The sequence below is a fragment of the Acipenser ruthenus genome, chromosome 24 (assembly GCF_902713425.1).
Source record: "Acipenser ruthenus chromosome 24, fAciRut3.2 maternal haplotype, whole genome shotgun sequence".
Lineage (NCBI taxonomy): Eukaryota > Metazoa > Chordata > Actinopteri > Acipenseriformes > Acipenseridae > Acipenser > Acipenser ruthenus.
This window is the reverse complement of record NC_081212.1, coordinates 333,165-405,253: the sequence shown is the minus strand read 5'-3', so window position 1 is coordinate 405,253 and position 72,089 is coordinate 333,165. Positions and strand designations below refer to the sequence as shown.

General features: G+C 43.1%; 3 protein-coding genes across 6 annotated transcripts in view; 2 read left to right on the top strand and 1 right to left on the bottom strand.

The window, feature by feature from the left end:
- The window catches only part of LOC117964243 (Fanconi anemia group J protein homolog), a 39,551-nt gene extending 28,053 nt beyond the window's left edge, over positions 1-11,498 (top strand). For all 4 annotated transcript variants that reach the window (XM_034907135.2, XM_034907136.2, XM_058997833.1 and 1 more), the window contains 6 exons: positions 1,959-2,118; positions 3,230-3,351; positions 7,220-7,332; positions 7,432-7,514; positions 8,457-8,780; positions 9,901-11,498. In XM_034907135.2, coding sequence (XP_034763026.2) covers positions 1,959-2,118; positions 3,230-3,351; positions 7,220-7,332; positions 7,432-7,514; positions 8,457-8,780; positions 9,901-10,838 — 1,740 coding nt within the window. In that variant the 3' untranslated portion in view covers positions 10,839-11,498. The remainder of the gene's footprint in view (positions 1-1,958; positions 2,119-3,229; positions 3,352-7,219; positions 7,333-7,431; positions 7,515-8,456; positions 8,781-9,900) is intronic.
- Positions 11,499-12,892: 1,394 nt separating this feature from the next.
- LOC117429808 (uncharacterized) lies at positions 12,893-50,475 on the top strand. Its single transcript, XM_058999131.1, has 7 exons — positions 12,893-12,921; positions 13,601-14,682; positions 15,661-15,731; positions 16,493-16,568; positions 16,828-17,049; positions 17,839-17,996; positions 49,638-50,475. Exons 1-7 carry the CDS (start codon positions 12,893-12,895, stop codon positions 49,707-49,709), a joined length of 1,710 nt encoding a protein of 569 aa, XP_058855114.1. The 3' UTR covers positions 49,710-50,475.
- A 2,492-nt stretch (positions 50,476-52,967) lies between these two features.
- On the bottom strand, positions 52,968-70,619 carry LOC117429809 (T-box transcription factor TBX4). Its single transcript, XM_058998684.1, has 9 exons — positions 70,346-70,619; positions 66,147-66,296; positions 65,575-65,669; positions 60,198-60,317; positions 59,437-59,584; positions 56,412-56,564; positions 55,805-55,893; positions 55,240-55,487; positions 52,968-54,569 (listed from the first exon to the last, which is right to left on the bottom strand). The coding sequence occupies exons 2-9, from the start codon at positions 66,291-66,293 to the stop codon at positions 54,004-54,006; spliced, it is 1,566 nt and encodes a 521-aa protein (XP_058854667.1). The 5' UTR covers positions 66,294-66,296; positions 70,346-70,619; the 3' UTR covers positions 52,968-54,003.
- Between the last annotated feature and the right edge of the window lie 1,470 nt (positions 70,620-72,089).

The window sequence follows — 72,089 nt, the reverse complement described above, 5'->3', positions numbered from 1 at the left end:
CTCGATTTTAAATGAGCTGAAATGAATGGCACTTGAAATCAAGGGTGTGATTGGTGTAAGAACAGCATGCTTTGGTCTCTCATTTATCTTCCAGTTTTGTGTGTTTGAAGTTTTCTTATCCCTAAAAAGCCTTTGTATCTCAAGTAGTTTATCATCACGGCACCTCCTGCTGCAGTCGGCCAGTACCTTCTCTTCTGTTGTGAAGTTTTTGTGCCGAATGCAAGAAGAGCTTCTACTTGACCCTTCTAACACGTTTCCAGCCCAGTGGAGATGCTCTTTGATTGTGAAGCGATGCTTATTCAAGAAGAAAATCCGAGCAGCAGAGACATGGAGAGAGCTCTGCAGTGGAAAGGGCTTTTAGATCAATGTTCGTCTCTTGAGAATCGCTGACTTTTTGCACCAACAACAGCGCAGCAGCAGTGATTTTATTATGGAGAGAGTTTAAAACCACCAAGTTTCTGCCAAATAGAGCAGGGAAGAAAGACAGAGCTGATGTACAGTAAATGGTCTTAGTGTTGTACGAAGTATTTTCTGTTCTATTTGCAAGGCATTAACATGGTTATTTTATGTGTTTTTTTTTGTTTGTTTTTGTTTTTTTGGACTGTATGTACACCAAAGGGGCCGTATAAAGAATCATCTTCAAAGCTTAAACAGATTCATACAAATCTGACCTAACTTTGTGAGCGTTTTTCTTTTGTACAGCGTAATGCTTCAGTATTGCTCAGTGACTTTCAATGTAAACTTTGATAAAACTAAAGCTCCTGCTTTGTGGTTTCCTTGTTCGCGGGCAACCTTTGTAGCATTAAAATAAAAAGAGAGTTTAGCGGTAACTGGGAGTTATCAACTCTGTTGCCTCTGCGTTCTTTTTATCAGACATTAAAGCTGCACTCCTCGCTGTCCATGATTTTATCATGTTGAAGATTGGCTGGTTGGACTCTACCCACCCTCCCAGAAAAAAAGTTTTGCCAAAATCTCGTTCAGCTTGGACAAAGAGGCATCAGCACACAAGCCCGGCTTAGCCTCAGCTGCATTGGTTTCCACCGACTTGAGAGCTGAGTGCGAGATTGTGATGCTCTGATTCTTTCATAGTGTTACCTGGCATTGCCCCAGATTATCAGGGAGACCTGGTTCATCCCCATGGCCCAGCTTGAACCTGGTGTCTCTTCAATACCTCCTTGTACTGCTAATACAGTGCCTCTAGCCTTGTGTTATGTGAACAGTGCCATGCAAACGTAGCTTTGTTGTTGTAGTTGATGCATAATTAGTTTCGTTGTGTGTTTAATAAAGTAAATACATACAGCAGGCAGTCCTGAGACTCCCATTAGTTCAAGCTCTGTGTGCGTGTGTGTGTGAGGTTCAAGCTGTGTGTGTGCGTGTGTGCATGTGTGAGATTCAAGCTCTGTGTGCATGTGTGAGATTCAAGCTCTGTCTGTGTGTGTGTGCGTGAGGTTTGTTGTTTTTTTGGCAGGTTCATACCAGCTTTAGAAAGCACTTCAAAGTCCCAGCTTTTATGAAAGAATCATGGTATTAATGGATGTTGGGATGCTAGCACTTAACAGGGAGTCAGATTGAAGCCATGGAGTTAATGGAGTTGTTAGGGGCCCCTCAGTATGCTGGGAGACATGGCTGTTGCAAGAAAAGCAGCAAGATTAATGTTCCTCGGGGATGCTTCCTGACCTATGAATTCACGCCTTGCATCATCCGTGTCGTGGCTTACAGCATTCGCCTTGAAGCAGCGGTGTAGATATTTATCTCGGAGGTAGCGGGCCTTTTTAATTTAATGTTCTGTTGGCTAGTCCTGAAGTTAAGATACTGATGTAATTTATTTATTTATTTATTTAACATGTTCATGCTAGACCTGTAACATTATTAAGTGATAATATACACATGCATGCATGCATGTATGTATGACCAGTGTATCACGGGCAAGGTTTATTTTGGTTGTCCTTGTTTTACAGATGTTGGACAAGTTGCGAGACCGCTGGGTGCACACGGGTTTATGGGACAAGCTGGAAGAGATAAAGACGGTCGTTACTGAGCCCAAAGGAGGGGACAAGAACGACTTTGACGAGCTGCTGCAGACCTACTACGATGCAATCAAACAGAAAGGAGAAAAAGGTGCCAATCACACTACAAACTCTTCTGTTCAAGAACAGGGCAGGTTGGGCAGTCCATGTGTTGAAGGGTCCGTTCCTAGTCTCTGGCACATAGTCTCCGGCGTGATGCATTGTATGGACTGGACGCTGGTAAATACGGCAGGTGTTTTAAGATCCAGTCCTCAAGTACAGCTAATCTAGTCCAGGTTTTCAACCGGGACCTCCGTGTTTTACTAGTGCACACAATCCGGAACCCTGGCAAGCTTGGACACTCCAGGCAAAAGAAGAAACCACTAGAACAGCAATTTCCATTTCAGCGGAACTCGGGCATGATATGAAATTCTCAGCAAGGCACTTCGAAGAAACTTTAAAAATATCATACAGGTTTTTTTTTTTTGAAAGCCAGAGTGAGGATAAAATCATCCTCTGGAGGCATGGTGTTCTGTACATTAGTGGAACGTGACAGTTTGGAGTTAAGAATGTGAGCAAATAGCCTTTTAAATTACACATGAGTTTCAGCTTCAGTGGTCCTGATGCTCAGAGACTCCATTTCACGTCTGCATCTAGTGTGGGCTTCATTCTAAATGCCTTTATCAAGAGGTACCAATACAGACCCTCCCTCCGTCCCAGGAATTAGAATCCACTGCTGTGGGCCGCATGAAGAGTCGCACTAGGGTGTGCTTATTTCTTAGTTATTTGATTTGTTTATTTTGCTCCCAGTTAGTGATCAGAATGCTGAATGTGATTGTAGCTGATTGCTAGCAGGTCATTTCACATCATTTGCTCATCTCTAACCGTGTATTTCATTACTAATTACAGATATGTATCAAAACAAGCTCAAGGAGGCTTCCTCAAGCTTTTATTACGTGTTGACAGACAGATGTTCTGAAATAATAGCGTGGAGCGAAGCATGATCTGATTGGAGCTGGGGTCAGTACTATTAAGAGAGGGAGCAGAGGACAGCAGGTTATCCGTGTGATGTATTAAGGAGCAGAGGACAGCAGGTTATTCGTGTGATGTATTAAGGAGCAGAGGACAGCAGGTTATTCGTGTGATGTATTAAGGAGCAGAGGACAGCAGGTTATTCGTGTGATGTATTGTAATGTGTTTATGTGTCTGTTTCTCTTTTGAAGAGGGAGCACTGCTGATTGCAGTGTGCAGGGGTAAAGTAAGCGAGGGGCTGGATTTCACAGACGATAACGCCCGCGCCGTGGTGACCATAGGAATACCCTTCCCCAACATCAAAAACCTTCAGGTGAGGAATATTAACTAAAGGACTGAGCCCCATCATGCATAGATGAGAAAGGGCACTGTTCTAGCAGTGCTCTCAATGCTCAGGAAGACTTCTCGTACTTAAAAATGCTACACAACAAGTGCAGCCAGCAGCAGAAGAAGAAGGGTTTGAAAAGACAGCATTGCGACTAATATGTTGAGTTTAAACATTGGCTTCAGCAGGTGGAAGAGAAGCTGCAAGCTGAGTAAAGCGATTGGATTGAGTTTCACTTCTTGACGACTTGAGAATTTCAGGGATTACTGTTAGTCCCTGAAGACTAAACTGAGATAAACTAAACTTCTGGATAACCGCAACATGTAACGGCAGAAGCTTCATTTTTCATGCACGTGTTCTATTTATAGTCAAGCTTGAGTATTTCTTTAGAATAATAATAATTGTGATCCGTGAACAATTCCAGAGTGATTTTGTTCTGTTTCTCCTGTCCTGAGCAGGTAGCGTTGACCTTTAAGTTTTGACTTGACTGTCAAAGTGTGTCTCAGGTTCCCGAGCAGAGCTGTCTCCCAGCTGTCCCCCGGGATGACTGACACTCAGCAGCAGCTCACCTCAAACACAGCAGCAGCCGTGCACACGGCAGCTTCCTACCTCCAGGGAAACGGCTGCATTTTTTTCACTTCTGCTCCGCTGGAAATGGATTGAGTTTGCCATTCAGAGGAGAGTTTTGGTTGCATTAGATTTGAATCATGTCACTTGTTCCCGGTCCCTCAAAGCCTCCTTGATTGAGATGAGTAGGTGGTCGGGGGGGGGGGGGGGGGATGTGCAGGATGATTTGTGGAACCATGAAGCCTGACCGTGATGTCTCAAATGCCACATGCTGCGGTGAACAGCACTGGAAGTGTATGATGTTTCTGACACTGGGTAACCCTTTCACGGACCTGCTTTGGGGGTCCCTGAAGGTTATGAGGTTGGTGGCGTGGATGGAGCAGCACACTTGCTATGCGCTGGGTTTTCAAACCGTTTTTTAAAATGTATTTTGTATTGTCTTGCACAAGGAGTTGGATTAACGCTTAAAAATAAACTTGGTTACATATTTTAAGGAGGAAGAATAAACACTGTACTACCAGAAGCCTCCGTCACTCAATTCAGATGCCCCAGGAGAGAGCACCCCACCCCAGTACTGAGGGATATGCATGTAATCCTCTCCGACCCCAGGCTTGCACAGGAATCGAGGGAGGGGCTTTGTAATTAATAAGAGAAATTAGGCCAAGTTTACTTGAAAAATGCAAAAGGCTGCAAGAACAAATTGGTATAATACTGAATGTAAAACCAAAATTCTGTTTTAAAAGCATCTTATCTTGACTTTGACATTATCAAGTTTCAGAATTTACAGGGTTGATGATTTTAATAAAAAAAAGGGTGTAAAATATGGAATTAAGTAAAAAGTTAAATATTATATATGGTATCAGTATATGATAGTTTAAAGACGTATTATCAATTAAAAACTCTTAATGTTACAAAGCTAGCAGGATATTAGATGCATGTCCGATCTATCTCCTGTGCTTTTATGGTGAAAGGTGAAAACATAAACTAAAGTTCGTTCAATATTTAAATTCAGAGTGGCTTTGACCTAAAAACGTCTACACTGCAGCCCAGAGTCAGTAGTGCCATATTTCCAGTGGCTTGTGTGTTTAGGAAGCTCGGAGTCTAGACGCTGGATTGGACGTGATGAGCCTTCCGGCTCCTCTGCTTAGCCTTCTTGATAAACAGTTTGGGTTTTAGGGCTCTGTGCTTTGGATGAAGATCAGAGATTTAAGATGGATTAAGATACACAAATGCGTATTGTTAAAATCCTAATCGTGCTTGTAAATGTCTTTGTTGTAGATTTTGTAGGGCATTTTAGACCTTGCAATATAAACACGTACTGTATAACTGTTATTAAACCCAGGATAATTGAAATTGCTATACATTAGCAGAACTATTGAAAAATAAATAAAAAGAAAGTTTATATCTCTGTTTCACCCTGGAATAGAACGATTTTTCAAACACGCTTTAGCAAATCCTTTTTAAAGTTGAAAGTTCCAGAACTATATTTTAATGACATTATATATATATCATTTTGAGGTTCTGAATTGTGGAGTTAGCGCTACAAGAATATCATTTACTTGTCACATTTTTAATATTGAGTAAGTAACCAAAGTGTTTTATTTCTAGTTTCTTTTTAAATAAAAAAGTGCCATGTGTAAAAGCAGCAGCTGGCATGATCAGGTACAGAGTAGTGCTCTAAACCTTCAAGTGAAGGCAGTGTGAGCAGCAGCAGCTCTGAGACTGATCGGAGAGGAATCTGAGTGACAGCTACAAGATGGCTGGCTTTGCCAAGGGCACCCCCCTGCTGCTCAGCACAGCCACTTGTCTGTAAAGCATGCCTGATGGCTAAGTGTATGTTTTTAAGGATGAACAGGTAAAAGGAAAAAAAGGCTATCTTTTGACATTTTAACTAATTCCTTCTAGCCTGTGGTTTATTGCACATTTAGGATATTTGCTAGCAGCGGGAATTGGCTTTTTCACATATGCATCCTGTCGTCTTGCATTGAGCCTGGACGTGATGCCTGACATTGAAGGGGTAGATGGTGAAATAGATTCGGATTGTATTTAGATGGCATTTGCAGCCTCGGGGTGCTGGCCTTTTACTTTTATCACTGGGCTTTGGACTTGACGATTAACCATGTGAGTTCCGTGGAATGCACAACGTTCACAACTGCTGTGTGTTCATGTCCGTTAGTGGTAGGGATGGGTCATGATACTGTGATCGGTTTGCTGCAGTGAAATGCACAGAGAGCTTCACTCTACAGAAATCATGCAGCATGCACATGGGACGCACAGTTTCAAAATATTTCCCAATGGATCTCATCGTTACACCAGTCATGGATTCACTGTGTGACTGCGATGGTTTCCATGCCATCCCAGTACAGCTCAGGTGGCAGGGAGCAGTGGGCAGGACCTCTCTGTCACTCTCAGACCTGTCTTTGATTGTCACATGACTGCCCTGTACATGTGCTCTGCCATCTGACATGTCCTATTGTAAATTCAATTGCTGTTACCTGTCACAAGCAGTTAGAGGTCTCCGGGCTCCTGTCCTGGAGCAGATCCTGTCGGATGGGAATTGAACTTTTCACTTGTCAATGTAAAAAGGTTAACATTAAAATACAGAGCGGTGAAAACATTGATGGATGCTTTCATGGCATTTCTGTGGCAAGTAGTTTTGTACAAAATGGTATTTTATTTTTTTCATTTCCCCTTTCCTTTCTCCTCCTTATCCCCTTCATAACAAATCTGTCCGCAGAGGCATGCAAGGATAAACTTCTTCAGGCCTGGAGTGTTGTCTCGGCGATGTACAGGAATAGAATTGTTCTGGGGTCCGTCTTCCTCTGCCTTGATTAATCATTTCCTGATCAATGCACTTTTTCTTCCTCCCTTATGACTTTGTGAACGTTGCTGGTTAACCAAGTGTTATCTGACATCCGCAGTGATCATTTCAACTGGCCAGGACTCCCGTCCTGAATCTTTTATTGAACAGAAAGCATGAGCGCTGTTACTGCTACTGTTAAAAAGGGATCCCAAATGTAAAGTGTTTCATTAATGTTTCATTTGAATGTTTTGCTTGCCTTTTGAATGCACAATTAAATGTTTATTGTTGAACAGCGATTAATCTTTCATAAAAAGACAGCCTGGCTACTTTATAGAAACAGACAAGTGTGTTAGTCTTGCAGAATTGAATGTAAAGCCAGTTAACATGTCTGTTGTATTCATAGGTCAATACATCTCTATTAACGTGTGTGTTCTTAGTGGAGTGTAAAGAAGTGCTTTTACTTGAGTGGTTTTTGATTTGGCTAAGGTGGAACTGAAGAGGAAGTACAATGACCAGCATTGCAGGACGCGCGGGCTCCTGCCAGGCAGTCAGTGGTACGAGATCCAGGCTTTCCGAGCTCTCAATCAGGCGCTGGGCAGGTTTGTGTGCATCGTCTCTGCTGGGCAGTATACAGTACAATGTGCAGGCGTTTACATTCATTCAGCTTTTAAAAGAAGATTGCTGTGTTTCATTTTTAGGTGTATCCGACACAAGAACGACTGGGGAGCCCTGATTTTGGTTGACGACCGTTTCAGATGCAACCCTAACAAGTACATAACAGGTATTGCTGTCGTTGTTTTAACTACATAAATAAATAAATTAAATACATAAATAAAACAATCATAGACATTCACTTTTATTTGAAATCATTTGAATTGCAAATTAATAATGTTCCAATTATTATTGGTAACCAATTAATACAAGAACGTATAAGACGTTAGTTAAGATGTGTACATTTTGCTGCCTCTTTATGCCATAGCGGTGCTAGAAATCTACATTTGGATGTGTTCTGGACAGCTCTGCATTACCTCAGGAGCCTGCTCTAGTAATATTTCTGATTGAAACAATTGATTCCTGGTGCACTAAATATGTTGTACCTGCAGTTGCATGCCTTGGACACTGGGTGGAGCTAGAAGCCTATCTGTGTTTCTACACGTAACAGCTGCATAGCACTGTTTATTTTACAGTTCGAACTCTTCTTGCTTGTTGCTTGGTTTGTAAACACAAAAGTACATTTGTGCGTTTGTTTGTTTGTTTGTTTGTTTCATTTCCTGTACTGGTTTACATTGCGGTTCTATCCTAAAATAATATGAAGTTTAAATATTGGTCCAGTAATATGGATAAAATAAATAAACGGAGGCATTGACCTTTTTGTTTAATAAGGCAATCCTATCCTGTGAGTCACTTGAGATTCAGCATCTCGTTCTGCTGGGAGTTCTGCTGCTTCTACAGGTTGTGTGGCAGGATCGGCGCACACGCTGATACAGTCCTGCACTGCCTCTGTCTCTCACACTGATACAGTCCTGCACTGCCTCTGTCTCTCACACTGATACAGTCCTGCACTGCCTCTGTCTCTCACACTGATACAGTCCTGCACTGCCTCTGTCTCTCACACTGATACAGTCCTGCACTGCCTCTGTCTCTCACACTGATACAGTCCTGCACTGCCTCTGTCTCTCACACTGATACAGTTTTTATTGTGTTTTTGTTTTTTTAACACCAGGGCTGTCCAAATGGGTTCGTCAGCAAGTCCAGCACCACCCGAGCTTCAGCAGTGCTCTGCAGTCTCTGGTCTCCTTCTCCAAGGGACACAGCGAGGCCCCTGCATGCTCTGTGCAGGGTGGAAGTCCGGAGATGCAGAGGCAGCTCTCTTTAAAGAATCTGTCCCCCGCGGACAACTCCGACGCGTGCGAGACAACTGGCCAGCGATCCCCTGAGGCCACCACACAGGCTGCACCTGACCTCTACGAGAGAGAAGCACAGCCGAGGGACATCGACGGCAAGACTGCAGCCCCTGCTAGAAAGGACTTCAAACCTTATCAAACAGGTGCGAATGTCCCGTTGTATATACAGCAGTGGACATCAGAAGGACGACAGTGATGGGACTCACCCCTCCGCCCCCTCTAATTCAATTGAAACAGTTTAATTACTCAAATAAATATTATCATCACGAGCCCGTGAGTGGAGGTGGTGGAAGAGGGGTTAAAGAGACTGCCCATAGCTGTAGACACAGAATCACAATATAAGGGGAGGATGTATTCTTGGTTAGCTGGTTAGTTAGTTTGTTCTGTGCCTTGCTCTCTGTGGAGTTACAGTGCAGTGTCATATTATACCACTCAGTCCCGCAGGCCAAACGGCAGAGATCTGGGCTGTTGATGGCAGATGTGTCTCTGTTGCTTTTAATTAGGTCTCCTTGACCTTTGTTCGTGTTATATTGAGCGTGAGTCTCAGTACTAAAAGAAAGAGTACATTGGCATTATAACGGAATAGAATGAAATTTTAAACAGACATGCTTTTTTTGTTTGTTTATTTATTTACATACATATATCCTCACAAAGATATTGAAACAACATTATCTCAATTCTAGTGATTTTGTCCGGTTTGAGCTGAAGAATTAAATTAGCCAGAACAACAGGGATATTATTATTATTATTATTATTATTTATTTCTTAGCAGACGCCCTTATCCAGGGCGACTTACAATTGTTACAAGATATCACATTATTTTTACATACAATTACATTCTTTTTTACATACAATTCCCCATTTATACAGTTGGGTTTTTACTGGAGCGATCTAGGTAAAGTACCTTGCTCAAGGGTACAGCAGCAGTGTCCCCCACCAGGGATTGAACCCACAACCCTCCGGTCAAGAGTCCAGAGCCCTAACCACTACTCCACACCGCCCTGGATATGGGACAAAGTACTATAGACGGGTCTGGATTCTTAATTATGGTTACACCACAGCCATTATCAAGTATAGCCATGGCTCTGCTCTAAAATTTCATTCAAACTCGGATCTCCTCTGAAAGACTTAAGGAAGTAAACCCAATGTTGTGTGTTTTTTTTATTTTTTGTTTGTTTTTTTTTTTTGCATGGAGAAGCTATCCTGTTGTATCCCCAATATCAGAATTAAAGAGTATTTTGCACCGTTGTTTTGTTTTTGCAGGTAGCCGGATGTGTAAACAGCAGCAGCAGGTTCAGTCTCCACCCTCCACCGTCCCGTCCAGCAGCTCCAGCTCCAGGAGAAGAGTTTCAGCAGGCTGTTCAGCACAGGGGAAAGCCAGGCTGGGCAGCAGCAGCAGCAGCAGCAGCAGAATCACTCAGGAGACCATCCAGCAGTTTTTCAACCTGCCACTGACGTCCACGCCCCTGCCGACCTCGTTCAGGAAGCCCCTTTTCCATTCTAGTGCTTCAAACAAAGACTCCCGGGGAGGCTGTCAACGCGGGTCTGCTACAGAAGCCAAAGCAACGTCCCTGACCAGTGAAGAAAGGACCAGGTTTCCTGATGAGGAGGAAAGCCAGGTGAAGTGTGCAGGTGAGGGTCAGGCTACAGAAGCATCCGGTGTCCTGGAGCTCTCACCAGTCAAAGTGCCGGGCGGCTGTACCCCCCTGGAAGTGCCGGAGGAGGAGGAGGGTGAGGATCAGAGCATCTTCTTCACCCCTGAGTTGTTTCAGGAAGAAGGTGATGAAGAGACTGAGGAGGACAGCTCTAAAACCATAGAGAACACACACACGAGTGGAGAGACTCTGCACCTTCCAAACTCAAACGCAGCAGCCCGGGGTTTATCTGAAGACCTTTTCCTGTCTAATAAGGACCCTGCATTGCTGAGCGCGCTCAGTGAGGAGGGGCACTGTGGTGCTGGCAGCAGGAATGCAGTCGGTACAGACTTTAAAACTGTAGGGCGAGAAGACTGGAATAGGAGAAGCTGCCAGGGGAATGTGGATCTAGAAGAGTGTAGTGTGACTGACAGGCAGACAAAGAGCAGGACTCGTAGGCTGTCCAGGGTTAGAAATAAAGGAGCTTCATTAGCAGGTAATAGTGAAACCATCTCCTTACTCTCCCAGCACGCAGGTGATGAGGCCGAAGTAATAGAAATATTCTAATTATAATGAGTGGCTTTTCTGTGTTCTAGAATACAAATCCAGAGTTCAAGCCTTTGCAGATATCAATATATATATTTTTTTTCTTTAGTTCATTTTGACACAGGTCAGGTACAGTATTGTGTGGCTTGGCGTGGAATCAGACACTTTGTCTCTCTTGGTTTGTTTTATGGCCAGTACGTAATGAAACTTGTAGAGTACTATTTATTATTTCCCGTCATTAAAGAAGATCATGTATTTGTGTTTTTCCTCAAATGCAAACCATGCACAGTTTTAATGAGCTCTGTAGACTCACTACTGCACACATAACTAGGCATGACTGGGCTTCATTCAAAGACAATACATGGAAACAAAGTGATGTTTCCAAATAGCTTCATTTTAGACCTTAATCTTAAATACTGTCATTTTATACTATTAGTTTTTTTTTCCCCTGTGGTGCACTGATTCTGAATTCAAAACACACTACACATAGATATAATTCCATAGATTTTTATCATAATTGAAACTGTTTTGTAAGATTTCTGTATGTGATCTATCTGGATCAGGTAAACTGCAAGTTGGAGAAAAATGTGAACACAGTTGAATGATAAACATGATAATGTGTTTTCAATAGATAAACACATATAATAAAAATTTAAAAAAAACAAGGTATTTGAATGCAGATCCAGCTGTTTGTTTTTTTTTCATATTTACAGTTGTCTTCTAATTCTAGAATAAAACTCCAATATTTGATGCGGGTATTTCGGACTGATGAGTTGGGTCTGTAAATACTGTTTCCCTTCCGTTTGGAAAGCAAGCTGATAAAACCTGGAATGGCTCAAAGTGATATGCAGTGGGAGTCCTTTCACCCCTCTGCATGCTGCCCGTGCTTTTCTACACCCCTAAATGAGTTTTAAAAGTATTAAGAGCTGAGCATCATTGCAGCCTTCACAAGCGCACAGAGAAAAGATTTCACCAGCATCCACCTGGGCAGCCTAGTGACCTCCGTGTATCTCTACTTCATGTCATCATAACCCACTGAGATCATGAAGGAGGACACCTAGTGACCTCCGTGTATCTCTACTTCATGTCATCATAACCCACTGAGATCATGAAGGAGGACACCTAGTGACCTCCGTGTATCTCTACTTCATGTCCTCATAACCCACTGAGATCATGAAGGAGGACACCTAGTGACCTCCGTGTATCTCTACTTCATGTCATCATAACCCACTGAGATCATGAAGGAGGACACCTAGTGACCTCCGTGTATCTCTACTTCATGTCATCATAACCCACTGAGATCATGAAGGAGGACACCTAGTGACCTCCGTGTATCTCTACTTCATGTCATCATAACCCACTGAGATCATGAAGGAGGACACCTAGTGACCTCCGTGTATCTCTACTTCATGTCATCATAACCCACTGAGGTCATGAAGGAGGGCACCTAGTGACCTCCGTGTATCTCTACTTCATGTCCTCATAACCCACTGAGATCATGAAGGAGGACACCTAGTGACCTCTGTGTATCTCTACTTCATGTCCTCATAACCCACTGAGATCATGAAGGAGGACTCCTAGTGACCTCCGTGTATCTCTACTTCATGTCATCATAACCCACTGAGATCATGAAGGAGGACACCTAGTGACCTCCGTGTATCTCTACTTCATGTCCTCATAACCCACTGAGATCATGAAGGAGGACACCTAGTGACCTCCGTGTAGCTCTACTTCATGTCCTCATAACCCACTGAGATCATGAAGGAGGACACCTAGTGACCTCCGTGTATCTCTACTTCATGTCCTCATAACCCACTGAGATCATGAAGGCGGACACCTAGTGACCTCCGTGTATCTCTACTTCATGTCCTCATAACCCACTGAGATCATGAAGGAGGGCACAGTTCAGCCAGTACCGGGATTGTGCAGGAATTCACATTGTTCTCCAGGATGACCAGTAGAAAGCAGTTGAAAACCCTTCCGGTATAACCTAGTTGTATAGACAGTATGTCCGTCTCACTGTTGCGTGTAAAATACCATTTAAAAAAAAAAAAAAAAAAAACTAATAATTTCAAATGAGCTGCTACTGGACAGTGAAGTTCAGGCAAATTAGTGAATATTAAAGCGACAAAGCTTGTTCCATTCGGTGAGCAATATCTTCACTAATGTTGAGTGGTTATCTTAAATAGAGCAGCAGCAATATAAGTGGAGCCTTCGCCTACCCCTACCTCATCAACGGAATATTTCATTGTGGTAATTACATGCTGGGACTTGCTCATCCATTAATGTGATCCTTAACAAAGGATCATCAGGAGAGTCTGTGTTGTACGTAGGAGCCAAGGCACGGATTGAAGATAACCAGATTTCTTATCCTTCATTAAGCATACGCATTCTTCTTCTTCCTCTTATTATAACAAAGGATGCGGGTCCAGTGTTGTTCTGCCGTGCCTCTGTTTGCTCGTTAGTGTTTTAATTCAGTTCCTGTAAATTGTCGCCGTCAAGGAGTTGTGTTCTCTGAAAGAATCTCCTGACTGACTGGGTGTGCTTTGTTGTTTTTAATTGTGTTTTTGTCAGTCAAACTGTGCCAGAGCTTGTCAGGGAGGCACTGATCACCAAAACGTAAATGTTTTAGTTGATTTATATTGGGTTACTTTTTGGGGGATTTTGTCTTGCTGTTCACCATGATGTTACGATTAACACAATCGTTGAATATGCACTTGCTTGTTTTTTTTGCCATGAAGCTATTGTATATCCATGCCTTGATCATGAATCTTGTTATCAAGACAAAATAAATCCAGTAATTTATTTTCTTTATTTACAGACCACAGTATCTGCTCAGTCTTATCTGGACAGAACAAAAGGGCTGCTTTGCATTACACAGATGAGGGCCAGTTGACTCCTAATGCATCTCTGTTAAAGACACACAGAGATGGCGAGCGTTTCACAGAGGGCGGACACTGCGGGAGCACAGAGGGGCACGATTCCACAGACAGAGACAAGGCAGATGAAGGATCTGATAAGAGAGAAGTAAGCAGGCAGGAAACAGTGAGCGTTGTGTGTAACAAAAGAGTTACCCGCAGCGAGGAGCGACAGGGCAAGATACCTGGCAAAGACAAGGAAACCAAAGGGGTGGCTCGAGTCAGAAGACAGTACAGAAAAAGACAGGCTTCAGACACACAAGATAAGTTTAGCAGGGGCAGTAGTCAGGCTGCAAGGAAGAGAGAGAAGGGGGATGCTAAAGATTTGACAGACACACATGAAAATAAAAGCTTAGTCCTTCAGAACACCAGATCTGGGTTCAAAGAGACTGCAGGCTCTACACTTGTAGTGAAAAGTGAATTAAAGCACATAGAGACAGCGAGCAAAGAGCCAGAGAGGCCCCATGAAACCGGAGTGAGGTGTATAGAGCAGGAGTTGGCAGAGAGCCTCCAGGGATTAGGAGGCCGGGCACCACTGGAGTCGCTGTGCAACACGACCCAGGATTTCTGCACACAATCCACTCCCAGGCAAGCCAGGAGGCATGCCCAGAATAAACTGAACAAAAGAAAGAAACCCAGAGCGGAACATTCCTCTTTCAGGGAGTCCAAACAGGAGCCCGGCTGTGTTGAAAGTTCAGAATTACACAAAACAAACGCCACGGTTTTGCAGTTTGAAGTCTCCACTCCGGCAGAGCAAAATAGCGCAGGCTGTGAAAGCACCCGAACAGAGCAGGTAGCCGAGGGTGTGAATCTCCTCGCAAAAAACAAGAGGCAGCGCAGTGCTGACCAAACAACGAGACAGCCGAAGGGCTTGATCTCAGGGTTAGAAGCAGAACACTGCGCTTCACGTGACAAAACCAACAACCAACCAGAGTGTCACCCTGAAGGTAAGAAAGGGGTCGTTCGTTTAAGGGGAACATTTTAATAGCGTCCTCTTACTTCTAATCAGGAGGTCCCGATTACATAAAGTCTTAAAGAAAAAACAATACAGATAATTCCAAGAAACCATCTGTCACCCATCGCTGTGAAACAGTAAGTGCAAAGATGTGTAGTCGTGCTAAAAGAAAACACACTATAAACATCCCATTAATGTCTTCAGTGGTGAAATTGTCATGATCTAGCGGGTGAGCTGCTAAACCACGGAATTAAACATCCTGTTCTGTCTCGTGTGTTACATTGTTTCTGCTTCAGACTCTATACTCCTGAATATTGAAATGGTTCAGTTATGATGGAAGTTCATTACACTGCTGCTGTACAGGTAGTACAGAAATCAGTGTTTTAAAAGTCAGGTTCCAATATGTTGCAACTGCATTGCATTTACTGATGCATGTGTATTGTGCTGTACCCATGTAATTACCTTAACTACATGCAGAAATAATTCAATTTCAAGTCAGGCAGACTTTGCTGGACTTAAGGGAATTGAACTGCAGTTTTGTTTTTCAACAGAATACAAGTATTTTTTTTATCTAGAAACTGCAGGTTTTCTCTCCAGACCCTGTGCAGTACAAATCAGAAATTCTGCAGATTTTGGCCTATATTCCGGGGTTATTAAAACTGTTTGCTCCACAGAGATCATTAAAGCGTTTGGTGCTCCTGGCAGCAGGCACTGCGCGGGTTGGCTTGGACTTGAACCGACTGAATAATTGGATGAAATATCTCCTGTTGATGTTGGACCCCTTGAAACAAACACAAGTACACACACAGTATATCTGAAGATCTTAATGCAAAAACCTGACCTGTCACATCAGAAATCCCTGGGCACTGTGGACCTGTCTAACACAGGAAAGTCACCTCTAGGGACCCGGGTCTGTATTGGGCCCTAGTCACAAGTGCGATTTATTTATTTAATTTATTTAATTCTTTAGGAATTAAAGTGCAAAGATCAGCTAAAGGTAGAAGAGTCCGGGCTCCTCCTCATCTGAAAAAAAGAAGAAAGGTAACATTTTCTATTGTTCCGTTATCCATTCGGATTCCTCTCCACTGCTGTACTAATGTATCCATTCGGATTCCTCTCCACTGCTGTACTAATGTATCCATTCTGATTCCTCTCCACTGCTGTCCCTGCTGTACTAATGTATCCATTCGGATTCCTCTCCACTGCTGTCCCTGCTATACTAATGTATCCATTCTGATTCCTCTCCACTGCTGTCCCTGCTGTACTAATGTATCCATTCGGATTCCTCTCCACTGCTGTCCCTGCTATACTAATGTATCCATTCGGATTCCTCTCCACTGCTGTCCCTGCTATACTAATGTTTCCATTCGGATTCCTCTCCACTGCTGTCCCTGCTATACTAATGTATCCATTCGGATTCCTCTCCACTGCTGTACTAATGTATCCATTCGGATTCCTCTCCACTGCTGTACTAATGTATCCATTCGGATTCCTCTCCACTGCTGTCCCTGCTGTACTAAATCAGCCCGCCTGCAATCCACTGTTTTAATGTGTACCGTCGCTATGAAGAGGGTGATTGATCCTGAGCTGCATCCAGAGTGTTGGAAGTCTGGAACATTTCATACAGAACTATTAAACACAGTAGTGCTACATTTAGAAATACTAAAATAAACTTTGACAAGCGTTTCGACTGGTTAGAAGCCTTTCTGTTTGTCTGAGTGAAACGCTTGTCATTGAATTTCTTTTAGTATTTCTGAACATTTCATATTGTGTGAAGCTGTAACCTGTTTAATTCTTTAAAGGCACGTGGAGGAACCTGCTGTGGGCCGGGGCTGTATTGCATACACTGTGGTGCTGAGTTACTGCCCGATATTCAAGGTAAAAGGAGACAAATGTGTGGCTCCGGATACTGCAGTGCTGTGGAAGCATGCTCAGGATATTATGATAACATATTAAATGTATTTATGAACCCTTTCGCTATGGTTTAATAAGGGTAGCACTTACTGCAATAAACATAACACTGTAACTCCAGCTTTTTCATAGTTTGATTTAAAGAATCCATTGCAAACCCTTTTTCATTTAAGGAATGACTATGAAAAGAGACTTGTGAGATGTCATGGTTGGGTTTGTTCTTCAGGAGTGCTAGTCAGAGCTGCCTGTCGCAGTGAGGGAGTTGTGAATGTGCTGAAGACCTGCTCTGGAAGCGGTGAGGCCCGGGCCTGGTGTGGCTGTGCGTCCGGCCGCACAGATTCAGAACTGGAAGACAACAACACGCTGCTCCTGCTGGAAACCAACCCGGGACTCCAGCACCTGAAACACAACCTGCAGGTGTATGAAGTACCCGGGACCGCCAGGCAGAGTAGGTTCTTGTTGAGAAGTTAGGGAAAGAGTCGCATTTCACTGTGATACCATACTGTATACAGCTATGGACAAAAGCCATAGGAACATCATTTAGATCTTTTATTTAACATCATGTAATCAAAGTAACTGCAATTTGATATCGTGAAAGTCTACCAGAAGCCATAATAGTACAGTGAAAGTCTACCAGAAGCCATAATAGTACAGTATTTCATGTTACATTTCGAAATGTCACATTTCTAATTGTTTCCAGTTTTTCTACAAAGCGGTATGAAATTCAATATGTTAAGGTAACATGATTCAGCAAGTTTCATTCGACTAGTAAATTCTATAAGGTGATGCTAAACGTTTGGCCGTAGTTGAATGTATTTGCCCACTGTTAGGTTTATCCATGATAAATCCAGCCACATGGGTATGCATGTGTATTGAGCATTTTATTTTTGTGCTCTGCAGTTATTCTGCACATTAGATCTTGCAGGTAGTAATGAATAAACAGTGATTTGGAGAGTGAGCGAGGTGCAGAAGACACAATGCAGCATAGTATCCAAATCCCTTCATCATAGGGATTAGACTGGCACACTGCAGGCGGGTGTGCGGTGTTTGCTCTCTGTGGTGAGCCAGCAGTACTTGATGAATTGTTTAACATCAATTGGACAGATCGTGCTTTGATAAAAACAGATTTTTATTTAACATGTGAAATGGAGCATTTAATAGCCTTTAATGCTTTGACTTTTTTTATGGTGGTATTTGTAAAGGTTATTTCTTTTGCATTTATTTTTTTCCTCAAAAGGCATGCAGACTGGCTTATCATTAAATGCCATCTGGAATTCAAAGGACTGTTCTGTTACCAGCTACTTCCAGTGCCGAAGCTGTGTGACACAGGAACAAGCCCACTGCTATCTGATGGGGGCTGAAATACTAGACCTCCGAGCCAATGCAAAACAGCAGGTAGGTAATCACATGATTTACACCCACCTTTGTGAGTGGTGCACAAAGTGGGACAGTTTGGATGGACTGCAAAGCACAGGTACATTTTACAGCAGTTACCATATTCTAATATTTACAATTCTGGGATTGTGATGGAGAGTCCATAACATACACAGCCTGTTAGCAATTTTCCTGATCATAGTACTGTACACAAGTGTTACAGTGTACCCGTATCCACCCACACAGCTAAAGCTGCTTTCGAGTCTGAAAGCATATTGCTGCCCATGTCAAGCCCTGATGATTAAAAACAACGTATTCATGTTGCATTTCTGTACCATCAGTAGCAAACAGAAGACCAGACTGCCAAAGGAAAGACTGCACACTGCAGGTATATCAGACATGAATCCACAGTGAGGTGCAAAGTGGCAGGAGGTCCTTCTTAAATAGATCATTCAGTGGTTGTTTCTTCCAGATAGGGACTCTGCTGCTACTAAACCCATGCTAACCATTGTGGGTTAGATAAGATGTGCACATTATTCGCCCATCCTGCTGCAGCTTACTTAAAGATGTTCTGCACTCTTCCTAACATTAGCATGGTGTGCGTTTCTTAATTCCTCTTAAAGAAAATGTGAGGAGCCGTGCGTGCCAGAGAGAGAGAGGGCCTGATCCCTGCATTGTTCAGGAACGGGGTTGCACAGGGGATGCACAGCGAATGTCAGCGCTTGCATTGATATTGACGGGTGGATTCAGGGCTTGGAGACGTGTTGATTGGTGATTCACCAGGTGGTTTCTTGTTCACTTGTGTGATCAGCTGCCTCACACTTTTTGTTTTGGACACATTTCAAGTTTTTCCTTTATTAATGCACAGAAAAAAAATAGACCTGTGTGCCAACTGGCAGGCTGTGGCTCTAATCCGTTCTCCCGTGTTGACACCAAAGGCTAGAAGTGCTCGATTTCTTCCTTCTTTTCTTCTTAAGAGGTTTTCATGTCAAAATGAGCTTTCCATTCGCCGAGCCAAACAGATTCCCCTCCTCTGCAAACATGTGTTTACTTTGCTGTTGCTTGGATCCAACTTGCCAGCATGCTCTGGGGCCTGAAGAGAATGCTCCCATTGAGACTAATCTTCATACCATCCGCCAGGAACACAGGCATGAGTTAGACATTGCATATGTGTTCTATGAAGCTGCGATAGCTAAAAAGAAATAAAAGCTGAAAATCAACTTCGGGCGGACTAAACGTGGTCAGCAACAACTCTGTGTGTGTGTGTGGCCCACAGCTGACACAAAAAATGAATCAAATATACTGACTGTTTGCATTTTAAAGCATACCCACTACTTTTGTTTTATATTTGGTGTTTTTTTTTTTTTTTTTCTTTACATCTAAAATTAAAGCAGTTATTGGTTCCGAATGGCAGTCTGACTATATAATCTGTTTTGTGTCTCGTGTAATTTCTGAAGGGGACTTGTATGTATGGTGTGGCAGTGTCTGTGCTTGACATTGTTTTTCCTTACAGATCAGATACCTATTGAGTTTGTTGCTGGCCTGATTTTTTTAATTGCATCCAATGTGCTCAGTTCATCTGGAACAGGATGCAGAGAACGGGTGCCTGGTAAAACTTTAGAATAATGTCAGTAGTTCAGATGTATTTGGGTGCTGTACATGATTATAACATTAGAAATGTATGCATGCTTTTCATGCACTTCATGTCATTTTCAGTTTGCACAGCCTGTTTCACAGTTCAGAGCTTTCCAGACCCCACAGTGTGTATATAATCCGGTACCAATCCGCTGTTTAAACAGCTAACACAACTTGGTGATGGATTTTCTACTTCCTTTTCTTGAAATTGCACGATTTCTACCACGCCAGAAAGGTCAGCCACTTTCAGGTTTGTTGCTGCAAACACTCATTTTTATTCGTCCTGTTTTAAAAGACAATGCTATTGTCTGACGGCTGCAGGGGTGTATTGTTGTAAGAATGAAATTGGCTGCAAACCAAGCGGATGGTGCATTAGAGCTCCCCCTGCTCTCCCTGCTGCCTTTGATCCAATACAAATGATTAGAGCAGAGGATATCTGCAACAATGACACCAAACAAACTTCAAAGGTTCACGACTGCCAAGCTGCGTGAACATGACTCTCTGTTTAGCAGCGTAGTATCTCTAGTGTGGAATTCAGGATCTGTACTCATGAACCTGGCTGTTCTGTGCTCTCGCGGATCCCCCCTCCTTGCCTCTGAGGACTGTGTGTAAAGAACCCCAGGCCCCTAGCAGCAGTGTTCATGTTAATACATGGATCCCCCGCTCTGGGGAGTGTTTCATTGTCAGGTTTAGTCGTCATTTGGTGGAGAATTTCTCTTACAGGCTGTGGCCCTGAGTTTGGGAAGCACTGTTCTTTATGTGCAACGTTTGCTTCAGAACAAAAATGAATCTGTTCACCGCTTCTTTGTATGAAGGTTCTGTATTTAAGGGCAAAATAAAAATCAATGAGTAATAATTATAAGAAGTGGACAGGCCATTCTGTACGGTATCACAAGGGGACAGCCTTGACCAGTATAGAGCTGTATCATACATTGCACCCTGGCCCCCTACATTTCTGCCTGACTGCCTGACACGCTTGTACAAATGGAGCCTGATGTCTGTTCTTCACCTCTCAATCTGATGGACGGCACACTGCACTGTAGGTGTAAGAGCTGCATCTTGCCGCTTTTTCAAAGCGTTTATCACTTCCGACCGAGACAACTGTGTTTGCTAAACGCGGTGGGGGCCCCTCTGTCAGCTGTCGATTGAGACAGTTGGTGGGTTTCATATAACAGGATGGTTTTGTGTGTTTGTTTTTGTTTTTTTTGTCCATCACGTCACGACATTTGTCCTTCTCCCTTTAATGCGTCTTCCTGAATGGCGGTCTGACCTCAATCTGAGTAAAGCCTCCCTAGACAGCGTGAGGGAGGCTCTGCAGCCTGGACGGGGCAGCGGCATATTTGCAGACCGTTGTATTATTTGGTTATCACCACATGTTAATCAGATTCATCATCATTGTATTTAATAAAGATTTCATCTGCCACGCGGATGCATAATCTTCTGGGTCGCAGTGGCAGCCTTTTGTCTTGAGCAGATTGCTAAAACTGCATTCATTTGGGCTCTCTGTTTTCCACAAGACTGGACCTTATTATTATGCAAGCACGGCTCCCACAGCAGCCTGCAGTTGCCTATTAATGCCCCTAGTCTTTAATTCATAATAGGGCCTCATTGTTAAGCCACAGTAAATAATTGCTGATTATGCACACCCCAGTGTAAGCTGGCTAACAGGCTTGATTTTGCTTTGTATGTTTTAAGGGCAGACGTTATTGTAGTGTACAGCAAATAAAAAATACTGAGAAGCTACTACACCGAAGCAGGGTTAGTGTAAAACACGATGTGCATGACATTATCATTCACAGGCAATGCACAGGACTAGTTTGAGTCTGGGAGCACAAGCGCCTCTTCTGCTTGGTAATAGAGTTGATGAGAGACCATGTGAGCAGAAGCTTTCACAGCTGCAGGGACGTTGCACTGTCCTGATCTGGATTTTAAAACTGCAGCACGCTGGTGAAATGAAATAGAAATCCCTTCCCTAATAGCTGCAAACCCCAGCCACTACACCACACTTCAAATGAACGCTGTTTACTTACAGAATACATATTGATACTCTATTTCGACTCTCCTTTCCTCTGACAATCGCCAAATGGAAACCATTTCAACTTCAACATCAGACAGCTGGTCTTCTCCAAACAGACAGTCCTGCTGTATCATGCAATGATGAGTGGCTTTCTGCTGTACAAACAGCACTTTAGAAATGCACCACTTATGCTTAAAGTGGCTCACAGTGTAAATAAACTTGTTTTCCGTCATTTATATTTTCCAGAATCCAAGTATTTATTATTAACGTTCTGGTACAGCTCCCCAGTGACACATCCGTGACCCTCCTTCATTATTAAAATTGTTTACGGAAAATCGACCTTTCACCGTATAAATTAATATTCCTTCCTACTGTGTTACTCCACTCAGTACAGTAATCGGCTAGAGATGGTGCCATGTGTTACGTTTAGAAATGGTTTCAAATGTTTCTTTAGATCCTAACAGGGATGCAGTAACTCGCTACTTAATAAACGCATTGGCGTGTTTGTGTGATCATTGTTTTAAATGCAGGATTGAAAATCCAGTATTATTAAGTGAGTGATCATCATGCAGACGTGATTGCATTGTTTGAAATGGGGGATGTGTGCCTGTCTGACACCTCGCTGTGTTTGGGGTTGGCGGGGGGTGGTGAGGTGGCATGTGTGTGTGTGTGTGTAATGCGGTGTATAGGGGCTGAGGGTTGGGTGTTTGAATGAATAATCTTTTAAAGGTGTTAGTGGCTGACGTTAGGCTTCATCTCCTGTAATCCATCTGTTATTGCAGCCGACAGGACTTGGCCCAGACCAAAGTTTTTTCAGCCCCAGAATTAAAAAAAAAAAAAACGGCTAACGGGGTGCTTGTCAGGAATTAGTCTTCAAGTCTGCCGTTTGCTAATTTGCTAGCAGACGAAGATGAATGTAAGAAAATACAGCTACGTTTGTCTTGTTATGGTTATTGCAAATCTCATCAAAGTATAAGTTGATAAAGAAATCTAAATACTGTATGATTCCTATGCCATTGGCAATTAGACACATGGGTTTATTTATGTATTTAAGTGCACACTACTGTCAGAGTAACTTCATAATACTCTGAGAAATCAACAGTAGTAAACGTACGGGTATTTAGTAGCATGTGGATCCTTTTTAATAAGAATGAATGACCCCACATGCTACAGGTTTGAGATCAGCACTCTTCTCTAGCTATTGTATTTATTAAAGGTCATTGGTGTACACACAAGTGGCAGTGCAGTTAACCTGTTTTTAAAGATGAAGGAGCAAGGAAAGTGCAATACATGGAATGCTCTCTTACAATGCATTGTAACAAACCTCCGAGATTGTTCTGCATTTTAAAAGTAAACTATTCAGAAACGTTGAGCACTTTACCCTGCTGAATGTTCTCCGCAGGGACGATCGGCACTCGCTGTAATTGATTACAGGAGGCCGGAGCTGATAATAATATTAAGTTATTGAGCGTCTTCTGCAGTCTGTCTGCAATCACAGCTGACAAGTCTTGGCTGCAATCGAAGTTTTGAAACAAAACAAAATGATCCGCTCAGGAGGTTTGTGAAGAATTAGCCTCTTAATCTGCCTTGACCAGGTCAGAAGTAGACAGATCTATAGACATACAAAGTGTACATGTGTCATTTATGGGTTAGCAAATCTCTTAAGTCAATCAAGAAGATCTGTGGGGGGGGTTACACTGTACAGTATGTGCCTCCTAAACCGCTTAAGTGTCTTAGTGTCATTCAAACATCCTTATCGAGAATCTAACTTTAATAGCATTACCATTTAAATGTATATACTCTGTGTATACAGTACATAGACTGTATGTGTGTGTGTGTGTGTGTGTGTCTATATCGAACAGTTTTATTTAAATGAAGTTGTTTCTAGAACCCTTCTGTCCCTTCTAGATCACTGGGCAGTGGAATTAAACATACTTTTTACAGATTACAGGTGGTAGCAGTTGAGACCAGTGCTGCACCCAATCTTCATTCAAAATTAACTCCAAGCGGCCTCTTCAAAGAGATTATGAACCAGAGAAGATGCCTTTTCACTGGAGCGGCACACTGTGGCACTACAGTGGAAGTGTTAAGGTTCTGTACCAAAAGGACCCAAGAGCAATTACAACGCTGTGGAGCGTTTATAGAACAGCACCATTACTTTGAGCAGGGAAGCAAAGTGAATGCATTACGTTAGGAAGCTGAGTGGCTCTTGTTCTGAAGAGTGGATAGCCTTGGGGTGACCTCTGATGGTGCTATCCAGTGGGTTGTTTGAAGAGGTGATGGCAGCAGTGCCAGTGGTACAGTCTGGTATTTGAATGCGCAGCGCTGGCACTGGATTCCTAATCACAAGTATCACATCTCTGAGAACCACGTAGAGAACGTTTCCCTTAAAATCAGTAGTGGCATCCCAACAGCATCCCGGCTTCTAGCATGATGTCGTCATGATGTCTCTGCTGTGTTATAATGAGAGCTTTCCAGCGGGCTCCTTCCATTCATTTCTCTTATTTATTCATTTATGTTTTTTAAACTGTACACTGTAATGCCTCATGCCAGGGTTACAGCACACAGTATATACACTATACTGTACACTGCACACTGTATATACTATACTGTACACAGCACACAGTATATACACTATACTGTACACTGCACACTGTATATACTATACTGTACACTGCACACTGTATATACACTATACTGTACACAGCACACAGTATATACACTATACTGCACACAGCACACAGTATATACACTATTCTGTACACAGCACACAGTATATACACTATACTGTACACAGCACACAGTATATACACTATACTGTACACAGCACACAGTATATACACTATACTGTACACTGCACACAGTATATACACTATACTGTACACTGCACACAGTATATACACTATTCTGTACACAGCACACAGTATATACACTATACTGTACACAGCACACAGTATATACACTATACTGTACACAGCACACAGTATATACACTATACTGTACACTGCACACAGTATATACACTATTCTGTACACTGCACACAGTATACACTATACAGCACACTGCACACAGTATATACACTATTCTGTACACAGCACATTGCACACAGTATATACACTATTCTGTACACTGTACACACTATATACACTATTCTGTGCACAGCACACAGTGGCAGCTGCCAGGATTAGGTATGGAGTTCTCCGCTTGTCTGTTTTAGATTCTAACTAGGAGGTATTGTTATAGCCCACAATTTTACAGATAATGATTATGTCTCATACACAGCGCACAGCTGCCTCTGATCTCCCAATTAGCAACAACAAAAGGATTCAGTGTCATGCAGTCTGGGAAACCTCGTGGGTGTGGGCTCCTTGCAGAATAATAACAAGTACCAACAAAAAAGTTCACAAGGTCATCTAACACCAGGCATGGAAGTTTGTGCCAATAAAAAAACGAGGTTTAATTCATTTAAAACCAGTTTGTCGAGTTCAACACCAGCCTAGCGACACACCGCGCTGAAGTTAGGATCCGTGCTGAAGTTAGGATTCCACTTATTAGTTTGAATAACATTTGCAATCGCAAAAATAATTAAAACTAAGATTTTGCTTGGCAGTGATAAAAACAGAACAATCAAAAAAAATAAATTAAAAAAAAAAGCCCTGCTATTATTTGTGCACAATAAAGGCATTGATGCTCGTGGTGGAGCGGCCTGATCTAATAGTATTGAAGTAGCTGAAGAATGTTGCAGAGTCATCTGTGTCGCTTGTTGCCCGGGACAATGGGTCGAGGAGGGATGTGAAAGTCCATTCCACATTTCAACACATTTCAATCCGCTGAGATTAAACACAGTAATGTTGATTGTGACATGGAGAAAAGCGGAACTTTTGTGTCTTCGTCTTCCTTGGAGATATCAGATTAATGCGCCAGACAGATGTGAATTGTTGACCCCTTATCTCAATTAATAGAGACATTTGAGAGCCTGCCACTGATATAGCTAAAGTAAAGAAAAGTTCTATGCATCGATGTGTCAATAGATTCATCAAATATACAGCCCTTTTTTAACAGTGTCTTTCTAGTCGTAGTAGCACTAATAAGAAACAAAGTCAGTTGTTTCATTTTTGGTTCATTTTGAGCTTGATTTTTTTCTTTTGTAGCTGTAGGTGCTGCTTATCGGTCTCAATAGGTATTTTGAAGATTTTACTAATCCTTGCATTTTTAGCAGCAAAAAAAAAACTGCAAAATTGACTTGGCACCTGAAAAGTATTTTGTGGGTTTAAACGATTTCATTTCTTGCGTTTGTTTTTGAACTGGAGAGGAGAGGAGAGGAGAGGAGAGGAGAGGAGAGGTTAGGAGAGGAGAGGAGAGGAGAGGAGAGAAGAGGGCCATTGCACTTGTCTCTGCCGTCTCCTCTGGTGTCGGCGCTCATTTCAAACTGTTGATCGACGTCTTCCAACATTTTCAAGTCTTTTTTTGTTTTTTTGGCAAAGAAGTAAGACTACAAGAGGGAGTGTACTCGGCAGTCTTTAAGAGCCTTTGAGAAGAAAAGGTGTGCTTCATCTTGACATGATTTAGAGATCACTTAGGAGGCTGTGAGAAAGAACAGCTTCCAGCACCTGGAGGGCTTATGGAGGGCTTATGAAATTGTATTTGAAATGAAGATGCATATTTATTTAACTGTTCAACTATCTGCTGTTACACCAGCACACATATCATGAGACTTGAATGTGTTTCAATAGTGTCCATAAATCAATGTAATAACATATATATATATATATATATATATATATATATATATATATATATATATATATATATCTTTTAAATTAATTTGCACCAGACAACCCCTACTCACTTTCCATTTAGTTAACTCATGTTTATCTTCTTTTTTATTTTATTATTATTATTATTATTATTACCTATGGGACAGATTGATCAATGTGTGTATCTTTCGAACTGCATGCATTAACTAACCTACTATAACACAAAGCTCAGTGTACTGTAATAGACTGAATTCATGTATAGCGGAAGCGTTCATGCGGTTCGTATCTTGCAGTAGCATATACACTGCATGCATCTCTTCATGCAGCCTTTGTCAGCTGACTAGTGTGCGAGATGGCTTGTGTTTGATTGGTGATCCGCCCGCTCGCTCGCTCGGGAGTGACTTGCCTGTGCAGTGACAGCATGTGCTGGTGGATCTGACACATGAGCTCTGCAGCTGCTTGCATTCGAGCCCCTGCTGCCTGTGCAGTGACAGCATGTGCTGGTGGATCTGACACATGAGCTCTGCAGCTGCTTGCATTCGAGCCCCTGCTGCCTGTGCAGTGACAGCATGTGCTGGTGGATCTGACACATGAGCACTGCAGCTGCTTGCATTCGAGCCCCTGCTGCCTGTGCAGTGACAGCATGTGCTGGTGGATCTGACACATGAGCTCTGCAGCTGCTTGCATTTGAGCCCCTGCTGCCTGTGCAGTGACAGCATGTGCTGGTGGATCTGACACATGAGCTCTGCAGCTGCTTGCATAGCTGCATGTGTATTTTTCTTTTTTTATTTATTTAAATATTACATTCTTATTGGAGGCAATAAAAATGGTTCGCCGTGCTTTCCCACTGTAAATTTTATTCCTGATATCAATTTTGTTTCAAAAGGTAAAGACACTAAATATTGCTGCCGTGATTGTCAGCCCTGTTAAGCTGTCTGGCCTAAACATGTGGTTTTCATTTTTGTTTTGCATTTTTGTTTTTTTTTAATGCAGTGTGGTGTTCAGTATCTGAATATTATCCACATCACGGATTATCTGAAACATTTTTACAGCGTGTGTTTGGTCTTTAAATCCTTTACCGTCGTCTGTCTGTGGAGGAAATATTTTGCTACTCCTTGTGACCTCTCTGAGAAAATGGAAAATGAATGCACTCACAACACTGTCTAATGTAACACAAATGAAAGATTATTGGAGTTACCCAGACGAAAATGATTGTCGTGCGAATATTGAGTTTCCTTAATGGCAGAGTCTCGGAGTATTGCATTTTTAATATAATCGAGGTTTAATGGCACAGCCAAGCAGCTGACTCCCTGAATCAGTGGGGCTGAGTGTGTGTGCACTGTCTCTGCGAAATTGATTTGCTGTTTTATTAAATGCAATTTAGCCAGTCTAAGTGGCGCAGAACTTCATAGCTGCATTTATTTTTTTTAATATATCAAGGTCTTGCACTGTGCTAATTTATACAGTGATTGCAATGTGAAAAAAACTAAACAAAAATGTAGTATCTTCTAGTTGACAAAAGCCCTATGTTCCTAAATGAAAGAGTTACTTTATATTTTATTGCCATGAGTGCTTCGTTTAATTATCTGTTGCTTTTTAGATCGTTATTTACCAGGCTTGACTAACGTTCTTTTTAAACCAACGCTGTGATGGGAGCTGTTCCTGAATTGTAGAAATCAGGTGCTGTGAAAAATGACCACTAGTTGTGTGCGGCTGTCCTTTCTCTTTCCTTTCCTTCTGTAACTCTGGGTTTTGTATAGAGGTTCCATTTGCTAACTCACAGTTGCACAGAAATCACACTCCCCTGGTGGTCATTTTGTAAAATGTATGACGCATGCCTTCAGTGCAGAACTCTAGAGCCACACCATTTGCACGTTGTGTTTTCTGTTGAGTGTTTTGTAAAAATCTTTATCTTCATGCACCTCTACTTCAACAATTCATACAAGGAATTGGAGCCTGGACACTATTCAGCAACCCCTCCCAACCCAGCCAGCATGTAGCTCCCATATCTGGATCACGACGACAGCATGTACTCTTACAAGCACACTTTAAAGTGTCTCCCATGGTTAACTGGTAGATGCCTACAGTATAGAGAGTTAAAAGACAAAGACACGAGCAAGACGCAGCCCCCGTCCCTCCTCGGTCTCTGTCTCTCTCCGACTGTCACATCCAGGTAATCAACGACAGACAATTCCACTGTAAATTCAAAGCCGTGAAAGAATTAAAAATAAAAATCCTTCAAGGTGGTCTAGTTGTATAAATATTGGAAGTGTTGAAATGCAGTTTGTCAGAACAGGCAGTGTTGCAGCTCTACTGCTGATGAATGAACCGCACATGGAAAGTGGCACTTTAGTTTATTTAAATGAATGGAGAGCGATGAAAGAGGTTTGCCTTAATTCACAGGCAAAGACAGCCCTGGACAATGCAGACGGGGCTTCAGGCTCAGATCAGCATTCAGCAAACCTGTTCCTAAACCAGCGTGTTTGAGGGGCACGAACCAAAAAGCCGGTTGCTTAATCTGAAGGTGTCGGGATGTTTTGAAAACTATTCAAACAAGGTGTGCAGGAAGAATGAATCTCTCCGCCCGATGACAAAGGACAGGTGGGAGAGGTGCAGGACTGGAATAGTAACAATGCAGTTTATTAACAGTAGTGATTGAATAGCAACTAGAGGCAAGCCTGATGGCAGGGCAAGGGAAGGGTTTTAAGATGGTCGTCTTTGTGTTTTTTTCAGTGGGATTAAAGAAGGGATCTAAAGCGTTTTGCTGCAGTGCAGGGTTTTAATCCACATGTACCTGAACTCGCATTCATCCAGAGATGTATAATAATTCAGTCTGAATAAAAATGAAGCATTCTTGTCTTTGTTTCTTCTTCTTTCTCAACCCAAACCTTGCCGTCGGATCAAAGGTAAATCATTTGCCTGTGTTTTAAGCTGCTGCCGATCACGCAGCCCAGGTGTTTGTTCTAAAGGAAGTTCTTTGAAGAGGTGGAGAGAGATGCGCTTCACTGAGAGCTGCTTCAACAAGTTCAGTGCTGATTCGTTACTCCAGGGTTTCTATTCACAGCATGCTGCTGTTAACTGTGCCTGTGCCAAAGCGAAGCCTGTAATGAATGTATTAGAGTGCAGTCTGCATGCTGCCAACAGAAGCATTATTAATATTATTATTATTATTATTAGTAGTAGTAGTAGTAGTAGTAGTAGTAGTAGTATTATTATTAGTTCATCATTTAGCAGATGCTCTTATCCAAAGCGGTTAGGGTGTGAACTTTGATGGCAGCCTGTCTGGCCTGCTGTTCACACTCTGCCTCTTCAGTGACAGCGAGGTCATCTCCAGTGTTTTATTATCCTGCTGGAATTCAAGCTGACAATATCATTTAATGCAGCCATTGTTCTGTGTTGACATAGCTTTGAATATCTGTATTGGCTAGCGATCCCTGGACAAGGGGAACAGTGCCAGAACAGAAACTACGTTTAATGAAAAGCATTACAAAGTAAACCCTAAAACAGCAACAAAAGGGAATCGCAGAAAGCTGTGACGTTATCATTAGTGCAGCTGGAAAGAAGATCCAGAGTGTCTGAGAGCCACCCTGTCCTGTCCCAGTCCTATCGGATGAACCTGCATCAGGGACAGGGGTAGCGTTCTCCCTGCAGCCCATCACAGGACAGAGCCGAAAGGAATAACGACATGCATCTGGTGGGGTCGCCTTTACTCCAGTGCCACTTAACCTTCAAGACGGGCCTTGGCAAGCTGTGGCAGGCGTTGGCTTGCTATGCCAGCACACTGAGCCAAGTCCAGTGCATGCAGTAGCGACAGCCCTGATTTTAAAGACGAATGTGTCTTTTATTTGTGTTTATATTATAATATTTTATCAAGAAGAAACCATCCTGTTTAAAAGCCTGGGGTTCCTTCTATGCAGCTGAGCACAATTATCAGCTGTCTCTTACTACAGAGTGCATCAGTTACCAAGTACAACTACAGCTGTGGTTTTAAACTGCTTGCATTTGAAACTAAACAAGGATCTGCCACAGTTTGTACTGAAATCGGAGGATTATTCCTCCTATAGGCTGATCTTTGGGCAGCGGGCTCCCCATCTCCTGTGCAATACAGTAACACAAAACGAATGAAGATATGATAATGATGAGGCCATGAAGCAGCTTATACAGCCATTGGTCCGACTCAATGTTGTTTAAGTGTGAGTGCCCTTCATGCATCTGCAGATTAATGCAGCACTGTAACAAAATGCTTGTAACCCTGTGAACGTCCTTGCAGCTGTCTGGTCTCTTCAGCCAGTCCCTTCATTGCTGTGCAGCTGCAGACACGCGCACACGTTGGGGGCCTGTTTTTAAACCGCAGCGTCGTTTCATTTTGATTCACTTCACCTCAGCCTCTGGAAACGTGTCAGGAATTACTACAGCAGCGTCTGTGTTTTAGCGTTGCTGTTCTGTATCAGAAAAGCCCTGTTTCTGCTGTGTCTGTACCAGGGCAAAAAAGTTCAGGTTTCAGGGGCATATACTGTATGTTTTATGAGACGGTGCCCAGTGTAATAGACAGCGTTCCCCTGCTTTGTGTGAATGTAACCTTTCTGCCCTGCAGTTTTCTTTAAGCTGTATTTCTGTGGATACAGTCAATGACCAAAACACATTCCCAGGTGTGATATCCTATTATCCTGTTCTGTTGCATTCATATGAATAAACTGAACTGAACCCAGATCTCTACCACCAGCTCCTCTAGCTGCAGGGCACTACAGAAAACAGGTGACTTTTACACTGGAGCAAGTACAGGAAAAAAGAGCAAAGCAAACCTGTGGAAGTGAGCCTGTCAGTTTGTGTGATTCTTCTGCATCACCAGCACATGTATTCGAGGTTACAGCCCTCGCCCCGCCTCTCTCTGTGCGATTGGCTGATGCCTGATCACTGCATGTCCAGGCAACCAATAGTGTGATCAGTCAACTAAATGTCATGACCTTGGAGTTGCTTCTGGGCTGAAGGCACAACAATGATGTCAAAACTTCTCGAATCTTCTACATCAGTTGGGATTAAAAAGAAAAATGTACTTAACGATCATTACAGTGTTTATGTATGTTGCCAGCAGGGAGATTATTATTTGAAAAGGCTCCCAGCGTCCCTCCAAGTTGAATCATGCTGAAGTGGTCCCTGAGGACTTGGTTCGTGTTAACAGATAATCTTGTGAACAATGCACTCGGCACAGGAACACAGAAAACACCTTCAAAACAAATACGCTCGCTTCTGTTTTAATAAAGGGAAAGGATCTGTCTTTTAAGAGAGTTCCCTTTCTAAATACTTCTTTGAAAAAAACACAATTCGCTCGAGCTTACCGTAAAAGCAGGTGTTATTGAAAGGTGCATTTGAAAAAGCTTTCAGACTTGTTCTCCTTTGTCTTTTAAAGGCTGCGTTGTAAAGGAGGGGTTTTCCAGATCACTGGCTGGCAAGCTCTTTTATGTTATTGTCATGCTTTAGATGTCATGAGGAGTGTGTTCTTCCCTGATCTTCTGTCCATGTGTGTGCACAGATATTGTGGTGTCACAGTACAGGGGTGAGAGTGCGTCGTTTATCAATGAAACCGATACCACAGGGAATTCTGACATCCCAGTGTGTAGATTTATTGCGTTTTGATTTCGTTTGTATAAAAATAGTTACTGTCGCAGACGAACGTATTTGGGCAGTTAAACATAGAAAGTGATTTCTATCATTTCTAATTGTTTTATTGAAATATATAAATTAAAGTAATATCATGATAAGATGCACGGAGAAAGGCGTTTAAAGCAAGACCGCTCCAGTTCAGTACGTTTTATTAAATGAAATGTGCTGGATCATTAAGTCAAAATAACAAACTCCTTTGCTGGGCAGAGAGCGACACTTTCAATGAATAGGGAAGCTGATTCATGTGACATTCATTACACTTCCTTCAGCCCATTTTCTATTCACTTCTATTAAATTTGATCGTGATGCAAAACTCAGAATCAAGTGTCAAATAGGGTTTAACACACCCCCTCCCCCACACACACTGAACACAAGAAAAGATCTCTAACAACCCAAAGTGACACTTTGTTGTTGTTTTTCTTCTACATACTCAGGGGTTTCTAGGGTTTTTTTTTTTTTAATTAAATTATTTTACTGCACTAAAATGTAGCCCAGATTCTCAGCACTGTCACCTTTCTTTTTATAGTGTCTCTTTTGAGCTGAATCCAGCAACCCCACTTTGTAGTCTGACAAATGTGACAAGAAAATAATGCCTTCATAATCCATTCGCAAATGTGACAGAAAGGACATTGGTTTCAGCTCAGATCCAGCCTGTGTTTTGTGTGTCACTGTTTGCTTTAATGCTTAAAAAACAGAAAGAAAAGAGAAGAACACACGTTGGTAATGGCTGGTAAGAAGATCCTATTACATGAAGAGCAGTATATCATTCACGTAGTGTGGATTATAATAGATATGAGCTCACAGTTTAAAAGGCTGAACATAATGAAAAAGCAAACACGATTATTGATGGGGACACAAAGGGAGGTTTAAGTGTGTCTAAGCTGGTTGTGTGAATTGGATATATTTGCAAAACGCCTTGTCAAAAAAAAAAACTACCCTGTTGAACAGCAAATGCTTTCCGAACAACTAGAGAAGATTACTGGAGGTGTTTGCTTTGCCTTTCCAAAGAGCGTGCTCATGTGAAAAAGCATTCCCTGTAGCAGGAGAGGCTTCCAGCTCTATAGAGGTTATCATCTCTTCTGAAACCCGCTGCATCCGTGTGTTTATCTAAATGCAAAGCGGTTTTGCAGACACACTGCATTGTCATTCATTAGTTGGTATCAGGCCTTGACCTAGTTGCTGGAGAATGCCTCTGCTTTCCTTAAAGTCCCCCTAGGCTCTCCCCTACATCATAGATCCATGCACTGTCCCCTTGCTCTCTTGAAGGAGACAAATCTCATTAATAGATGTTCTTTCAAGTTCTGAACATAATCTGTGCTAATTGTAAAATATAATACAAATCCATGTTATGAACTTCATTGACTGACGGCCGGTAGCTTCTCTGAGGAGTCTGCAGTAACCATGTTAACCATGTCCAATCTACAGAATTACAGAAATCAGAATGCACTCGTGAACAAGGCACTGCAGCTAACCATGCACACTGTCACTGCAGGACAACTCGTGAACAAGGCACTGCAGCTAACCACGCCATGCAAAGAAAAAAACAATCTGTTGTGAGCAGCTACAGCAGGAAGAAGGAGTAACCAGCATGCTGCCTGTGCATCTCGTCTCAGTTTCAGCAGGAACAGGCCTGCAAATGAGACTTTTTCAGAAGTAGAAAGCACTCTATATCTAGAATACTGTACCGTTGTGGTCAACTTCTTTCAGTCAAATGCAATGCACACAAATCAAAGTGCATTTGTAGAGAAGGGGTGAAACAGCGTTATAAATGGCCGGAGAGCGTAAAAGTGTGAAGGTATTAAATAATACATGTGGCTTTCAAAGAGCAATACTAATGGATGGCTTAAAACAACACATGGATGGGGGAGTAGCAAGGAGACGATTATCAAACAGACTGTCTGGCTTGTGCAAGCAGGCACACTTGACAAGGTTATTAAAAGAAATGGTGACATTAACGGTTCCTCTCTGAGAGGCGTGTTGACTCTTCTGTAATTTCCATGTTGGGTTTCTGAAGCTGGCTGTGTTAGCACTGGCTCATGCTTTGTTGACAAAGGAATAATAATATGCTGTCGAGGTTCATAACCTTTCGTGTTCCTCGTTGATCCCTGCAGTGCATCATTCAGACATTAGCACATTTTTCATACTGTCTATTTCCTGGTGTGTCTGTGTTTTTTTTTTGTGATTAAAATTATTTGGGTGCTAGCTATTGATTATTAAATTAATAATTATTAAGGTTAATAGTTTCACTCATTTTTATCAGGGGCTGCCGGACTACCCTTTTTGCATTTTAAATCCATCTCAATTTGTATATGTTTCACAAACAGGGAACTCCCCTTCTTCACCTCTAGGTGTCAGTAGAGACTTGCAGTACCGGGGGTGTAGCAGCAGATCATACGCGGGGCAGCTGTCAATCACTTCTCCAATAGCTTTCCCATGTGTTGGTATTCATTAAAGAACTCCCGTAATGCTTCAGTGTCAGCGCGCCCAGTGTCACTTTATTTGTAATTGTTTTTCATTGAGTGAGATAACCAGTGTGCATTTATACTGGGTGGTGGAAATGAATGGGTGCAAAACTACAGCAAATACAAAAAGTGTCACATGAGCTACTGTGCTTCACAGAGCTTTGGGAGCTGTTATCAGTACTGCTGTACTCAGGATAAAGCTCATAGACACAGGGTGCAGTCATGTATCTATTAAACACAGATTTACAGCCTTCTGTAGAAACCCGGACTAGCAGGTATCCAGAATGCACAGTATATACCCGCACACGTTACTGCTGTGGCATGGTTTAAAAGGATGCACTCTCTGTGTGTTGCTCTTGTCCTATTCAGCGTGTTGCATGAAACACCTGTAGTAAATGGCATGGTTTTAATCCACCCTGAAGGAACACCAGTGCTGAGTGTGCATCGTGTTCAAGGAAGAGGTGCAACACACTTTACTGTGAGGAAATGATGCTTCAAGATAAAGAAGGACTATATACGGGGATCAGGGCTGAGGTCCTGGCTGGATTTAACTACCAGGGAAGACATTGCACAGCTGTCTGAGCAGGACAGGAATCCCAGAGCAGCTGTATGGGAGTATAGCAGCTTTCAAGATGCAGTAAAAATAGAACTACCAGAACCAAGTCCAGTGCTGTCATTAAGAAACTGATGACAAACGTACTGCTGTCTGGAGCAGGAGATTGGAGGTGCTGAGAGGGGAAGAGTTCACTGCTTGCATTTAGAATTCACTACACACTTTGTTTGACCTTGTGTAATTCAATTCACACCTGCACGTGTTTTCAGAAAGGAGCACTGTCTGCATTTTCCTCTGTCATGCTTATTAAAATGCACTCTTCATTCATTCATTCATTCATTTATTTATGTTTTAAACGTGGTCTTCACTTTGGTTCTGTATATTATTCACACAATGCGAGAGGCGTGGGAGGGTGCAAAACAAGCACTTCTTAACAGATACCTTGAAAACAAGAATCCGCCTTTGTGAACAAACCAATATTAGCATTGCTTTCAAAACAAACAAGATAGAATAAAGGTGTTCTAGGGCGTGTGAGGCCTCTGTCCCCTGCCTGGCTCGGACACAAAGGGGGTGCATTTGGGATCCAGGTAGAAAGAGGGGGCAGGGTTTATATGGCATCTGAGGCAGCCGTTTACTTTGAGATTAGGATCAAGGAGAATGAGACGGGCGAGAATGTCGCAAACAAGGATGAAAGCAGCTGTAACGTCTACAAAGAAACAACAACAAAGAGCAGGGGAGAAAGGGAAACTGGCCGATGCTGTCCTTTACATGAAGACTGATTGGTATCAGACATGTTAATTAGACACACACCCGTCGTTCATGAATACCGGGATCAATGAGGGCTGGGTTACATGTTCCTGGAGTAGCTGAGCGAGTTCGTTCAGATCATTGAATCCTGATAGGAATATCAATCTGTAGCGCTCCACGTTGGTGATGTTAGTGGAATGAGTTTAGAATGTTAACTTGCGGTTTCACGGCTGCTTTAGAAAATCAAGTGAGCCAGTTTTGTGAACGTGTCTGGTAACTTTTAAACAATAACATAGACAGGCTGCAGTTACTTGAATACACAGCAGAGACTCCATACAGTATATCCCGCCATTATGAATCTGCTCTTCGTTTCTCCATTAGGTTGTGTATTGAGTGCACATAATGTTTGCAAGTTGAACAGGTGTCCTGATACTGTGTGGAATACTGGAATTAGCAACCACAGCTTCAACACAAAGAGTGGATAATGACGTTCTGTAAAATGCTTGAAGTGAAGCCTCGTTTGTGTGTCTCTGAACCCTGCTTAATCACGTTGAGATCTCCTCCCTCAGCCAGACTGGCACAGTATCTGTGCCATCGCTTTGATAGCTGCCTGGCCCCTCACAACATCAAGTGAAGGCCCTGTCTGCATTCTGCAGCATATCTCTCCCAAGCAGGCCTGTCTTGTACAGTTGCAGACACGCTGTCTTGTTAATTTCCTGATACCTTCATGATATCAGCAGGTTGCTTGTGCAATGTAAAGCTTGGGCATTCTCTTGCTGTGTGTGTTTGCGATGGGGAGCGGTGATAATGCGAGGCAGCCACAGACGCATATCAGGGGAATCGCTGATTAAACCTGCACACAATAGGAATGTCAGGTATTAAACAAGCTGCCAGTGCCTGCTTTAAACTCTAGCCTGACACAACTCCAGCCTTTTATTTGTTTGCGTTCTGCAGGTTCTGATTACACGTTCATTTCTGGCATGGAACCCCATGTTGCTTGGTTTGGTTCAAAAACGGCCAATTTGCTCTAAAATGAGTAAATGTAGGGGTGACTGGCATGATGATTCTTAAACTAGGGGACCCCCGTGGGTCCACAGAGGCTGCCCAGGGGGCCCCAGGATATTCTCTCTGTCTCATACTGCAGAGTTGAAGAGCAACATATGGTCATATAAAAATATGTTGCTGCTGCTGGGTAGATATGAGCCTGAGAAACACTATGGAGCTCCCCCGTGACTGCATGTAGACCCCTCTCCCATGACAGCCAGCCTCGGGATTCGTCATGAGCTAAACGCTGACCTCGCACTCCGAGGGGAAGTGGATAATAATGCTACAGATCTGTGAGGCGCTGTTCACAGAGAGAGTGAGCTGCCAGCCCAGAGCTATGCCAGCACTGCAGCACATCCCTCCACATGCCCTGTCCTCTCTCTCTGCTGTGCTGCACACACTGCTCCGAATGCTACAGATCTGTGAGGTGCTGTTCACAGACACTGAGAGAGTGAGTGAGCTGCCAGCTCTGCAGCACATCCCTCCACATGCCCTGGCCTCGCTCTGCTGTGCTGCACACACTGCTCCGGAACACAGCCAGGGCTGGAATCATTCATACAGGAGCTGAGCACTGTGCAGGGATCTTTATTTTAAATGGCAGAATATTTGATATGCCTGCAACATGTACATTCTTCAACTGCGCAGGGATGAACTACCGCCTGTTGGGTATCTCCTGATCTCTTCCTTCTTTCTTATCGTTGTTGATTCATCATTCTGAGGTGCCAAGTTTCACAGCTCCTCGTGATCCGTCTTATCTTATCTGTCTGAGAGGTTAGAACTGCATTAGGAAATAAACATGTGAAATATGTACATAGAACTGCGTGTAAAGAATTAGGAAATAAACATGTGAAATATGTAGCTCGTTCTGAATCGCGTGCCCGGGTGGATGGCTGGTTGTGCCTGCGTGCTGTACAGTGACACTGCAGGATTATACATTCTTCTACACTTTTATAGCCCAATTTAAACAAACAAACAAAAAAAAGAGTCAATCCGATTGACAGTTGTGGTTTGGGATTCTGTATTATAAAGTGCAGAAACACTCAGTTGTATAAATGTGCCGTCGTATTTTCTAAGTGTTTTTTTATGTAGTTATTTACAGTTTCAATGAATAATCATCCATAAGTAGAAGAAACACAGTGGTGGTTTGTGAGTAATACTAACAGACACTGTTCAAATGCAATGACACTATGTTGGTATTTAGGAATAGGTAACCGTCCCAACCTCAGATATGTTAAAAAAAAAAAACAATGATGAGCAATGCATTCCCCAAGGGCAGCGCTGCCCCAAACATTCTCCATTTACTACCAATGCAGAACCACTGGGTGGGACAGTCCTGTAATAACCAAAACATTCAGTATGGTAGCAATCTCAGCTGCTGGCATTTCAGAAATCCTGAATCACTGTGGTACAATAAAGAAACGCTGTCATTCTGCCCTGCCTTGTTGGAGGGCAGTATGCATGATTACTGACACCCCTTTATTTGTTTTCCTCTTATTCTTTGGCGCAGACGGATGCAGAGTCACTTGACCCTGTGTGTGCAGACCCACTCACTCTACAGTGATTGCACTCTGCTTTAGTCTCAGCCTGCACTGTTGCTAAACACACTTGAAGCATTCTTCTGCGAGAGAAAAGCAGCACACATTTATCCTATTAACAAATGGCAGCGGAGTAGTTTGTGTGTCAAACCAGTTTGTATTTGTCCCCCAATGTCTGCGGAACTCATTTAGCTGCTGGTAATTGGCTCGAGAACAGTCAAAGGGTAGACATGTGGCTTTTTATGTTTCTACATATTGAACAAACAGGATTCAGACGTCGTGTTCAACACTGTCGCTGGTAGTTCTTTAATGATGTACGTTCAGGCCGTGCCCCTTCTTAATCATTTTTCTTTTGTTTTATAGTATTTTACAGCCTCCTGAAGTTTAGGTGTCGTTCACATTCCCTTCAAAGGCAGTCTGACAAACAGTGGAGGTGTTCCCAGGTTTCCGATGGCACGGCAATTGTTAACTTTTGATTTTAAGATGATTAATAAAAGTCCAGTGTGATGATTTCTTTGGTTTGTTTCATGTTGATTGTATTATTCAGAGCGTAAGCTAAAGGAAAGCTCTCTGCTGATGATTTAAACTCTTCGACGCAGACAGCTCTGTTGCCTGCAGTGAGACTTCCCAGGTTCAAGAAAGGTCAGGTTTTACTTAGCAGGCAAAGCTGAGCGGTAAATCATTGTGCAGTTAGAGGCTTTGGAGCTGGCGCTGAGGAGCCCAGTCTCCCAGTGTGCCTGTCTGTGGAAGCTTAGCTCACTGTCTAGAGCTTTACTGTGCCAGGACATGCAGGGTTAAGAGTTCTGGACGTTCTTTCAAACAGAATAAAAGACGCTTTCCTGAGAATCCCATTGCAGCACTCCAAAGGGCTTTACAAAACAAAGCTTAATAATAATATTAAAAAAAAAAAGAAAATCTAAAACACTTTTGTTATTTCAAAACTAGACACACAACATCCGTGCAGTGCATTGAAATGGGCTCAAAGTGTGCTCTATAGTGTTTGATGTACCTGTGACTGGGCTGATTGTGTGTGTGTGTGTGTGTGTGTGTGTGTGTATTCATCTAACACTTTAAAAACTCGTACAATTCAAGGGTAAGATTTTTAACAAAAAACTAAGTTAAGCCGAATGTATTTTTAAAAGTCCATTCAAACCAGAGGAGACACTGAAGAGGACATGTGGTCAAAACATTTTGTCTTCTTGAAATAAACTTCCTTTCGTTTTACCAGCTGGCCGAATCCTTCTTTTGTCTTTTTTTTGGACTCATTAAAGCCTGATTTAGAGGCAGCTCTGTGAAAAGCAGCCATGGAGACTTGTGTAACACGGATGTTGAATGACAAACAGGGCACCACATTCAGCAGGTGTGCATACAGTGTGCTGTCAAAGACTTGCAGCTTATGCAGGATTAAGCAGGCACTTAGCAAGGAGGAAAGAGGGTATGGAGTCTGAGTATCTGAAGGCTCTCTTATTGGGCAAAGCACCTAATATCTTTAAAGGATCACGCTTTGCACTGGCTAATAGAAGCACTTAAGGTATGCTTAAGATTTGTTAAGAAATGATTTATTTGTATCAGGAATGTCCCAAAGGTTAAAGACAAGACAAAGGAAGTGCCTCTCAAGAATTGAGGTGATTGAAAGTGATAAAGGAATGATCAAACAATACATTTACATCTTATAAATGAGGTGGAAATCTCGCTTTCTTGAGCAAGTCAATGTTTCATTGCCGTACAATGAAAAAAGTAAACATGGGCATGTAAATGCATATTAGTATATTAGAGTAGCTTACTGTTCTGGTGTTTTAGTGGAGTTATTGCTAGACCTCTATACAGGTCTGTAGTGTTAAGATTGAAATACAAATGGGCAAAATACATGTGCTGTTGTATTGTATTGCTGCAGTAGTCAGGTTTATTTTAGATAATTAAGTGTAGTATGGATGTTTCTCAGCACTTGCTCTCAATGGCATACTGGCATGCTGGGTTAATAAACACAAGGCTATATCTTAGTAACCACTCGTATGAACTTGAAGTTCTGCATAAACATGTTTCACAAGAAATAATTCCTTGTGATGCGAGTTACTGACTCCTGATTGGCTGAGCTGCTGTTCTATTTTAGGAAGTGCCTTGACGTGCTTGAGCTTGCTGATGGTTTCCATGGTAATATACCAGTAATGTGTTTGTATGTATCTCTTTGGTAGGGAGTGTGTGTGTGTTACTGTTCCTCTTGACTTGAATGCCTTGTATCTCTTTAAATTGTCTGAGTCGGTGTGAAACAGCACAGAAATGAGGTTCACAAGCACGATATGCACTCTCATCCCTGTTTGGTGAGATGAAACGCTTGTTAAATCTTTACCGCGCAGTGGCGGGTTGTAACACACAGCGACCACTTTGTGGACTGTAGGGGAAGTAACAGAAGCACATTTCTAATGACTGTGTATCGCAGTGTAAACTAGCTCAGTATAGTTACATGTGGACTTGTCTGTTTCTTGCAAGGCAGTGGTATTACTTCTTCAGTCTTCTTTCGTTTTATTGTTATTTGTGGAGAAGCTCTTGTACTTCGCATTATGGGCTTTGCGTGATTAAGTGCTCAAAATGACAAACACGCTTGTCTTGCGCTCCTCGTCTTCTTTCCTAAGCTGAATAATCACCTTCAGGAGGCTCAATCCCTTTTAGCTAGTCTGTCAGTCCCCAATACCCAGATCCCCAATAAGCCGCATTTGTCAAACTAAACACTTGATCTGTTTCGGGGGCATCAGCTGGAGGCGAGGTCTAAGAAGCCTGATGAAAGTATCAGTCAGGATTTAAAGAGGACACATGTATTATCTGGGAGATTTGCAGTCGCTTTTCAGAGTTAATCCACAGATCTACCCCCCTCGAATATGTTCCCAAAGCCATTCTGTACATGTACTTACTTCAACTTAAGTGGCAGCGATGCGTGTTGCCAGCAGTCCTTGCAGCCTCAGCAGCGCGGGTTCAGGGTGCATGCTGAACGAATGCTTGGTGTGCCCCAGCAGTGAGCAGGTGCAGGGCAGTGTGTTTCATGCTGGTGTCGCCGCAGTGGTGAACCAGTTTGAACCCTTTACTTTGGGGTTCGTTCAGGTGCTGCAGCTTCCTCTGCCTGAACTCTGATAAGGGCAGAGGAATGATGGTGTGAGACATTGTCTGGATTTTTTTTATTAGCTGAATAAAAGGGTTACTGCTACTTTACATCCTACATGTGCTGCCAACTGTGGTGTAAGAACTATATAGGACCTGACAAATGAACCAAGAGTGCGTCTCGCCAAAATGAATTGACCTTTCAGAAAGTATTTAACAGATTTGGGAGCTTCTGTACCCCAGGTGAAGTGTGCAGTAGCTTTTATTTAACTAGCTTAGTGGCCAGCGTAATATTAAAACAATGTTTTCTAAGTTGTTTGCTGTCTTTCCTCTAGGAGACAGTGATTTCTACATTGTTAAATACAGCAGCTTACAGATAAGAAGCGTGCTGCTTCCAAGTAGAAGGGATGTGATCTGTTGCTCAGCAGTTATATCACAGAAAGATGTGGGTTAAACTTGAACTGTTCATGAGTTTTAAACAATGAAGCACATTTCCAAAGCTTTTTACTCAACATAAAATGCAGAATAAACAACCTAACTTACTCAAACTGGATTAAAATCCGACCTATTATCTGTTTACAAAAAGCTGCTGGGTGTCGCAGTTACACAGTGTGGACAGCAGGGGGCACCATGCTCTAATTCTTATATAGGCGAACACACCACAGGCAACAGCCAACAATGGAGTTCAAAGTGCGTGAACGACACATAGTTTGATTTTAACTTCACTTGAACTTGAATTCTTGAAAGGTAAACAAGCAAAAGATTAATAGAGTTCATAGTGCAGAATGTGCACTGTTCTGATAGCGCACTCCACTGTTCTGATAGCGCACTCCACTCCATGGTTTTGAATGCAGAATCTGTTACAGTACATGGAATATGGGATGTTCTGAAAGACTTCATACTTTAATTGAGAATCCAGCTGTGTTGAAGATAGGCTGTGTGCATGTGAATGTGAGGAATGAGCACCAGAGCTGGGATGGTGGAGAGGAAGAGAGCCCTGTCAATGCAATCCCTGCAGAGCTGCAGATTGGAGGCTGAGTCACTGAACTGATTAAGAGCCTGTCCCAAGGAGAGAAGCTGCAGATTGGAGGCTGAGTCACTGACCTGATTAAGAGCCTGTCCCAGGGAGAGAGGCTGCAGATTGGAGGCCGAGTCACTGACCTGATTAAGAGCCTGTCCCAGGGAGAGATGCTGCTGGAAGCCAGGCTGTGAGTGGGTTGTTCATTCAGCTCAATGTGTGACAGTTACAAAACAGATAATAAATCACTTGTGTGTGTACTGTTGATTTGTTTTATTCATCTGAACTCTGATGTTTATTTTTGAGTTTTATTCTTATTTATAGAAATACTAAAAGAAACGTATAGAAATTCAATGTCAAATTTTTCCTGGCACTACAGCGTGCCTCAGTGACTGAAGAGAGCACAGTGATAGATTCATGCTCTCACTTAACGGAAGGCATTGGGAGTCTATGGGAGGGCGCTGTGTGTCCAGTCTGTGCAATGGGAGTCTATGGGAGGGCGCTGTGTGTCCAGTCTGTGCAATGGGAGTCTATGGGAGGGCGCTGTGTGTCCAGTCTGTGCAATGGGAGTCTATGGGAGGGTGCTGTGTGTCCAGTCTGTGCAATGGGAGGGAGTCTATGGGAGGGCGCTGTGTGTCCAGTCTGTGCAATGGGAGTCTATGGGAGGGCGGTGTGTGTCCAGTCTGTGCAATGGGAGTCTATGGGAGGGTGGTGTGTGTCTAGTCTGTGCAATGGGAGTCTATGGGGGGGTGCTGTGTGTCCAGTCTGTGCAATGGGAGGGAGTCTATGGGAGGGCGCTCTGTGTTTAGTCTGTGCAATGGGAGTCTATGGGAGGGCGCTGTGTGTCCAGTCTGTCTGGGGGTCAGCATGTTACTCTAGTTATCTGAACGCCGGTACAGTCACTTACATGCCGGGCAGCGCGTTTTGCTCATGTGGATCAAATCAGAAATCTCCACTAATTGATTCTTTACTAGACTCCACAACAGCGTAATGGAGCCCCCATTAAATCCCCAAGTATTTAAAGCTGGTTTGAGTGTTTCTGAGAGAGGTAGCCTGTACCACTGAGATAGCTTTTACAAGACGGGCGCATTAACTGCATTGCTGTGAAGCGCTCTGCGTCCTGGCCCCCCTTAGCCTGGGATTTCAACAGAGACAATAGGAAATGGTGTGAAGTGGGTAGCATGGAACTTGCGATAAGCCGAGAGAGATCTATCAAAATGAATTCCAGATGACTCGGCCTGGCTGTTTGCAGGACGGATACCATGTCTAAAGAGCATTTGCGAGGTTTAAACCAGCCTGGCTTTTAATGGAGATGGATTGGTTTTTATGTGGAAAAAGTTAAATGGCATACATTTTTATGTCGTTTTTTTTTTTTTGAGCTGCTGATGTTATAAATAAATAAATTACGATGAGAATGAACTTTTTGTTCCTGTTGAACTGGGGAAAAAATGCTTTTAGTTTGTGGAGGTGGCGATGCCTTGTGCAGGTTAGTTGCAGTTCAAAGCCCTTGTCACGGTAGCGCATGCTGAAGGCTATTCATGAAGGCCGTGCCTGGCAGTTAATACCCACTGCAGAGGGGACTACTGCTGTTACAAACCCACACTGCAGAGGGGACTACTGCTGTTACAAACCCACACTGCAGAGGGGACTACTGCTGTTACAAACCCACACTGCAGAGGGGACTACTGCTGTTACAAACCCTCACTGCAGAGGGGACTACTGCTGTTACAAACCCACACTGCAGAGGGGACTACTGCTGTTACAAACCCACACTGCAGAGGGGACTACTGCTGTTACAAACCCACACTGCAGAGGGGACTACTGCTGTTACAAACCCTCACTGCAGAGGGGACTACTGCTGTTACAAACCCTCACTGCAGAGGGGACTACTGCTGTTACAAACCCACACTGCAGAGGGGACTACTGCTGTTACAAACCCACACTGCAGAGGGGACTACTGCTGTTACAAACCCACACTGCAGAGGGGACTACTGCTGTTACAAACCCTCACTGCAGAGGGGACTACTGCTGTTACAAACCCTCACTGCAGAGGGGACTACTGCTGTTACAAACCCACACTGCAGAGGGGACTACTGCTGTTACAAACCCACACTGCAGAGGGGACTACTGCTGTTACAAACCCACACTGCAGAGGGGACTACTGCTGTTACAAACCCTCACTGCAGAGGGGACTACTGCTGTTACAAACCCACACTGCAGAGGGGACTACTGCTGTTACAAACCCTCACTGCAGAGGGGACTACTGCTGTTACAAACCCACACTGCAGAGGGGGCTACTGCTGTTACAAACCCTCACTGCAGAGGGGACTACTGCTGTTACAAACCCTCACTGCAGAGGGGACTACTGCTGTTACAAACCCTCACTGCAGAGGGGACTACTGCTGTTACAAACCCACACTGCAGAGGGGACTACTGCTGTTACAAACCCACACTGCAGAGGGGACTACTGCTGTTACAAACCCACACTGCAGAGGGGACTACTGCTGTTACAAACCCTCACTGCAGAGGGGACTACTGCTGTTACAAACCCACACTGCAGAGGGGACTACTGCTGTTACAAACCCTCACTGCAGAGGGGACTACTGCTGTTACAAACCCACACTGCAGAGGGGGCTACTGCTGTTACAAACCCTCACTGCAGAGGGGACTACTGCTGTTACAAACCCTCACTGCAGAGGGGACTACTGCTGTTACAAACCCTCACTGCAGAGGGGACTACTGCTGTTACAAACCCACACTGCAGAGGGGACTACTGCTGTTACAAACCCTCACTGCAGAGGGGACTACTGCTGTTACAAACCCTCACTGCAGAGGGGACTACTGCTGTTACAAACCCACACTGCAGAGGGGGCTACTGCTGTTACAAACCCTCACTGCAGAGGGGACTACTGCTGTTACAAACCCACACTGCAGAGGGGGCTACTGCTGTTACAAACCCTCACTGCAGAGGGGACTACTGCTGTTACAAACCCACACTGCAGAGGGGACTACTGCTGTTACAAACCCACACTGCAGAGGGGACTACTGCTGTTACAAACCCACACTGCAGAGGGGACTACTGCTGTTACAAACCCACACTGCAGAGGGGACTACTGCTGTTACAAACCCTCACTGCAGAGGGGGCTACTGCTGTTACAAACCCACACTGCAGAGGGGACTACTGCTGTTACAAACCCACACTGCAGAGGGGACTACTGCTGTTACAAACCCTCACTGCAGAGGGGGCTACTGCTGTTACAAACCCACACTGCAGAGGGGACTACTGCTGTTACAAACCCACACTGCAGAGGGGACTACTGCTGTTACAAACCCACACTGCAGAGGGGACTACTGCTGTTACAAACCCACACTGCAGAGGGGACTACTGCTGTTACAAACCCACACTGCAGAGGGGACTACTGCTGTTACAAACCCTCACTGCAGAGGAGGCTACTGCTGTTACAAACCCACACTGCAGAGGGGACTACTGCTGTTACAAACCCACACTGCAGAGGGGACTACTGCTGTTACAAACCCTCACTGCAGAGGGGACTACTGCTGTTACAAACCCACACTGCAGAGGGGACTACTGCTGTTACAAACCCACACTGCAGAGGGGACTACTGCTGTTACAAACCCACACTGCAGAGGGGACTACTGCTGTTACAAACCCTCACTGCAGAGGGGGCTACTGCTGTTACAAACCCACACTGCAGAGGGGACTACTGCTGTTACAAACCCACACTGCAGAGGGGACTACTGCTGTTACAAACCCTCACTGCAGAGGGGGCTACTGCTGTTACAAACCCTCACTGCAGAGGGGACTACTGCTGTTACAAACCCACACTGCAGAGGGGACTACTGCTGTTACAAACCCTCACTGCAGAGGGGACTACTGCTGTTACAAACCCACACTGCAGAGGGGACTACTGCTGTTACAAACCCACACTGCAGAGGGGACTACTGCTGTTACAAACCCACACTGCAGAGGGGACTACTGCTGTTACAAACCCACACTGCAGAGGGGACTACTGCTGTTACAAACCCTCACTGCAGAGGGGACTACTGCTGTTACAAACCCTCACTGCAGAGGGGACTACTGCTGTTACAAACCCACACTGCAGAGGGGACTACTGCTCTTACAAACCCACACTGCAGAGGGGACTACTGCTGTTACAAACCCTCACTGCAGAGGGGGCTACTGCTGTTACAAACCCACACTGCAGAGGGGACTACTGCTGTTACAAACCCTCACTGCAGAGGGGACTACTGCTGTTACAAACCCACACTGCAGAGGGGGCTACTGCTGTTACAAACCCACACTGCAGAGGGGGCTACTGCTGTTACAAACCCACACTGCAGAGGGGACTACTGCTGTTACAAACCCTCACTGCAGAGGGGACTACTGCTGTTACAAACCCTCACTGCAGAGGGGACTACTGCTGTTACAAACCCACACTGCAGAGGGGACTACTGCTGTTACAAACCCTCACTGCAGAGGGGACTACTGCTGTTACAAACCCTCACTGCAGAGGGGACTACTGCTGTTACAAACCCACACTGCAGAGGGGACTACTGCTGTTACAAACCCACACTGCAGAGGGGGCTACTGCTGTTACAAACCCACACTGCAGAGGGGACTACTGCTGTTACAAACCCACACTGCAGAGGGGACTACTGCTGTTACAAACCCACACTGCAGAGGGGGCTACTGCTGTTACAAACCCTCACTGCAGAGGGGACTACTGCTGTTACAAACCCACACTGCAGAGGGGGCTACTGCTGTTACAAACCCTCACTGCAGAGGGGACTACTGCTGTTACAAACCCACACTGCAGAGGGGGCTACTGCTGTTACAAACCCACACTGCAGAGGGGACTACTGCTGTTACAAACCCACACTGCAGAGGGGGCTACTGCTGTTACAAACCCTCACTGCAGAGGGGGCTACTGCTGTTACAAACCCACACTGCAGAGGGGACTACTGCTGTTACAAACCCTCACTGCAGAGGGGACTACTGCTGTTACAAACCCACACTGCAGAGGGGGCTACTGCTGTTACAAACCCACACTGCAGAGGGGACTACTGCTGTTACAAACCCTCACTGCAGAGGGGACTACTGCTGTTACAAACCCACACTGCAGAGGGGACTACTGCTGTTACAAACCCACACTGCAGAGGGGACTACTGCTGTTACAAACCCACACTGCAGAGGGGACTACTGCTGTTACAAACCCTCACTGCAGAGGGGACTACTGCTGTTACAAACCCACACTGCAGAGGGGACTACTGCTGTTACAAACCCACACTGCAGAGGGGACTACTGCTGTTACAAACCCACACTGCAGAGGGGACTACTGCTGTTACAAACCCTCACTGCAGAGGGGACTACTGCTGTTACAAACCCTCACTGCAGAGGGGACTACTGCTGTTACAAACCCACACTGCAGAGGGGACTACTGCTGTTACAAACCCTCACTGCAGAGGGGACTACTGCTGTTACAAACCCTCACTGCAGAGGGGACTACTGCTGTTACAAACCCTCACTGCAGAGGGGACTACTGCTGTTACAAACCCACACTGCAGAGGGGACTACTGCTGTTACAAACCCTCACTGCAGAGGGGACTACTGCTGTTACAAACCCACACTGCAGAGGGGACTACTGCTGTTACAAACCCTCACTGCAGAGGGGACTACTGCTGTTACAAACCCACACTGCAGAGGGGACTACTGCTGTTACAAACCCACACTGCAGAGGGGACTACTGCTGTTACAAACCCACACTGCAGAGGGGACTACTGCTGTTACAAACCCTCACTGCAGAGGGGGCTACTGCTGTTACAAACCCTCACTGCAGAGGGGACTACTGCTCTTACAAACCCACACTGCAGAGGGGACTACTGCTGTTACAAACCCTCACTGCAGAGGGGACTACTGCTGTTACAAACCCACACTGCAGAGGGGACTACTGCTGTTACAAACCCACACTGCAGAGGGGACTACTGCTGTTACAAACCCTCACTGCAGAGGGGGCTACTGCTGTTACAAACCCTCACTGCAGAGGGGACTACTGCTCTTACAAACCCACACTGCAGAGGGGACTACTGCTGTTACAAACCCTCACTGCAGAGGGGACTACTGCTGTTACAAACCCACACTGCAGAGGGGACTACTGCTGTTACAAACCCTCACTGCAGAGGGGACTACTGCTGTTACAAACCCACACTGCAGAGGGGACTACTGCTGTTACAAACCCACACTGCAGAGGGGACTACTGCTGTTACAAACCCTCACTGCAGAGGGGGCTACTGCTGTTACAAACCCTCACTGCAGAGGGGACTACTGCTCTTACAAACCCACACTGCAGAGGGGACTACTGCTGTTACAAACCCTCACTGCAGAGGGGACTACTGCTGTTACAAACCCTCACTGCAGAGGGGACTACTGCTCTTACAAACCCACACTGCAGAGGGGACTACTGCTGTTACAAACCCTCACTGCAGAGGGGACTACTGCTGTTACAAACCCACACTGCAGAGGGGGCTACTGCTGTTACAAACCCACACTGCAGAGGGGACTACTGCTGTTACAAACCCTCACTGCAGAGGGGGCTACTGCTGTTACAAACCCACACTGCAGAGGGGACTACTGCTGTTACAAACCCTCACTGCAGAGGGGGCTACTGCTGTTACAAACCCACACTGCAGAGGGGACTACTGCTGTTACAAACCCTCACTGCAGAGGGGACTACTGCTGTTACAAACCCTCACTGCAGAGGGGACTACTGCTGTTACAAACCCTCACTGCAGAGGGGACTACTGCTGTTACAAACCCACACTGCAGAGGGGACTACTGCTGTTACAAACCCTCACTGCAGAGGGGACTACTGCTGTTACAAACCCTCACTGCAGAGGGGACTACTGCTGTTACAAACCCACACTGCAGAGGGGACTACTGCTGTTACAAACCCACACTGCAGAGGGGACTACTGCTGTTACAAACCAAAGCAAATCTTTATTTTTTATTCAGATATTTTTGTATGAAATTCGAAGCTGCTTATTGGTTACAGACAGCTAAATTCAAAAGCTGATTGGCTGTTGATCTGAGATACTAATCATGTTTTTCTTTTGCTTGCTCTGCAGATTTGGTTGATCCCGTCAGCTGTTCAGTTCTGCTCCAGCGTTGGCATCCCTTGTAAACAAACCAGCCTTTAGAGAAGGATAGGAGCTGAACGCACATTCAGTATGGGGCAAATCCCTGCAACTGTTCACACTGGTGTTAATGCTGGATTGGAAATATAACCCAGTTGAGGGGTTCAGGGCTACAATTAAACAGTGCACACGTACTTCAAGAAAATCTATTTTAACAGGCATTGTAATTAAATGTAAAAGGAATGCATTAAGGGCTTGTATCAAAGCTCTCAGCTTCAAGCAAAAATGAAATCAGTTTGACATGCATCTAAACAGTGGCAAGCTGTAAAGAAACACAACAGAAATGGGAGGGTGAAGTACCGTAACCATGTTGAAAACACGGAATACTGTATGTTTTACAACAAAGATGTAATACCAGCGTATTAAACTTCTGTATTAACACAAATGAGCCTTTTCTTTGTGACTGGGAAGCCTATATATGAAATATTGTCAGTGTGGTTTATGGCTGAAAGCCAGTGACCATGTAGAATCTGAGAACGCCTTGCAGAATTTCTTGGCTGCGCATTTGTTTGGTAGGGATTTCACAGTACAAGTGTATCAGAAGAGATGGATGGTAATCGGATCGCTTGAAGCAAGCACTGGTCTTTTAGACAAACCCTAAACATTTTCTTGTGTCTGTGTTTGCTTATTGCATTAACATTTCCAGAAGCAAATCCCTTCAGGCTTGTTTCTTGTGTACATTATCCCCCTGCAATGCATCTGTCATGCAACCCGGGGAGATATTTCAAGAATATAACCAGCCATGGATCTAAACTCTAGTAATCCTGTATCTGACCCTCCCATTTAAATCCAATATTAAAATATCTGAAGGTGGTCGGAACGTTGAGCAGAGCCCCGGTGTTGTTTTTCATTGATTTTGTTTATTTTGAGAAATAGGTTTTGAAGGAATCAGATGAAATAAAGACCAGTTTTGATACACAGTGAGCGCTGTAACGCGAGGAGATAGAAAATGACACGACTTCTTCATTTTCCTACGTGCTCTCTGCCACTGAGGTGGAAATAACAGATCTACTGCCTGAAATGCAGATTCATTATGCAGTTACACCCATTCCTTATTGAGTAGTTTTAATATTGCATGCTTGATTTCCACCACATTCAAAGCGCTCCCAGCTCTCTCTGTCAGAGTACATGTGTATGAAGTGTAAGGTAATGACTTCCACACGTCTGAGATTAGGCAACTTGAACAGGCTTCCAAAGTAACTGGGAAATACTGGGCTTAATTAGAGCGTCTTGAAAATGTCAAGGGCTAGGAGCTCTAATGTGACAGAAAGGGACAAAAGAAATGAAGCTTTGAAGAATCGCAAAGGGGAAAAAATGAATGACTTCTACATGCTTGTTCCATCACGACTGCCATCTGATTCTAGAATGAAAACGCTTCTGCAGATTAGTTTGTGTGTTGGACAGTATTTTACACTTTGGTTATTTGTCGGTCTAACCGTTTAAAGTTTTTCAAACTTTGTTTTTTTCTTGGAAAATCAAATCCAATATCCCTGTTATGAAGAAAGGTCAGAGAAATCACCAAAATGGATGAACCTCTTGATGTGGCGGAGTACATACAGTATTGCTGGAACTTCACAAAGCGTTTCCATTTGACATAAAAATGTTCCAGACTTTGCATAAACCAGTGTGTTTGTTGCTGGCTATTCATACTTCATGTGCAGTTCTCGTGGAGGGCTTGTGCAATGAAACACAATCGTGAATCTCTAGTGTTCTCCGTGTGAAACTCCTATTACTCAAACAGTCTGAAGTGACACGAGCGCAGGAAGAGCTTGAGAAGGAGCTGGTGAAACAGATCCCCGGGCTGCTGAAGGCATCCCTGTGTAACAGTGAAGTGAGGCGAGGTCAGACCTGCACAAGGACAATCAGTCCAATCTCAATACAAAACCCTGTTCAGCAGCTAGCAGTGCTCAAATCCATCTGCTTGTAAGCACTACTACTACTACTACTGATGATGATGATGATAATAGTTCATGTATTTGATTAATTGAGTCAGAGCTGTGCAAGGCAGCTGAAACCTTCTGCCCCACAAATCCCCGAGCCCTGGTCATGCAAAGGGTTAAATGCTGTACTTGAACTAAAACTAGAGCGTTCTTGCAAGGGCTGGGTTTGAGCTGGAAACCCGGTTCAGTGAGGCTGTACAGAAACCCCAGTGATCTGTCCACTGTCTCCAGTAGTGATGGATTGCAGCAACGAAAATCTCTTCCCAAAGGCTGACTTTATATACCAGCAACATGCTGTGCCTGTTAGTGCTGTTCTATCAAGCTACTTCTGTCAGTTACTGCATTCTGTTACTTATTAGGTACTGTCTTGTTGTCCAAAGCTGTAATATTTCTCATGTATCTTAATGAAGATCAGAAGCATTTTTATCTTCTTCTGCTGCTTTTCTTAAATCAGCGTCAAACTGGTAAAGCTGCTTTACTTGGCTTCTTGAACTTTCATTTTACGATTTCTGGTTGAGGTGTGGAGGAAGGATTCGGATGCATGATCTTCACAACCCAAAGAAAAAAAAATGGAAAAACAGAAAACTGGAAAACGCAATTCATTCATTCCATTGGGTTCAAGAAGACAAAATGTACAGTATGAGTACAAATCAATGCAGTGATCAGGTTCAAAATGTACATGCTGGTGATCTGGTTTCCAGAGAATACGGATGTACTGGGGCTGTGATTTTTATTAGATTTTTTTCAGTGTTGTGTGTTTGGATAAAAAGAATATGTCCTGATTTTTTGATAACATACAGCCTTTTAAAGTGAGAAAGTAATGCTTATTTGTGTGAGCCTGCAGTCGGCTTAATTCTAGCTGCAGGTCAGAGAGCTGGTCAATGGCATTAATGATCCTCAGCTGAGCCTGTAACTTAGGATCCTGCTTCAGCGACTGTCCTTTGTACTCATGTGTAAGTATACTGTACATCTCTAGAGCCTGCTGTGGAACAGTATTGCAGTGATTTCTGTTTGTGTGTTTATACTGTCGGGGCACACTGTATGTCATGCAGTTAACAGTACCTTTACATTAGGCTGAAGAGGGAGGATCTCAGATCATCTGACAAAGTAACTCCAGTCTGCATTCAGTACACAGAGTAGGTAAGCTGCATGCAATGTACTTTCCATCACTACACACAGCACACAATACCAGCGGCACATTTCTCATTTCAATTGTCTACAAATATTGGCATTACTAGATACTGACTCTTCTCTAAAACCTGGAATCCGTTTATACAGAATATATACAGAGAGAGAGAATAACAGGGTTTCTGTGACGTCATAAACTACGAGAGTTAGGTTGAGTCATAGAAACCCGAGATGGAATTATTTTCCTGTAACTCACTGAAGCCCATTTATTATTTTTTATAATACATGAATATTAGTATCTAATAAAAAAAAGACAATAAACGGGTGTTAAGGTTCAAATTGCAAGTGAATTTAATGAATAATAATAACGTAAATTAAGTCAATATTAAAGAATCTGAAGCATCATTTTAGGTGAATTAAACTGAGTAGATAATGAACTGCAAAAAAATAATGCATTTTCTTTATTTGCTGTCAAGAGTCGAAGATTATAAGAGTGATTGAAAACTAGACATTCTGGAAATTCTGGCCTGTGATTGGTTAAAACCTCATCATCGGAACATAAATAGATTGAACTATTGCCCTCACATCCCTACACCACAGGGCGATAGTCATGTGATTGGTTCACATCACCGTCAGTCCCGCCCCTTCACCACCCTTTCCCCTGCACTCCTTACAGCAAGAGAAAATGGCTGAAAGTGAAAGAACTGCTGAAAAGCTATTCTGCGACTTAACAGAAAATTAATTACAAAACATACTGCAAAAGATGCTTCAAACACTAAAATGGTGATTGAAACATCACTGTCGCTGTTTTCTGACTTTGTGAAATCCAAACAAATTCAACTCGACGATGTAAACAAATATGACGGCCAGGATCTAAACGCAGTAAGAGAGTATTGTGCAGCAGTCAGGGAGCCAGACGGAGAGCTGGACGCCAAAAAGACATTGAGATCGTTGATGTGGCATGAACTTCAAAAACACTTTCTGTTATTTATTGATTTACTTCTGCTGTATCACTTATATTTAAACAAAATATATAAAGTCGTATCTACTATCCAAAAATTGTTACAAAAATTGATGCAGAAGGTGGTTTGCAGGAGCCGCTGCAGATCAATGGCGTGTTGGTGCTGCTGTTGGGTTCTGTAGACAATGGACATCAATGGCGTGTTGGTGCTGCTTTTGGGTTCTGTACAGACAACGGACTGGCTAAGGCTACTCAGCAGAACCTGGGATTAGCTCTCAGTCCAGTTTCCTGCACTACTGTTCAGCCCCAGCTGGTACTGGAAGGAGGAGGACTCTCTGGAAGAGTACGCTGGAAAGTCACTCGAATGGGGCGAGCCTGGCTTCCTGTCGTACAGAAAGGGGGTGTCTCTCTCTCTGGAGGGAGAAGCGATTCTCTGTGCAGAAGGATTGTAAGCACTGAAGTGAGTGTCGGCTGGCTGCGAGCGCTGTCCTGCGATGGAGGCGGGGAGCCGGGGCATCATGGCTGCAGCTGTGCTGAAGTGAGCAGGGAACGGCTGATAAGAGACAGTCTCCACGCTCTGCATGCTGTAGCTGCTGTAGGGGGAGACGGACGCCCACATGTTGCTGTTGAGAGAGGGCGGAGGGGGGGGATCCTCCCCCTCAGAGCTGGAGTACATGCAGGCGCCCTGCGAGCCCACCGCCTCGTCGCAGTATGGAGGGATTATCATCTGCTGCTCGTAGGTGGGAGGGGAGCGGAGTTGGTGCTCTTCAGGGAGAGAGGAGGGGGCTTCTATATATGGGTGTTTGCAAGCCAGATCCAAGTGCCGGCTGTTGTCTGTAATGATAAAATAAATAAAATAAGCGCAGAAAAGTATGCTTGGCTCACCCAGTACCGCCGGGCTGAATTACAATGCTAATGCAAAGACTGAATAAGACAAGCTAAAGGCAAACTCCACTAGGATTTAATCCTCATTTACTGTACTTAGGCACAGTTATCTGTTATATGTTATTTTTTTATTTTGTTTTTATAAAAGAAAAAAAATAATTTTGTAACTTATATAAGGCTTTATAACACCTAAGCTAATCCTGACTAATAATAATAATGGCCATTAGATACAACAGTTCCTTTAAAGTTAAAATCCTTTTAAATGGTGGTTATGTCACAACGGTTTCTTAATTCATAATAACCTTGCCCTTACTAGGCTATGTGCATGCAAGCTAACAATAATAATAATAATGATGTAAAAAACACACGTCAATTTTCCTTGGAAAAAAATGGAAATCTTAAGCCCCTGTTATTTTGAAGTGAGCTGCTCTTTCTTTGTTTGTTCTTTGGTGACGTCTAAGCGCACGAGCTCCAGCTGCACGATCAGAAACAAGGCTGGCAACACACAGCGCTAGTGGTGGTGATAGGGTGTCGTTGAGACGCACTGCATGCCAGAATACCCTGAAACAGCACCAGCACTGAACCTGCCAGCAGTGTGCTGTGCTGGTCTCTCCATTACCTCTCCGTTTGAAGCAGTGGTAGAGCAGGCCTGAGTCCCGGGGTACAGGCAGGGAGGTGAAGGGTCGCTCCTGGGGGTCTGAAGCCCTGAACTGCATGTGGGTGCTGCTCTTGCACTGATAGTGCTGCTGCAGGGTTTGGTGAGTGCCAGACAGTGCGCCACCACCTCCCATTCTATCAGCCAGCTGGCCGTGAGCAGAAACTAGCCTCTGCCGGCCCATGCTCTTGGAGATCACAGGGTATTCCTTACTGGAAAGAAACACCATTGAAAACAACAGGTTAAGTAACCTAATAACCCTGCTTTGTTCCAAGGCTATGTGCATGCAAGCTGTTTCTGTTGCTGTAGCTGTAGCCCTCGTTTCTGCTCTGTATTGAAATGTTCCATTCTGATCCATCGGGTCTCCTGGTTCCATTTCTGTAAATCTCTTGAACAATGCCAGGAATGTCCAAGGAATTTTAATAGACTGTCATATTGTTAACTCTAGTTTATTTATTTATTTTTTTTCCCCCAGATGGGTCTTATCTTTGACCAGGAGAGGAAAGAAATGTAAAGGAGCCAGACAAACCTCTGCAGACAGGAAGCTCGCAGATCGCTCTCCTCACTGCCGCGGAACCCTTTGGCGAAGGGGTTGTTCTCAATCTTCAGCTGGGTAATCTGGAACAGAGTAAAGACTGTGTGCGGTACCACTGTCCTATCGGCTTCCCAGTAGTAACAGAGACTAGTGAATTGTAATACAGCCACATCCAGTGTTAGACTACGCAAAAGAAAGTTTGCTACAATCGCTTTCACTGCATGGCCTAAAATCTGGCAGCTTGATTTGTAATAGAGTTAAACATTCTGAACTGACCTAAGTGTGACAGACCATGTACAGTGTCAGCGCAATAGCACTGTTTTTGTTGGAACAGTTTTAGCCCAGCCGAGTGAATTATTATCTGTAAACTGTCAGCATATCCAAGTCACATGTCTGTGTTCCGGGCTTTTAAAGACGTGACACCAGGTTGCACCTCAGTAAGACTCTGTATTTCAGCTCAGACACTTCTGTGCATGGAGCCTCGCCACACGGGCACGCCTGTGTCAGCATTATCTCGGGGCCCCGCCGTGGAAGAGATCATTGTTTACCGCCCCAGCAGCGTTGTTTCGTTATTGCACCAGAGTCCTGCCATCGTCCTTACCTTGTGATTCTGATAGGACGTTACGGAAATGAAGCTGGTTTCATGGAACACGTGAGTGCAGAACGCCGTGTTCTTGGAACCAAAGCCATTGTTCTCGTCAGCCTTCACGATGTGGAGTCTCGGCTGGTACTTGTGCATGGAATTGAGAATGATCTGGGGAGAGAGTCACATTTAGGGCTTTATTGTAGTTTTAGCTGAACACTTTGAAATACATCCTATTTACAGTACAGTATATTTTCTAATCACTGGTCTTCCCCTCTAATTATTCCACTCCAGTCCAGACTGTACAATACAATGCAATGCAATTCAATTGAATTCAATACAATACAGTACAGATTGTCTCCTATATAACGCTCATGGTGCCAAGGCATCCGAGGAGCTTCACAATTAAAATGTTGACGTTTACTCATGAGCCTGTGGTTAGAATCTGTTCCAGCTATGAAGAAACACTCTCAAAGACTTCAATCTGGATACAAACGATTCAGTTGTGCTGGTTTTTCCTGCTAGCGATCTTGATATCAATTGGGATTGAATTCTACAAGTAGGGGGGGACTGACCAAACAACTGCTGGCTTTTTGGAATGGGCAGTAGAGTAGTGCTATTTTTTTTCTTTGTTTTCTGAATAATATTTTTATTGCTGATGTTCTCCAGATATCCGCGGAAGGCAGGAATGCTTGGCATTTAATGAGCTGTGCATCCCTGCCGGTCTCTCCTCTGCTGCTGTTCCTCATTAAGGTGTTTGACTTGTTGAAGGTTTTACCCTTTCCTCTTGACCCGAGGAGGGCTTTGTTTATAGACACTTTCTCAGTGTTTAGTTGTGCAGTGCTTGAGATGACCCCCGGATCTCAGTCCTGTGTTTCCTACATTTGAATGTTTAGTTTACTGCAGTTTGTGTACAAGAAGTCTAGAAAAGGAAGCCTTTGAATGTTCTCAGTGCTGCACATGATAATATTCCCAAAACTATAACTCAACAAAGATGAAGGTAAAGTCACCTTCATACATCAAAGGTATAATGTAACAATATATTGATACAGTTGTAATAAAACTACATGAGCAGCTTACAAACAAAGATGCAAAGTGAAAGAATATGACCGGGTAAAACTGGTAAAACAGAGGCATGAGGGAGCATGGATCCCAGCCACAGCCCTGTACTGCAGTGGGTTAGAGGGTCCTTACCAGTTACCCTCTCTGTGGATGGCTGCAAGCCGGCTGCCCAAACTACAGCTATTGCTGGCTCCGAATGCAATGCCCAGTTTACATGCATACAGGATCAGAAACAAGTGAGGGTTTTGAGCACATGTGTGTCGTTAAATACAACTTTCATCATGTACTTCTTATTGTCACAATTTGGAACTGGTGCTCCCAAAGAAAGCCTCCAATTCTTGCAAGCTGATGTATGCGTGCGTGTATTTATGTATTTATTTATTGATCATCCTGCCGTCCAGTTTTCGGTTCTCTCCCATCCTGTTCTGTTCCAGCAGGTTGGGTCTGTGTGGGCACAATATCCTGCTGGTATGGGCGTCAGTGTGGCTTCAGTGCCTTCCTCTGTCCTAATTGCTTCCCTTATCACTTCAGAAGCGTGAGACTAACCTTGACAGTCAGACTAGGCACTGGTCTTGGAGGCTATGAACCTAATGAGCTCTTATCTGACACAATCCAATTGGACAGGAACTCGCAGGCACCCTTTGGGCTGAGATGATGTCTGCACAGCACTCACTCAAAGCTGTTGAACCGTTTAATAGTTCAGCGAGTTCCTCAAGTGAGTTCAGTTTCGAACCTTAAAAAAAACTACTTCTTAGGTTATTATAAAAAAAATACAGACAGAGGAAAGTAATTCAGTTGTGAGTTACTTTCTTGCTCTCATTATCTGTTTTTTTATTTTTAAATATGATTAAATTGTTCGGTTTGCACTTATAAAGAAAAAGAAGCGCTTGGCTCTGTTCAGTGACTGTCGTTGGGATTTTTAAAATATGGCTCCTTCATGCACCAAACCAACATCTTTTTACAGAGTATTTTCTGTGGATTGTGTTCTTTATCTCACTGTGTAAAACAACAGCGAGGAAATGCAGATAGATCTGCACAATGCTTATTATTAAATATTTGTGTATTTATTTGCAAAAGCGTTACACGCGAGGCTTGAGCTGAACTGAGCTTACAGGATTGTATTGTGTTGCATTCAGAATGTAATTCAGTCTCTGCCAGAGGGCCCTTCACATGAGGTTACTGTTGTTGGAGATCCTGTAGTGCTTCCATGAGCTTGTTCTCAGCACTTAGTGGAGGAGCTGCGGCTCCAGCCCTGAGATCAGGAGCCAGAGGACGACTCGCGGCAGAGACTCTCTTACGGTTACATAGCTCAGGACTGACCTTTCATTTCACATTGATCCGGCTGCCACACGATTCCTCTGTATTAGAGAGGACTGCAGAGATGGTGCTCCTGAAAATGACTTGGCTTTCATGACAGTAACAGTGGATAATAGAGTCGTGTAACCCAGGGCCGTCGTGTCTGGTTTTTAAAATATGTTCTCCTTCAGCTGCAGTAGATTTTTTTTTTCTCACGAAGCTAAATGATCTGCCTATTCTGCGCATTGCGCTTTTACAGTTTCTACATTTGAAGCCACACTGTAAAAGCGTCTCTGTTTGTAAAGCCTGTTGCATTGTGTGAGCTCACGTCATTTTTAAATTGAAATGTCAGTGTGAATCTGTACCGCCGGCGACTGTTTTTAAGATCATTTGCTTTTCATTAAATGCACAGGAGTGCAGCACGTGTTTGTGTAAAGAGTGTGTGGATGTGTCTGGGAATTAGCAATGCCCATCTTTTTTAAGCACAGGGACGGGAGAGTGGAGAGAGGATTTGGGGCAGGAGTTGATGGCAGCTTTGGTGTAGCATCAAGCCTTGTTGTCTGGGGGAGAGATATCCCTCCCACCGCACACCGTTGGAAACATGCACATGGGCCTGCAATGTCTGTGTTTAATCTTGCGCTATTTGAATGTGCCCCGTCCCGCACATGCACCTCTCTTCACTTACGTGGCCGAAGGGGTCGAGGTGGTTGTTGGTGAGCTTGAGCTTCTGGAAGGAGACGAGCTGACGCATCCAGTGTGCTCCCGTAGCCGGGGAGTCTGGGTGGACATACAGCCGGCCGGGCATGGCAGGCTCAGCCTTACCAGCAACCATCCTGCAGATTTAAACCAAACCAAAAGAAAACGCATGACAAGGAGGGAGGCCACAGCATGAAAGAGGTTTCATTCTTACAGCAATGTGTAGAGCCATACTCCACTGAGGTGCTGTCTCCAGTGCTGGGGGCCAATCCACTCCCCCTTTAAAGGGAGTGACACCAGGGCAGAGGTGACAGGAATAACGTGCAGAACATACATCTAGGATACCAGAGGGAACCTCCCACTACAGCCAAGATTTCACTGTAATTTATTATGCATTTATTTTAATTAGCCATGGTTATTGAAATAAATACTTAATTGTTTGGGTGACAACAACAAATGCATGTAACATATGTTGTCATATTTATCAGTGCTCAGTTTAATGGCTTCTGATTTTGCTATGTGTTAGGTTAGCAGCCTTGAGTCCTCCTCGTTCACACACACAAGTGTCATTTTTAAAAGTGCATCTGATCAATTTTCCATGGGGATCTTCAACTTTCCTTCAGTATTTGTTAAAGTCACACTCGCACCCGAGTGCAGGTAAGCAGATTCCTGGTGGCCCCCCAGGGCCCGGTTCCTAGAATGCACAGCTACTGATCCTTAAAGCCTGGAAAATGGGAAGTGATCACTTGCCATTTGTTATCGCAGAATTTGTACCGGTGGTCATCGGCAGGCACAATGTCAATCAGAAGAATGTACTTGGTCTTCGGGTTCATTCCCGTCACTTTGATCCTGTAACTAGGGAACATTCTCCTGCAAGACAATGTAAACCAGGCCATCAGGAGAAGACAGTAACAGGTGCAATAGGTACCCATTCTGGTGCTTGAGTTACAGTGTAAATGAGAGTAATTATTCAGCATTGTATTGCAGGTCTATAATGTTATAGCACTGAATCAGATCAATAGGCTTCCAGAGATCTCTGTTCTATGACAAACTGCAGTAAGCAGCTTTCATTGAAATGTGCTGTGAGCAGAATATCTCTGTGTAGTTTTCCATGAACATGCAATGAGGTCCCAGCTAAACACAGCAATGTCCCGGGCTTTAAACAAACGTGTGAAGATCATTCATTACTACAGTGGAAAATGAAGCCCAGCAAAGACTTCTAAAATCCTCGCTGGCCTACTTTTAAAGCAAATAAAAAGCCATGCACTTTCTGTCCCGAGCTTTGTAGGCTTAAACTCTGTTAACCCAAGTGACCCGAACGAAAGCGGATTGGAAGGTGTCTTTACAGAGACTTAAGCCTGATGAAAATCACAGATAAGAAAATCTCTAATGCCTTCTACCACTGCGTTAGCGGCTCTTCAGAGTGCTATTGCCACAGGAGGTGTTTGTTTCCACACAGATGAGCCGGAGATTACATGGACCAAAGCCCTTATAACCACATTTCCTAAGTCAGACCGCCACGGCCGCACGTTCAAAATAAGTGCCAGCTGACGAAGAATGAATGTTGATTACGGTTTCAACGTCAGTGGCGGGGGGTGGGGGGGGGGGGGGTGGGGTTGTGTCTCAAATGGATGTCTAGGTCACACGAGTTCAAGAGAAATCCACTAGGAAGCAACGTGCTTGAATTACTAACACTTGTGAGTGTCATCGTTATTCCTTTAAGCAGTTCAAGAATATATATCAGGACGTTCAGGTCCGCAGTGCAGCAATGCTTTTAAGTGCCTGTCTAGATTAGAAGAAACATTTGTTTCCTTTAGAAGTCTGATTGAAATGAAAGTAGGTGCGCAGGTGAACAGCTTACTGTTTGAGGAGAGGAGGGGGAGCACTAAGAGCCCATTAATATGACATGGTCATGAAATACATCAAGGGCCTCTTCGTGCTCCTCCAAGATCATTCCTTTTTTCATCCCACAAACCTGCACCCTTATAAAACTTAAGTGCTTTTTAATGGCATTTAAAATTGAGCCCTGCCATGTGGAGTTCGTATGGCAGACAACTACCCAGCCTCTCTGGTGTCTGAACCCACAGCAGCCCTGCACAGGATTCTGAGAGAGCAATGCTCTATTTATAGATGGAAGGCTGCAGCGTGGAGAGAGCACAGTGCTTGGGTATACTGCTGTCTCGACTCTCCTCTTGGAAAGCCCTTGTGTGGTATGCTCATGTACACAAACCTTGCACATTGCAATTGGAAGTCGTTTAAATGAATGGGCGCACATTCCTCAGGATTCCAGTGCATTCGCAGCTATTCCTGTGGTGTTCCATTTGAATTCATTATGAATGGAGGGACTTTTTATTTTGTTGTTATTATCTTCCGGACTAGAACAATGATTATAAAATAACATCAAAACATTTGTTATTCAGATGTTACTCCATCGATGAAATTCAAATTGAAATTCATTTGAATTTACGGCCATTGTTTTGAAGCATGACCAAAGTAATCAAATAATATCTGCCCATGAGGAGGAGATAGTGAGCTAATAACCAAGTACTATCATTGGAGGACAAAAAGTCCATGAAGCTTTAATTACAACTTCTGCTTCCTGTGGATTGTTAAAACTTTGTTCTGAGTGCAGTACCAATATGTTAAAAAGGGCAGTTGCCCATCATGGCAACATGCAGCAACTGCGTTGTCCTCCCTGTTAAAAAAATAAAATATAATAAAAATAATTCTGTTTATTCGATTTCTTTTTTTGTTAGCATGCCATTCATTTTAAGCTAATTTTAAGAAATGTAGACATCCACTGCACACCTTGGAAACACCAAACCCAACCTCCCCTCCACAGATCTCTGCAGGACTCCAAGCCCTCCCTCCCTCCCTCCCTCCTCCCTCTTCTGCAGACTCATTCCTTATCAACGGGTCCTACCTGAATTCTCAGCTTCATATCGGACCAGACGTTTTTAAATTAAGTAGGACTGGGTGGGGGGACAGCCTCCTTTTCTTCTTTTTTCTGACAGCACGTGTCAGCTGTTTCTTTTCGCTGCCCCACTCGTGTCAGCTCATCATGACGGATGGCGTCTTTTCTTGAAAATACTTTGAGCAGATCAAAGGGTCTTGTGGTGATGGAGTTCCCTTTTCTCTCCGTGTCAGTGGAGATCTAGAGCCTCTTACTTCTCTTCTCATCACCCACGCCAGCCCGCTCTGACTCGCTGTATACAGACACTGTACCGTTAGCTTTGAAGTGCTGAATTAGGACAGGGCCCGACCTCAGAATAACAAACAGTACAGCAGGTTCAACTGGAGTTCTTCTCAGAGCTTCATTTGTCAAGACGTTGCTATGCAGTGCGTTTACACAAGCTCGAGTGAACTCCCAGTTACATGGATACCCGAGCAGGGTGTTAGCCCTCAACAAGGAGCTTCCTTAACCTCAGCATTAGCTTTGATTTGTATTTGTTTTATTTATTTATTTGTGGTTTTCTTTTGTTAATTAATAATAATAATAATAATAATAATAAATGAATGCTATCGCTCTGCTTCCTCTTCTTCGGTATGAACAGGAATGTAAATGATATAAAATACAGTAGTTACCTTAGTCAGTTTCTGGCCTCGCTACACCACTACAGCAGTAAAAATGTCAGCGCCCTGGATGAGAGGAAAATAATCTTCTTCCACCCGGCTTTTAAACACTCAGTGAGTTAATTAATGGATTTATTGAATACCAGCTGATAAGTACTTCTTAAAAGCAATCCCGAGCATGAGGAACGAGAAACAGCACAGCTCTACTACTGGTCTCCTGCTTCTTCAGTACGAACGGGGGTGTAAATGATATCAAATACAATAGTAACCTAATAGCGGCCACGATAATTATATTATTCTAGCTAGAGGTAAACGTTAGCGGCTGTATAAACTGCAGGAGTTTGAAGTCTTCACCAGAGGACAGCTGTACAAACCGTGGAGCAGACGCACCACATCAGAGTCCAACATCACGGATAAATATTGAAAAATGGATTCAATAGAAAACCTGCTCTTGTGGTTTTACAGCGTCACCAGAAACCCTCAATAAGATCACAGCCCTATTATGTGCAGTTAGATGTGCAGTCGAGTCAGCTCTGAACCCCGGCAGTCCGAGTGGATTTATAATCCAAACCACGCTATCGGAATGAACCGCGTGCTGTGGAATCTTTTCAAGGCGCTCACTTCAGATATGACTGTAATGAGTGACCTGCACATGTAAACTACAGTGAATGACACAAACTGAAAGGTAGTTTTCCCCATTCACCTATTCACGTGCTTTGATTTCACTTGGGTGAGTATTGAAAACACTAGACGAGGCTCATTACTTGTACTTGATCAGTACTTGAACAGTAAAAAACAAAAAATAGCTTCAACTTCCTAATCCTGCAAAAGGGGCGTTCTCTGTAATTCATTGTGTTTTGACATTTAATTGCATAAAGGGTTATAAATGAGTTAATTTCAGGACTTCGGTCCAAGTATTTTAAATAAAAGGAACACAAACAAGTCAGTAAAAAATCCCAGTATATCTGGCACATGCTTTTATTTGAAGGGCCATGTGCAGCTGTATATTTTTTCCATTCTTAAATTGGACTTTAATTGTTATTTCATATAATGTTTTTGTTCAGATGAAAAGCACTGTTATTTAGGCTTCCAATTAACAGGATTTAAGCATTCACTACTGGTTTGCAGATGCCATTGACGTACTGTTTATTAAAATGATTTTAATGGGCGATTTGAATACGTACTGTAGTTTCTCTCTGCCCAATTTCTCTTGCCTCTGTGTAGCTTTATATCTGTTGTAATAAATATTTATTGCATTTGTATTCAGCCTTGAGATTGATTTATCAGTCTAACCCTAACCCCTTTCTATATCTAATCTAGGATGTAATACATTGTTTCAAATTTCACAGTTCTCAGTTCTAAACTATAGCATCTCCTATCTGGTGTTCTTGGACTACCATGCAGAGTTAGCATTTTTCTTTTCACAATCGAGGGAAACTTTTGCTCAAGACCATTAAAATATATTATATTCATACAAGTTCTAACATCATCGTGGCTGTCTCCAGTACTGGCCCTGAGGAGCTATGGAAGCCACAGTGCCACATGGCAGGGAACATTCTTCACGCAACAAACATATTTAATACATTTCCTGACTAGTGGCCTGGTTTTCTTTTTAAATGACGAGATCAAGGATGGGATGGCCACTGTTTTAATAATTCCAATGGAAGCAGTATTTAAATCCATCACCATTTAGATCAATTGAATATACTGCAACATTGCAGACAGGTTCAATTAATTTTAAATAGATCGGATGTATTTCTTCCACATGTGCTCCTGCATGAGCTTATACTTTGCCATTTCTATTTTAATGCTTTTGTTTTAGGGCCAATATGTCGACAAAGTAATACTTTTTTTTTTTGGCAACCCCATCCTGCCACGTCCCAGCTGCCCGACCTCGTCGTTCTCATAGACTCTGCTGCTGTCCTGAGTCCTCCTGAACCCCTCTGAGCTCCCGGGGATGCTGTCAGTATGGTTCTGAGAGGGGGCTTCTCAGTGTCAGTAGGATGGGTCAATATGGTTCTGAGAGGGGGCTCCTCAGTGTCAGTAGGATGGGTCAGTATGGTTCTGAGAGGGGGCTCCTCAGTGTCAGTAAGATGGGTCAGTATGGTTCTGAGAGGGGGCTTCTCAGTGTCAGTAGGATGGGTCAATATGGTTCTGAGAGGGGGCTCCTCGGTGTCAGTAGGATGGGTCAGTATGGTTCTAAGAGGGGGCTCCTCAGTGTCAGTAGGATGGGTCAGTATGGTTCTGAGAGGGGGCTCCTCAGTGTCAGTAGGATGGGTCAGTATGGTTCTGAGAGGGGGCTCCTCAGTGTCAGTATGGTTCAGAGAGGGGGCTCCTCAGTGTCAGTATGGTTCTGAGAGGGGGCTCCTCAGTGTCAGTAGGATGGGTCAGTATGGTTCTGAGAGGGAGCTCCTCAGTGTCAGTATGGTTCTGAGAGGGGGCTGAGTGTTTGAGAGGGGGCTCAGTGTTAGACAGTAGGATGGGTCAGTATGGTTCTTGGTGGCTGTGAGCTCTGCATCTCAAGATGTTTCTCCACCCTCCTTCATTCACCAACCTGCCCGCCTTCGTGATGATCATTTCTGTTCCAGCCTCATGGAACTTCTTCCACAGCTCCTTCTCGTGAAGACACACCTTGATGTTTTCTATATTCTGACACATTCAACAAAAAAATACATACACAAATATTAAGAACTGTCTTCTATAATCATTTGGTAAAACGTTCACTTGAACTAAACTGAACAGTAAATTCAATAACCGAGGCAAGAGTTTCGGTGAAAAAAATTAAAACAATTGCATTATAGATTATTACATAATGTGGCCCAGTATCTGTGTTCACTGGTCAGCGAGAGCCAATGGAGAGGACGGCGGTCAGAGATCAACTAAGGTCACGTGATCACCCCCCCACCCCCACCCCACCCCTCTACAAGACTACAAGACATGTAAGTCTGAATTTAAGGATTTTGATAACCAATCACATTAGCAGGAGGAGAGCTTTAGACTCAGAATAGCTTTCAAACCTGCTATGGTGCACCAATCAACTATTGCAAATTCAGCACTGGAACATTAAAAGCTGTAGTCAGAACTTCAGAGAGGTTTAAACCAGCACTGTGTGCTGGAGGAGTTCACCTGGTCAGAGCCATTCCCCCGAGGCGCGGCGCGACCCCCTCCTGCCACGCCCAGCTGGGAGGGCTCCGCAACGAGCTCTGAGTGCCCCGTCGACTGGGCTGCTGTGAAGCCTTCCTCGGTCACAGCCGGGACCTTGTCCTGGAGCATCTCCTGCGGGAACAGCCAAAGTGGAAGCCCTTGTACAAGTTCACCATGGTACATGTGCACGGCACGTTATCACACTGTGCTATGCTTTTACTGCGGGAGACTTTTATAAGGGAGAACACTACACTTTAACATCAAACCCATCGAATGACATTATTGCCCACTGGCTTGTAAGCATCTCACTGGACTGCATATGTCTGTACACCATCTTGCCAAGATGGGCACCACACCATCTTCAGGGAATGTAGAATTGCTGTCCTGACCAGTGCTTTACAGTATCTATGGTTATTATGTACCAGATTGGTCTGAATTGAGCCTATATCAGAAAACCAGAATCTATGTATTAATTGATCTATATTAAAAAATGACCCAGCTTTCTTTCATTCATTAGATTAAATATTGGTGCTGCTGAAGTTCTGGAACCCTTGTTTTATGTAAACTGGCACAACAATCCAGTTTGCTGTCAGAAAGGTCATTGTCTGGAGGAGAATTCGCACAGTTCCGCATTGGGTTGGAAACAAACATTGGTTATTTTTAACCAGCAGGATATCGGTCACTGAGATTATTAAGTCTATATTTAAGACAGGTTGTGGAAATGTTATGCTTGTAAAGAACTAATTTAAGGCGTTTTGTTGATAAGAAGAACTCCTCCATGTAAACAATGTGAGTGCAAAGCTCTTGAGATTAAAGGGGAGCAAGCATACCCTTTTAAACTCATGCAGACACTGGGAAAAACCAATAAAGATAAGAGCTGACAACAGCACTAAGACTATGAAAGCAGCACATCAAGAGCGGAGCTTCACCGTGAAAGTGTACCTTCCTCTGCCGTGTTTAACTAAGCACAGTGCTTGCATCTTCCTCTGTACCTTCCTAAGCACAGTGCTTGCATCTTCCTCTGTACCTTCCCAAGCACAGTGCTTGCATCTTCCTCTGTACCTTCCTAAGCACAGTGCTTGCATCTTCCTCTGTACCTTCCTAAGCACAGTGCTTGCATCTTCCTCTGTACCTTCCCAAGCACAGTGCTTGCATCTTCCTCTGTACCTTCCCAAGCACAGTGCTTGCATCTTCCTCTGTACCTTCCCAAGCACAGTGCTTGCATCTTCCTCTGTACCTTCCTAAGCACAGTGCTTGCATCTTCCTCTGTACCTTCCTAAGCACAGTGCTTGCATCTTCCTCTGTACCTTCCTAAGCACAGTGCTTGCATCTTCCTCTGTACCTTCCTAAGCACAGTGCTTGCATCTTCCTCTGTACCTTCCCAAGCACAGTGCTTGCATCTTCCTCTGCACCTTCCTAAGCACTACATCACTCGGACACACAGGGGCACATTCATCAAGGTCCAGGTGTAGGTGACACGTGTTACCAGAAGAATATGGGCTCAAGCAACGTGCAGGCTCTGCTAAGATTCATTCATTTTACAAAATATGGAGCTCATTGCAACACAGTGAAGACCTCCTTGAATCAGGAATTCATTAACCACTTGGAAGATACAGCTTGTAGCTTTTAATTGAGTTTTTCTTGTTCCTTTAACTCAGGGGACGGCATCTTTGGCTCTTCCAGTTCAGGTAATTTCACTGCAGGTCTTCGTTCCAACCAGTTCCTTAATAGGAACCGACAGGAGATCAATAGAATGAAGGACCTGGTCTGAACGAAGTCCTGCAATGGAATCCACTGGAAGAGGCACGGTTGCCTTCACCTTTTCAATCCAATCCATTTTAAACGGCCCTACCTTTTTTCTGTTTACTGTTAATAACATAGTATCAGTTATTCTAATGTAATGAACTAACGCATGACTTCAGCACATTGCTTCCACAATGACCACTCTTTTCCATTGCTGAGCATACCGGCAGTGTAACTTTACACTTCTATATCAGAAGGACTGACACATATTTTAAAGGCCTGCTGTACATGCAACCTGCCTGCCACTGCGTCACTCTTTGAGCCAAACCTGCTGTTACCTGCAGCAGTAGGTGGTTATACAGCTTCTCGTACTTTTATATCTCAGGAACCAAAGCAGAATATGTAAAAGCTGGGATTACTTTTCTCTTCACACGTGTTATTTTTGTAATAATATTGCATGTATTTTTATTTGCACTTTTGAATCTAAAAGTATGAAAAAAATAACAATGTAAAAACTTTTTAAAATATTATTATGAGGCACTGCACCTTTTTATGATTGTGTTTCGCTCTGCGATGCATTAGCACGCCCTCTGCGATATGTGAAGCTTGTATAATATATACAATTATACTAATATAATAACATTATTCCTATTTGTATTGCGGGATGCTGATGTCACCGTTTGATCAACAGATTCTTTTTGCATATCAATCAAAAACTTTAAATTAACTAATTAATAAATAATTAATGTCCAAACAGTGTTCTAGTATTATGGACATATTTTGGGTTCTGAATTGTAATTGTCCAGCCTATTATATTAAGGCTCCTTAACGGATACAGCGCTCTGTAATTATAATTATTAGAAATGCATGTAAATTAAGTAAATGCTCATGTAAGTAGCCCACGTTATTAGTGTAAAATATAGGAGCGTGTATTAAGCATTGTGAGCCTGTCCGTTTGTGTTCATATAAAGGCTGAACATGCCTAAATAAGCCTATGTATATTTCATATATAGGCTTACTGTTTTCTTAAGATGTAAACAATACTACAATTGTTTAAATAATAAAATAGTAATGGTTAAAAAAATGGGAACATTAAAAACACGCCCTTTTAAATTGGTAAAAAAAATCTATTGTGACAAATAATATGAACTTTTTGTATTATTTTTTAAATTAAATATTTACAGGTCAAAAAAAATGGAATAAAACTGACGGTAAATGAAATAAGTGTTATAATAATCACAAGACAGCGAGAATAAACCAATTCCAATTCAGTATCGCATTTAATGAAACGAAAATCGTCTGTTGCTGTTAATTGTAATTGGGAAAAGGCAACATGTTGTCTGATGCGCACAACTTCTTAGTGATTGAGACCTGGGTTAATAAAATATAATAACACAAAGGCGAGAGAAAATCTAACACGAGAAGCGTCTGGAAAAATAAATCATATATATATATATATATATATATATATATATATATATATATATATATATATATATATATATATATATATATATAATAAAACGGAAAAAAAATAGCATCTTAAAATATATTTAGATGTGTTTCTTTAAAGTTTGAGACAAAGTACAGGTTATTATGATTAAAGAAATCGACATTGCATTTGCAAATCCGCACATCGTAAAGGCTTCAAATAATGGCACATACAAAATGGACCCACAGTTGCTAAAATATATATTTCCTGCTGTCTCCAATTTTATTCAATTTTATTTTTTTCGTGTCGCTGTTTGTAATGTATATTCGGGTTATTATTGTTTTATAGCATATCTTTATATACACATACATCGGGCTTGCACAATTACACATACAGTATTTTAATAGCAGCGGTACAGGCCTGCATTGAGGCGTTTGCTATTTTGTGAGAATGGATGTTTTGTGTTCAAAAATATAATAATTTATATAATATCCATATGCTTATGTAATGGCGCAGCCTTGTAAATCACAGTTTGGTTGTGTCCCTCTAAATGGACTCAAAATCAAGTAATTATTTAATTTCAAAAACTGAAAATAATAACGCGCTCCCTTGCTGTGTAGCATCTGAAGCACAGGCCCGTTCAGTACGGCATATGAACAACAGCAATACAACCGATAGATAGATCGGCATCTCCATTGGAAACCTAGATGAAATAACACACTGCGTTAGAAACAAGGTGATGTGCATGCAACTTTCTGTTATTCACAAGCAGGAAAACAGCCACGTCTTGCCGCGTCAAAAAGAATAATACAATAATAAAGCATATCAAGATAGGCTTTACTGTAAAGTGGCCAAAGATAAAGTAATAATTAAATCTCGTTAAAACGCACAGGTCTCACTATGCGTTACGCAGTTTTAATCTCTCCAGGATTATATGACACTTTGAAAACAAAAGCAAATTCTCAGACAGCAAAACACCAGCGCGTTTATTTAATCGTATTATTACCTCATGGATTCTAAAGGCAGGGTTCCAGCATTCCAGTCAAAATCCGCAGCTTTTACGAATGAATATAGAGTTGAACAAAATCCCACCAGTAATGCACTGTTTTTGGGTGTTTCCTTTCTGTTCTTTTACAGAAATAACGGTTATTCGAGAATCCTCAGTATATAATAAAGGTATAATCTGATATAAGTGTTAAACAAAGGCTGTTGGTCTGGAGTGCATAGTGTCAGCGCTGAATGTTGGGAGTACGGTTTTCTGTGAAACAGAAAAAAAAAAAAGTTTTACTCGTGCCTTTTGATTTCTTAAAAAAAAAAAAAAACCACAGTGAATTATTTGGCCCTTTCTCTGACTCTCCCTCCTGCTCACTGCTCGCTGCTCGCCTGTGCTGACGTTGCTCCTGTCAATCATAGATACGCTGCACTGGTAGAACGAAACACATACAATTATATAACATCATATTTTATATGAGAATATTTATAATAATAAAAACCAGCCTCGTATAATCTACCCTTTCTGTTTTTAAAACTTTACTTAAAAAAGAAAACTATCAGATTGATCTGCTAATGATGTAAAGACTAATTCAAAGATAATATAGACAACATGTCTAGACTTCATATTGTTACATTTATAAAAAAACACATTCTAATCTATGTTAAGATACTGTACAGTATATTGCAATATTAAATACCACAGATCTACTAAAGTTCCACAAGATGAGACATCTCACACAGTACCGAAGATCATGTTTAAAATGTTTATTCATTGAGATTTATTTGTATGTTTTTAATCGGTACTGGTATAGGACAGCATTCACGGCTTTCCAAACAATGTGTTTATATTTTAAACACTTTCTGAAACACCTTTCGAGTGCTGGGTGTTACTGGTGTGATCTAAACCTATGCAGTAGACCACAGAATCGCCGCACTGTATTTGAGGGGGTTCCAGTAATGGACTGACCCACTTTATCCCTGCAGAAAAGGCATCAGTTTGGGTCATTTGGATTTTTTCATTTCAGTGGACCCCCCTCGTTTTAAACTTGCTGAACATTCCACGAAAACCCCTGAAGATGCGTTAAACAGGTCTCAAAGATTTGGATGCGGCTAATAAGAAAGTGCAGAGGTATACAAGATGGATGGGTAGGAAAGACCGAAACACACTGAACAGACCACTTATGAATAGCATTACAACAATACAGATTACACTGAGCATAAGGAACCTAACTTTAAGATTTAAAACTACACCATATGACCGAGTAAAATAGAAATATACGGACTGTTTGGCAAACGTATTATTATTATTATTATTATTATTATTATTATTATTATTATTATTATTATTATTATTATTATTATTATTGTTGTTGTTGTTGTTGTTATTATTTGCAAGCTTGTTATTTTTTTTTTAATAATTACTCTTTACAGTTTAACATTGCAAGGTTTGTGATGAGTATTTTCTATAGCAGTGTGCAAATGTATTAGGACACCCCATTGCTTCTGTACCAACTGTACAAAAGAAAGTCTGTTGATACAACTTCGAGAACAATGGAATCAGATGACATCAGAGATGTTGAGAAAGCGCACAGGCAGAGTGCCAATAAAAATGCAAAATGCCAAGCTGTTATTAATTCCAATGGATGGCCATACTAAATATTAGCATTAAAGACACTCTGCCAATAATATGAATTAGAATTTGAATTAGTTTCATGTACGACGAGTCTGCAAAAATGTATAACTAATTTCTGTAGTAA

Bases quoted from the DNA above. Each gene is read 5' to 3' on its own strand.
- LOC117429808 (XM_058999131.1), top strand. From the start codon at position 12,893: ATGAGCTGCTACTGGACAGTGAAGTTCAG. The intron at 12,922-13,600 runs GCAAATTAGTGA...CTTGTTATCAAG, and splicing joins TACTGGACAGTGAAGTTCAG to ACAAAATAAATCCAGTAATT. The intron at 15,732-16,492 runs GTAACATTTTCT...AATTCTTTAAAG, and splicing joins ATCTGAAAAAAAGAAGAAAG to GCACGTGGAGGAACCTGCTG.
- LOC117429809 (XM_058998684.1), bottom strand. From the start codon at position 66,293: ATGCTCCAGGACAAGGTCCCGGCTGTGACCGAGGAAGGCTTCACAGCA. The intron at 65,670-66,146 runs GTGAACTCCTCC...TGAATGTGTCAG, and splicing joins GGGGGAATGGCTCTGACCAG to AATATAGAAAACATCAAGGT. The intron at 56,565-59,436 runs GTAAGTGAAGAG...CTCTCTCCCCAG, and splicing joins ACCTCGACCCCTTCGGCCAC to ATCATTCTCAATTCCATGCA.